The sequence below is a fragment of the Garra rufa genome, chromosome 1 (assembly GCF_049309525.1).
Source record: "Garra rufa chromosome 1, GarRuf1.0, whole genome shotgun sequence".
NCBI classification, from domain to species: Eukaryota; Metazoa; Chordata; class Actinopteri; order Cypriniformes; family Cyprinidae; genus Garra; species Garra rufa.
The window spans coordinates 26,684,749-26,756,837 of NC_133361.1; the positions used below are offsets into that span (position 1 = coordinate 26,684,749).

Sequence of the window (72,089 nt, forward strand, 5' to 3'; positions counted from 1 at the left end):
TAATAATTTAATACATGATATTTAAAAAAGAATATATTTAATACACCAACTTTTTATATTAAATTTATGAAAAAGTGGTTTGAATGAAAAAATGATTTGCTCACAAAAACAACTGGATGAACCTGCGTTTTTGAATCAATCTCTAGTAGTCAATGACAAATACATTTTTAACAGTTGTTTCCATCTAGTGGTGAAACAAAGCAATCGACACAAACATTACTTGAAGCGCCAATTACTTTCAAAAATTGACGTGCTCTGTTTTGATATCTCTACCATAGACATCACATCAGTGTTTATATCCAAACTATGACCTTTAATCAGAATTTTGTTGTAATAATATTAACGACTGGGTATTTGAAAAGACTGTTTGTGAAGCTGTTTTGCCAAAAAGCTTTTTTTTTTTACATAAACATGATGACCGCTATCTCAGCGGCAGTCCAAATATAGATTTGAATGTTCCGGTAAGTCATTTCAAAGGTTTAACAGACATGAGGAATCGTTGTCATTTACAAATGATCGCGTGGGGTTTGTAATTTTTGAATCTCTATCATTATTATTTATTTATTTTTATATTTTTGGTCGGTGTTGAATCTGTGGCGGTAGGAATTTAATCTGTGGCGCACCGCCACAGATTCGTCTATGTGTGGGAAACACTGGTCTAACCATAGCCCAAGAATAGACTAGACATCAGTTAGACCATTATTGAACGACTACATGTATACGTCTAATAGACAGTGAATATGGGTCTAGACTAAAACAAGACTGAATTTGGGCTGTCAGTGAAAATTTAATAGACGTCTAACCATAGCCCAAGAATAGACTAGACATCAGTTAGACGACTATTGAACGATTACATGTATACGTCTAATAGACAGTGAATATGGGTCTAGGCTAAAACAAGACTGAATTTGGGCTGTCAGTGAATAGACGTCTAACCATAGCCCAAGAATAGACTAGACATCAGTTAGACGACTATTGAACGACTACATGTATACGTCTAATATAGACAGTGAATATGGGTCTAGACTAAAACAAGACTGAATTAGGGCTGTCAGTGAAAATTGAATAGACGTCTAACCATAGCCCAAGAATAGACTAGACATCAGTTAGACCATTATTGAACGACTACATGTATACGTCTAATAGACAGTGAATATGGGTCTAGACTAAAACAAGACTGAATTTGGGCTGTCAGTGAAAATTTATTAGACGTCTAACCATAGCCCAAGAATAGACATCAGTTAGACCATTATTGAACGACTACATGTATACGTCTAATAGACAGTGAATATGGGTCTAGACTAAAACAAGACTTAATTTGGGCTGTCAGTGAAAATTTAATAGACATCTAACCATAGCCCAAGAATAGACTAGACATCAGTTAGACGACTATTGAACGACTACATGTATACGTCTAATAGACAGTGAATATGGGTCTAGACTAAAACAAGACTGAATTTGGGCTGTCAGTGAAAATTTAATAGACGTCTAACCATAGCCCAAGAATAGACTAGACATCAGTTAGACCATTATTGAACGACTACATGTATACGTCTAATAGACAGTGAATATTGGTCTAGACCAGGGGTTTTCAAACCTGTCCTGGAGCCTCCCCTGCCCTGCACATTTTGTATGTCTCCCTTATTAGGCACACCCAATTCAGGTCTTGCAGTCTCTACTAATGAGCTGATGATTTGAATCAGGTGTATTAGATGAGAGAGACAAGCAAAATGTGCAGGGCAGGGGAGGCTCCAGGACAGGTTTGAAAACCCCTGGTCTAGACTATTTGGGCTGTCAGTGAAAATTTAATAGACGTCTAACCATAGCCCAAGAATAGACTAGACATCAGTTAGACCATTATTGAACGACTACATGTATACGTCTAATAGACAGTGAATATGGGTCTAGACTAAAACAAGACTGAATTTGGGCTGTCAGTGAATAGACGTCTAACCATAGCCCAAGAATAGACTAGACATCAGTTAGACGACTATTGAACGACTACATGTATACGTCTAATAGACAGTGAATATGGGTCTAGACTAAAACAAGACTGAATTAGGGCTGTCAGTGAAAATTGAATAGACGTCTAACCATAGCCCAAGAATAGACTAGACATCAGTTAGACCATTATTGAACGACTACATGTATACGTCTAATAGACAGTGAATATGGGTCTAGACTAAAACAAGACTGAATTTGGGCTGTCAGTGAAAATTTATTAGACGTCTAACCATAGCCCAAGAATAGACATCAGTTAGACCATTATTGAACGACTACATGTATACGTCTAATAGACAGTGAATATGGATCTAGACTAAAACAAGACTGAATTTGGGCTGTCAGTGAAAATTGAATAGACATCTAACCATAGCCCAAGAATAGACTAGACATCAGTTAGACCATTATTGAACGACTACATGTATACGTCTAATAGACAGTGAATATGGGTCTAGGCTAAAACAAGACTGAATTTGGGCTGTCAGTGAAAATTTAATAGACGTCTAACCATAGCCCAAGAATAGACTAGTCATCAGTTAGACCATTATTGAACGACTACATGTATACATCTAATAGACAGTGAATATGGGTCTAGGCTAAAACAAGACTGAATTTGGGCTGTCAGTGAAAATTGAATAGACGTCTAACCATAGCCCAAGAATAGACTAGACATCAGTTAGACCATTATTGAACGACTACATATATACGTCTAATAGACAGTGAATATGGGTCTAGGCTAAAACACGACTGAATTTGGGCTGTCAGTGAAAATTTAATAGACATCTAACCATAGCCCAAGAATAGACTAGACATCAGTTAGACCATTATTGAACGACTACATATATACGTCTAATAGACAGTGAATATGGGTCTAGACTAAAACAAGACTGAATTTGGGCTGTCAGTGAAAATTTAATTGACGTCTAACCATAGCCCAAGAATAGACTAGACATCAGTTAGACCATTATTGAACGACTACATATATACGTCTAATAGACAGTGAATATGGGTCTAGACTAAAACAAGACTGAATTTGGGCTGTCAGTGAAAATTTAATAGACGTCTAACCATAGCCCAAGAATAGACTAGACATCAGTTAGACCATTATTGAACGACTACATGTATACGTCTAATAGAAACAAGAAAACATAATTTCCGTGATAAAATGAAAACCTGAAATATTTTATGGCATACTTCAATAAATAAAGAAGATTCAATATACAAAAATATTTTTTGGATTATAATTTTAAATAAATTAGTGTTATAGTTCATATTTTCAGATTTTCATAGTATAAGTATGAATTCCAGTACTTTTACCATTAAGTGACATATCAACCGTTTGGTAGAGGTCAATATTTAAAAAATTATGGGATTTATAGAAAAAAAAACATTGAGTGTGGTTATTAGTGACATAAAGAGAAAAAATGCAAACAAAATTTTTTTCCATTGCCTTTTTCTTGGTTGGGGCAGTTAAAGGGTTAAAAAGTCTAAAATTTAAAAATCAAAATTTTAGGCCTTAAAAAGTCTTAAATTCGCTGTTCTAGGTCTTAAATAATTTTACACAGGTCTTGTTTTTCCAATGTCCATGTAACTCTACCTCTAATGCTCATTTAAATTCTCTTTTTGTTGTTTCCGTGGTGTTGTAGTTCTTTATTTCACTATTCCAAATATAATTTGCTGTATTTAAACTACAAATGAGACCAACATGCAATAGCCAATCAGCTTTCTGTTATTGGCGCGAGTCTCTCTCGGATTGTACTGCAGAAGTAAAATGGATTTAACTTTTTAGCTATGGGGAAGTGCAAGTTTAGCGATACTTAGCTTGAAAAAACTGAATATAGGGCTTGGCTAAGGCCAGTTGCAAACTTCTCCCTCTGTGGAAGTTACTGCGTCTTCAGACAGAATCGCAGTAGCAGAATACAGGTCAAACTACCTTTTTCTGTATATAATGTTCTCAATAATAATAATAAATATAGGTCGAGCTAGCTGACCGCCAGCCTTCGAGATACTTTTAAAATGTTTTTTGTTTTTTTTTACTTGCCCAACCGAACAAACTGCCTGATTAAAACTGAAGTGACAAAAACAACTAGCGAAGCATCAAAAGGCAAGAAAGATTCCTATTTTAATACATTCAACGTAAACAGAAATTGATAATGGATAGTGTATTTCTGGTCTATTTGTGACATACTTTAAAACAAATGAATGTAACAGCACTCTAAAGAAACACACTGAGGTAAAAATTTAAAATGTATAACGTTAGTTTATTTATAACATGATATAAGGTTAGTTCATCAATATATCAAGTGAGCTTTTTGCTGAAAATTCTCACAATTACAAATGTTACATTTAATTTTAGCTCAATAAACAAGTAGTTAGTCAAGTAGTTACTTACATATTAGACAAAATATTTTCACTGTTTTGTTCTGTTTCACCAACGAAAATAGTTCCAAACAAGGATCGCAGCAGAAGCATTCTCCTAGCAATGTTTTGCTATGATTCAGCGTTTTGCTCGAATCAGTTGAAATAACTCGCTCATGAAGTGACTTACCGCCACCTGCTGATAGTTTAGTGTGTTTAAAAGTATGCCTCCACATTCAACATTTCTAATTTATATATTTATAAATCAATAAATGTATTTAAAACATTAATCTCACTTTTAATTTTGCAGTGTAAATTATGTAATATCACTGCTAACAGCCATTTAGAATTTATTGATAAATTCATAAAATAAATTTCAAAGGTAATGCATACATTTCAAAAGTAAAAAAAGCCCTTATAAAGGTAAATCAAATATGCAGATTTAAGATGTAAAAGCTAATAGAGCACTGATGAAAATATTGCTTCAGAATTTTTTTTTTTACATCAGATATTTCTAGTGGTACTGTTATGGGAATATTTTGTGTGGAATAGTATCTGCTGATATGAAAAGTAGGCCTACACTGCATATCGTAGTAATAAATTTAATTTATGACAGCCATGAAATTTTGTTTACTTTTTACATTAAACACATTAAATATTACATGTATGCATGTAATATAATATATATTTCCATTATAGGTTTAGGTCTTAAATTTCATATAAGGTGGTATTAAAAAGGTCTTAAATTTCACTTGTTCATATCTGCAGAAACTCTGTCAGTCTATAGTACTCCAAATGTTTTTTTTTTCCAGTCTGACCGATTAGTACAGCCCAAAACATGACAATAATTGATCGTTTTCAGCAATAATCAGCAAAATATGCGAGTTTGATTCGGTTCAATGGCATTGTTTATGTTTAGTGCTGCCAATGACACTTAAAACACTCTATATAAGCTAATATCCATTACAAACAGAAATATAGTAATATTCAGTAATATAGTTTATAGTAATATAAATAGTAATGTTTCCAATAGTAATACAGTATAATATCCATATCCACTAATATAGTTTATGCCTGACTGTACAAACAGACAGCGGCAGCTGCCACAAACATGCCACCGGAAGTGCGCTGACGCGATTTGCACTTGCTATGTCTCGCGCGCTTTCCTGTCAAAATAAATGCAAAAAAAAAAAAAAGACAACAAAAAAGCAACAGTTTGGAAAGCATCTGATCAAAGATAACCAGCTCTGCAGTTCACCGGCATCACGACGACAGATGAGGTAATTAAAATTACACTGTTATGATTGTTCACATAATATCAGTTTACAGGATTTTAATATAGACTCGTTTTAAAGTTGTTACAAGCTGTTAAACTGGATTAATACATGACTATTCTTACATATGTGACCCTGGACCACAAAACCAGTCTTAAGTAGCACGGGTTTATTTGTAGCAATAGCCAAAATACATTGTGTGGGTCAAAATTATCAATTTTACTTTAATGCCAAATATCGTTAGGATATTAAGTAAAGATTAAGTACAAAGTAAATATATTTTGTAAATCTCCTACCGTAAATATATAAAAACTTCATTTTTGATTAATATGCATTGCTACCCTGCTGAAAAAAAAAAAAAAAAACAGCATATGCTGGTTAGGTATGTTTTGGTCCTGGATGCTGGTTGCTGGTCCTTTGATGGTTTATGCTGGCCATTTGCTGGTTTATGCTGGTCCTTGACCAGCAACATGACCAGCATAAACCAGCAAAGGACCAGCATTAACCAGCTAAAACCAGCATCCCAGCACCAAAACATACCTAACCAGCATATGCTGTTTTTTTTTCAGCAGGTAAGAACTTCATTTGGACAATTTTAAAGGCAATTTAGATTTTTTTGCACCCTCAGATTCCAGATTTTCAAATAGTAAATATGAAAATAAATTATGAAAAACATTTATTTTTAGAACTTCATATATTTTGTCAAAGACATTGAAATTATGTGCGTAGGGTCTACAATTGCTTCTCCCATGTGAGAATAGTATGACGTTTGAGTGAAAATAAAAATCCAGTCCAACAAAGCAAGACTGCTGGAGCTCTATTGGTATTCAGTTTGTATGATTCATATATAAATTGGTAGTTGCTTAGCAATGAAGAGAAATGTAAATGTAGCCTACAATTGGCATAAAACAAACAAACAAAAAACGGATAAATTAATCTCGGTTGTTGAGTGGGTTAGAGCCATTATGTGGTTGCCTTGCAACGGTATAATTGACCATATGCACGAAATACTGTTTAGACAAGCCAGCTAAGTCATTTCCGGTCAACTGTACTGTGCCGTATGAGCGTACTTTGTTCGTTTTCTCTACATAATCCATTCACAATCGAAGAAAAGTGTTGTTTGTCTAAGAGGACCAAACCTCCATGTATACCGTTTCAAGAATGACAAATGCCAGTTTAAAAAAATTCGTGAGTAAATCGGCTAAATATGCGCGAGTCATTACTATGATTGACAGTAATAACCGGACCAAACAAATGACAAGCTTAAATGATAGCTTAAATGATTCAAACTAAATTCAGAGTAACAAAACTACAGCAGTAACAAGTATGTGTTGGTTAAATATAGGCTATTTAATAGATTTTACAGTTCAAGGTAAAACTTAAAAGAAGTTATTCAATTTTATAAAATATTTCAAATTTCTATCGATTCATATTGAGTGCATTATTTAATTATTATACCATAAATATTTAACGTATTTGTGGTGAACTATATATTATTATTTAAATAATTCACCCTTATAGGCTGTTTGTGTGTGAGCTTAATGACTTTCTGCACTTGCTATACTATATACTTTAGGGTGGTATATATTACTACAATTTATTATACTGTAGTGGTAATTTTATAAGAAATCGAAAAGCAACGTCTTGAAAAATATAGGGAGAGGCAGCTGCATAATAAATAATCCTCTGCTGCCATCTACTGGTTATATCGGTAATTTCATATTATTTTAGCCAAAAATAGACGTTGTTTTCCGTGAAAAGTCATTTTTTCCGATGCCTTTTTTATGAATGAAAAGTGAGTCCTTGAAGTACATTTTATTTCACAGCTGTAGAGTTAGAAAATAATAAAAATCTTTGCAAGATTTTTAAAATGTGTTCATGACTACAAAGGCAAGTTAGTGATTATCAACAATACTATTAAGATGTCCTTGAAGAGAAATATCGCTAGCTAGCTAACGTTAGCATAAACACGTTATGATTATGTTTACCTGTCAGCATTTAAATGTACAACTATGCAGATAGGGAGAGTACAGGATTGCAGGCTTCGCATTTAAATTAAATGTTGTTAAATAATATGAAACTTAATGTTCATGCTGCTAACATTGTTTGTAATGTTGCAATTATATTTTTTCTCAGTTTCTGATAAGAACGAGGCACTAGATCAGTCTCAAGAGTGTCCACCTAATATATAGCACATATAAAATGAGCTTCAGCGGAAGTGTACGAGCTGGCTTATCGTTATGCGGAAGTTCTAAAGAACGCTCCGTGCATAAGGTCAATTAAACTACAGACTTAAAATGTCCCTTATGTGCTTCCCATGAGAAACACGCGAAAACAAACTGTCTGTATGACTCCCCTAAACTGCAGAAGCAGTATCACTGAATATCGATAGAGGGCGATGTCAGACTTTGTGTTTTTCAATTCTCCATTTTAAAGCCTCACACCACGAATGATGTTGATGTTTAATAATTAACGTCGAATATCCAGAAAGTTCATTTTGATTGCTAGCGTCGTTAAGTAGATGTTTTGTGTTTATATTTAACAAGAAGTGTTTAGTACTCTCTAGAGTGTCCCAGTTTATGTGATCCAAAACAAAATATTGTATTCAGAATGCATGGAAATATAAGAATTAAGACAAAGAATAAGACATGAGTGAAATGTAGTTTCTACTGCTTTATTAGAAGTAACATATTTTACAACTTTGTCTGTAGAAAGAAACTGTGAAAAACTGTTTATATACAATGATTTTAAACTACTTTTAAACAAGTATAGGAAATTAATAATGACAATAGAAAATATCTATGGCTGTTCTAGTTATGCAAGACCAATACACAGTCACATCCTCACCTTAATAATGCTAATAAAAAGTACATTTACTTTTTGTTCTTTTTAGTACATATTCATTTTTTAGAAACATAAGACTTCTCATAAACAAGTAGACCTAAACAAGGTGAAACATATTTACAGAAAGGTACTGGAATTTCCAAAAAAATATCTTGAGAACTGTATCGTAAGAAATGAATGAAAGGAAGACTTATGCTGGGTTAGCAAAGCTTAGCAGTACGTAGTATGTAGGATGTAGGATAACAAAGAGGTCCAGAATGTGCTCCAAAACCACCACAAGCCTTGAAATGTGGTACATGAAAATTTAACATAGCTGTTTCATAGCTGTACACTCAGTATAGATTAAGCACAAATACTATTTCAAATAATAACATGTTTATGTGCCATATTTTAGTGAAATGGGCGTGTGTTCCTCTTGGCGACAGCAAGAAAACTCCTGTCAGTGTCATTAAATGCAGGTTTTACAGTTGGGATTATTGAAAAGGGATGAACATACGGACATGTTACAGAAAGCCAGGGGCATCACTACATGGTAGCGTTTCCCATCTCACGCCTTCTGACCAGACACGACAGATGTCATCGTCTAGGCCGATGGGGTGGGAACTGCTAAAGATGCAGACAACACTGCATGCTATATAACACCTCCCTGAGGAGTGACAGAGCAATAGCAGACCATTAGAACCCCGTTAGCCAAGTACCCAACACACAACACATATGCTTGCTATCCAAACCAAAAGGAGCTGGAATATGATTAGACCACATGGAAATGCTGGACCTGAGGGATCAAATGACATTAAAATAAATCAACCACACTGCCTTGGCTTCATAAAGCCCCAAAGGAAGACTTTCTAGTGGTCAGGTGTCAGCTGCAGCTGTTCAGTATTGAAATGAAGTGCTTGTGAGGGCTCAAGAACACGGTGAGATCAGTTCCGCAGCGGTCAGCGGCTCCATGAGCGCTGGTTGGTGGCTTCTGATCGGGAATGTTTGCGGAAAGGAAGTTGGGTGTCACTAAAGAAGTGACGCAGAGCAGCAGCCTAATAACACAGCTTAATACATCAATGTTCCACAGCTAACTGTGGTTCCAAAAATGCGGTTATAAAATGAAAAATAGAAAACAAATTTACACAAGGCAAGACTATAAGGCAGTGACTGGCAGGGATTTTGAGAGGGAACGGGTAGAGCGTTGGCCAGGTCACTGAAGTCGGTGAGGTCACTGAAGAAACTATATTCAGTAAAATCATTTCCACTGATACAACACTGAAAACATTCTAAACACTGGCCTGTTTTAGAGAGGCGGCGCTTTTATGCACTGTTGTTATTAACGCTGAACTAGGATTTCAGGGTTTTCTTACCGTCTTTCTCTGTCTCTCTCTCAAGCTTTTCCCCTTGAAGTGCTTCACAGATGCCCCTCTACATTCATACAAATACTTTTACAAACGTATAAAATCATTTTAAATCAAAATATTTAAGTTGTATTGGTCTCTATATACCTCTGTTTTCATGTGCCAATCTGTTTCTGAACTCTAGACTAAATAAATATCACTAAAATTTGTAAAAATTCTAATCTCATCGTGTGTGTGTGCGCATGAAAGCCTGGTGTATAAATTCTGACTGTATCAATTGCTGCTGATGAAACTGGGGCGGAACAGGCGAACTAAGTGATCATGAGTTGCTCCTCTTGTAACAGTAGTAACATGGAACCTGAGGAGACCTCACGAGTCCCACGTAATATATTGGGAGTGGTAAGGCAGTTGTTATGGGGTCACTAAAAACAACAGAGACAGAAAGAGGGTGAAAACACCCACAAGGCAGTTTGGAAAAACATAAGACAATAAATAAAAAGAAAGGAATTTCCTTCAACATTTCACTTTTCTCTCAATCTATTTTTTTAAAAGTTTGTTAGTTTCAGGAGTGTCCCCAAGTCTTTGAAATGAAAGACGTGGTATTCTTCATATACTTTTTTTTTATAATTAAAAAACAAGTCCATCTGTGACAGAACGTCTTACTTCATTAAATTGTCTTTTCTTTTTAAGACAACACAAATTTCCCTTTAACTTTCTTTCTGCAGACACCAGCAGACGGTCTTTTTGACACAAAACAGTCAATCCTAATCCAATTAAAATCTTGGAAATGGGCTGACAGGTAAGTAAAAAACAAGCCCTAGAGTGACGCTTGTCAACTCTGCTCTCTCAAAGTCACAAACATTTAAGGTAGGTTGAGCTGCTCAAGCAAACACCTGCATCTTCCCATTGGACTCCTGGACATGCGAAATCTGGGTTTGAGCAGGAGCCGTGACGGCCGGGCTGGGGGTGGAGTCAGACCAGTCGGACACACAGTGAGGGGAGGGACTGGACCAGGGCTCTGGAGACTCTGGAGAAGGGGTCAGGTAAGGATGTTCACTGGGCACATGCAGGTAATGCTTGGGTGTCGCATCCATGGCAGAGCTGTAGCTGTGCTGGGAGGGTGGCGTGGGGTAATCCTCTGGGCCTGCGGTGCTAACGCTCGCCTGTGCCAGGGGTGCCTGAGACGGGATAGCCTGTGCTTGGGAAGCCTGAGGGGCTGTCGACGCCTGCGGTGGCTGAGTCTGTGGCTGCTGTGGCTGGTAGAAAGCTGGAGGAGGCTGTGCTTGTTGCGGGGTTGGGGGAGTGGAGGAGCCCATGCGGGTGAGGTTGGGGTTGGTAAGGGCGTGGCTGTGAAGTTGCTGCGACTGCTGCTCAGCAATGGGTGGCAGTTTGACCGGGCTAATAGAGGGTGTGTTGGAGACGGGTGTCGGCTGCAGGATGGTCTGCTGGACATTACGGAACACCTGCGGGTGCATGAGCATGTTACTTTGCAGGGTTGGTGTCTGAGGGATCAAGCCTGCTTGGCTACTTGCTGGATGCATAATGTTCACCATGGCCTGACTGCACTGAGAAGATGGAGGCATGCGGCTGTGCCAGTCAAATGGCACGCTTACTGGACTTACCAGGCCCATGTTGAGGCTCATCTGGCCGGCGTTCAGCACACAGTTGTGGGGGCCCTGGTTGACACCGCCTCCTTGCATGGCTACACGTCCCTGCATGGAGAGCCCACCATCACTAAGGTCGCTCAGCTGAGCTAGGGAGACTGCGAAAGGACTGGTGCCATCCAAGATACTGCTGTGCACCATTGGAGTGGTAGGGACAGACATGGAGGAGTGGAAAAGGCCAGGAGAGGGCATGGCAGCCGGTGAGGTTGGATTGGTGATGTAGCCGGCATTGCTGGCACCTCCGCGTGGTGAATCCAGCGAGTCGACGGGAGAGAGTGTGACAGAGCTCTCCAGCAAAGCACTCTGCATGTCTAGCGTCAGCCGTTTGTTGCGGCTCTTGGCTGAATCTTTCAGACTCGTAGTATGCTGCCCACCTATGCCTTTAGCCCCTGGGCGACGGTTCTTCTTACCCTGCGGGGTGCTTTTCAGCCCTTGGAGGAAGTTACTGGGAGGGCACATGAGTGGCGAGAGTGTGTGGGTACCAGACAAGTGGTGACCTGCCCCTGCATGGCCTTGCGGACTTCTCACAGTGTTATATTCATCCAGTAGCTGTACAATGTCATGATGCATGCGCTCCTGGGCGATATCTCGAGGAAGCCTGTCCATGTGATCCGTTATCTCCCTGTTGGCAAAGTGAGCCAACAACACCTTCACAGCCTCACAGCTACCTTCCCTGGCAGCCAAGAATAGTGGAGTTTCTTCCTAAAGATAGTAGGTAGATGTAAAAATTAACAACAAGGCTGAGGTAGATACAACCTTCAAAACTTTCAAAAGAATATGATTAAATACCTTAAGGTCCTGCATATCTTTATTGGCACCGTTCTTCAACAAGGCAATTGTAGCTTCAACATTGTTGACTGCTGCTGCCCAGTGCAAAGCTGACTTTCCTGTGGAGAGAGAATGAAATTATCAGAAACAATGCAACCCCATACATCAGTAACAGGAACTCTGTCCTTTTTTTCTTTTATTTTGCATTTACCAAGTTCATCAACAGCATTGACATCAGCATGGCAGGTGATCAACTCTTCCACCATGCCTTCTACTGCCAGACGGGCTGCAAGGATCAGAGCAGTGGATCCATCGTACATGCGTGCATCCAGGTCTGTTGCACGGTTCCGGATTAGAATCTGCAAATGCAAGAATATGGAATACATCAGCACCGACTTTATTCCCATAGTCGATTTCTACTTATACGCATACATTTGGTTGTAGATGACTTTACCTGGAAAACCCCCTGGGCGTCAGCTGCTACAGCTGCATGCAGAGGTGTGCGGCCTGTGTTATCTTGTGCATTTGCATCAGCCCCAGCATCCAGGAGTCTTTTAGCTGCGTCAGCTCGGGCATAGCGTGCAGCCAAATGCAGAGCGGTCTCTCCAGTGCGGTCAGTCTGAGCTGCAAGCGATGCTCCCTGGTAAATGAGGTCAGATATAATGTTGGCGGAGGATTCTTCTGAATCATCATCTTCGGTCACCTCTGGCTCCAGCCCACCTCCACAGAAGGATGCCAACATCAGGGGTGTGAAGCCATCTATATGAAATAAGTTTTGCTATTATTGTATCTGACCTTCATCTATGCAAGGCCACAGTAGGTGGGACAACTGGACCTAACCAAGAAGTAAGAGCCAAACATATCGTACCAGGGCCTCGGACATTGACGTCCATGCAATCGCTGTCAAACTCTCCCTGCGGAGGTGTGAGAGCCATGGAAGGTGGCATACGGATATCTGCCGCTGCCAAGTGGTGCTGTGTCCACTGTCTACTGTCAACTGCATCCTCACCGTCTGAGAGAATACTGGGCTCTTCCATCTGTACATAAAAAAGGCACCATTATTAATATACACAGTTTCACGTTTCATTGATGCGTACACGTCGTAAGAGAAATGTTGAATAGTCAGTCACCTTAAGTCGTTTTGCCTCTGGGCAGTCTGTGTCTATCCACTGGTCACTGTGATCTGCCAATAGAGACTCTTCCACTGTCTTTGGCATGTGTCTGCAAAGAATCATGAATGCTAATTAGTCTCTTTGAAAGGGATTTTGATAAGCAATTTTGACAATAGTTATTATGTTAAAAGCACTGATAATGCATAAAAGACTCACTTCATGCCCAGGGAGTCTTGCCCCACAGGTTCTCTACGATTCTTGTTACTGCTCGTTTCCTTCTTGAGGAAGAAGCCCTCAGGGAACCACAGTGTGCTGTGTTCACGTTTGCGGCGGGCAATCAACATGCCCACCATCAAGATTACCAACAAGAAGAGAGAAGCTACCCCTACTAGCAGTAGCTTACCCCATTCGGGAATCTCGTCACGATCTTTCATTTTTTCACCTGAAAAAGAATAGAAATTATTAGTATGGTTATGAAATCCAGCTGGAACAGTGGGGCCTATGTAAGAAAGCAGTTATGTTTGTGTAAGTGAGGATACTTACTGCGGACTTCCTTTAGAGGGTATGGGAAATTCAACATCTCCCGTGCAGACAGAGCACCAAGGTATTCAGCAGCACTGTCAGCATTGCGGAAGCAGTCATCTGAAGCCTGGGAGCAGAGCCTGTTGTCTATTTCTAAGTATACAATAGACCTGCAAAGGAGCCAAAGAGTATTTGTTAAAGGCACTTTCATATTTTGCTGATATTTTGTGGGCAAAGATTTGATATTGTCAGTAATGTAGCAATGCATGAAGCACCGCTTACTGATAGTTTACTTCAAAACCAAGCTGGTTTATATTGGTCAATGCTTGAAGTTCAAGAAATTTGAATCTGAGGCAAAATACGCAAAATTTCACTGTACAATTATAAATTGCACTGATTACTTCAGTAACCCCAACTTACCCAATGATCTCCTGCTGAGGTTGAAGCTCCCGTTTAATACGTGTCTCACGGCCTTTATAGGGTCGAATCATGTATTCCCCATTCTGATCAAGACGGAAACGCAATGTGGTGCGCAGGATTGCACTTAGTTTCTGGAGGAAAGCAGTTTGTGTTCTTAGCAACTCCTCGGGAGGCAGCAGAACTACAATAACCAGCACGTCTTCCGCAAGGTCTTCTGGAATCTTCTCTGCACAATCCAGTCCATCCCAGCCACACTCTTCAGTATTGCAGCCTTGGTCGCAAAGCCCATCTGCATAATGGTCAGTACAGTATGTCTCATAGATGGGGCTGAGGGAAGAGAGAGTATGTTAGATAAGGCCCATCATAAACAATCCCATGAAGCATGAGAAAAGCTTAGGACAAGACTTACTTGCAGACTTTCTCTTTGTTCTTGCAGTCGAAGTTATCATAAAGGCACTCTGCATTGTTGCAGAATTCATCACACTGACTATTGTTGAAGAGCCGCCAGCAGCGAGGGTCTGAGCAGCGTGCCCAGGGGTTTACAGCCAGAGAGCAGTCACCTCCATCCCAGCGGCAGGCGAACGAATTACATTCTTTATCACACACGCCGTCATTGGCCTTGCCATGACATTCAGCAATAGGGCAAGGAGGAGGAAGTGGCAGCAGCCTAGGTTCCTGTTCACATCGTTTGCCTGTCCAGCCATTGATGCACTGGCAGTGGAAAAAAGGAAAGCTGGTTTCCTCTGTACACAAGCCTCCATTGCGACAATGTTTGGAGGAGCAGCCCTCATTGCTGCGGTGCTGACACACTGGCCCACCAAAGCCCTGAATACAGGTGCAACGTGCACCTCGTGAGGTGAGAGTACAGCTGCCACCATTGTAACAAGGCAGCTCTTTGCAGTTCATGCTCCTCTCACAATTAGCTCCTGCATACCCCTAAGAAAGAAACAAGGCAGAGTTAAGTAGTTGTTTTTGAAGTTTAACAGTACAGCACAACAAGATCATAATGATATATGTCCTGGATACTCACAAGCTGACAGGTGCAAGTGTATCCCAGTGGTGAGCTGCCGGACACGGAGCATACTCCTCCATTCTTACAAGGCTGAGACTCGCACACACTGAATCTATTCTGACACCCTCGTCCTGAAGAAACAATGAAGTGAGAGTTTAGAGACACATTACAATTGCATCATACTGTACAAAATCGCAGACACATTTTTTAGTTTTCTGACACCCCTCACCTGTGAAGCCAGGTTTGCACACACACTGATAATCGTTGGGCAACTGTATGCAATCCAAGCTATTAGAGGGGTTGCAGGGGTTCGAAAGGCACTCATTGATGTCCCCCTCACAGCGTTCTCCAGTAAAGCCAGGAGGGCAGTTACACCTGTACCCTCCAACCTTGTCCACACAGGTGCCATTATTTTGACACTTGGGCATCCCTCGAGGCCATGAGGGAATTGCGCAGTCATCCTCATTTATCTCACAGAGGACCCCTAAAAAGATCATAACAAAGTCAGACCCCAAAGTTTTGAACAGTTTTGTACATTTAAATTGTTGCACTTCTATGCATTTTACTCCAGGTCACTTATATATTTTTTACTGTAATTTTAGAAATCTGTCTTACCCAGTGTGCCTGGAGGACAGGAGCAGATGTAATGTCCCACTAGGTCAATGCAGGTTCCTCCATTCTGACAAGGATGAGACTGACACTCATTGACCTCTCTCTCGCAGTTGTTCCCCTCATAACCAGGCATGCACTGGAGGAAAAACATGTCAGTTTAATATCAGTTCGGAAGTACCTTTAATTCTTCATATTCTAGGTAATTAGGCTTTATTTTTGTAGCACTCGTAAAATAACTTACATCGCAGGTGAATCCTCCCATGTAGCTCCTACAGGTGGCACCATTGAGGCAAGGTTTGTCCTCACAGTGGTCAAACTGGGACTCACAGTAACTGCCTGTGTAATCTGGGGGACATTTACAGTAGTGTGTGTTGCCAGTATTCACACAGTGTCCACCATGGTGGCAGAGCTCATCTGTTTGGAGTCCTGTGTGAGAGAGAGAAAGAGTGTGGACCGTTAACAAGGAAAAGATTGTATTTGTAAAAAAAACAAAATATATATATATATAGAATTTGCAATTTTATATACCTCTCTGCCTGGCTGCAATTTCGCAAGACACTCCTGGGATGTCGCAATAACGACCTGACCAGCCTCCCAAACAGTCACATGTGAAGGAGGCATCTTTCTGTCTGCAGCGACCACCATTTTTGCATGGGTTAGTAGGCCTGCACCAATCAACTGGATACTAAAAGAGAGATAGTTTTTTTTAAATTTATTCCACTATTCCAATTAATTTTTATTGTATTTAACATAAATAAATTGCAAGCATGTAACAACATAATCTGAAATTAATACCTGGCAACGGGGTCCAGTGTAGCCTTTTGGACATGAGCAGCGATATGATTCGAGGCCATCTTGACAGACTCCTCCATTAAGGCATGGCTGAGAGTCACACTCGTTCACCTCGTACTGGCAGTAATCTCCAGTGAATCCTGAACGGCACGTACATTTGAATCCGTTGATCCCATCAGTGCAGGTGCCTCCATTAAAACAAGAGCTAAAACAAATAGGGGAGATTATTTATGAGCTACTATATGCTACATATTTCTATTCTAATGTGTGAGTGACTTTACAGTCCTACCTTTCTGTGCAGTCTGGTATGTTGGTCTCACAGAAGAGGCCTGTGAAGCCTGGTTTGCAAGTACAAGTGTAGCTGTTGACGTAGTCGGTGCAAGTGCCTCCGTTCTTGCAGGGGGCGCTCTGACACTCATTTACCTCACTAGCACAGCGTGCCCCTGTGAAGCCTGGCAGACAGGTGCAGCGGAATGAGTTTACTCCATCTGTGCAGGATCCTCCATTCAGACAGGGGTCTGACAAAACCAAAAACACTATTAGACCACACCAACCACGCTGAAGAAAAGTTGGACCATTTCATTTGTGAGACCATCAACTTGGTTTCTATTGAGTTTGACTCACTTGGTGAGCAGTCGTTAATATCTGTTTCACAGTTGGGTCCGGTGTAACCAGCACGGCAGGAGCACACGTAGCCACCTAAAGTATTGGTACAGGTCCCACGGTTCTTACAGGGGTTAGAGTTGCATTCATTTATGTCGATGTCACAGAGTTGGCCTGTGGTGGGAAGGACAATTAAATTTAGGCATTCTTCAGCAAACTCGGTTCTTATAGACTTGAATCAGAATGTATTTAGTGGCTTACCCTGCCATCCAGGTTGGCAGTTACACTGGTAGCCCATGTAGTCAGCTGTGTGCACACAGGAAGCATGGTTGTCACAGGGGTTAGGAGTGCAAGGTGTGAGCAATTCTGCACAGGTGGGTCCACTATAAGGTGGCTCACAGAGACATGTGAAACTGGCAACTCCGTCCACACAGGTGCCCCGATTTAGACACGGACTGGAGGCACACTCATTGATGTTCACCTGACATAAGTTACCTGAGGATGGGAAACAGCAGTCAGAATGTAGCTAAGAGTGCAGTTTTTAAGAACTTACAGAAAGGGGAGTTATGTCTGAGTTTTAATGCTTTATAAGGGAAACATAACACTCTTTTCAGTAGTAGAGGTCGAATAAAATATGAGAGGACAGTCTATAAAAAAAAAGTTGTTATTTTTGTAAAATGCATACTGAGCTAATGTAACGTGTATCTCACCTCTAAAACCCTGCCGACACTTGCAGGTGAAACCATTGAGCTGGTCGAAACAGGTGCCTGCATTCTGGCAGGGGCTGGGCAAACAATCGTTTCGGTCTAGGTCACAGTTTTTACCCACCCATCCAGGCTCACAGTCGCATCGATAGCTGCAAGAACAAGAGTCACATTTAAAACAAGTCTCCATTTATTGACTTCCCGCTAGTTATAAAGTTTGTTATGCAACCGTACCCGTTAGGATCGTCCCTACAGGACCCATGCACACATGGGCTGCTGGCACACTCGTCCACTTGTGAATAACAGTACGGATCGTGGAAGCCTTCAGGGCACTGGCAGTGGAAGCCATTCTCATCATCTACGCAGGTTCCTCCATTGCGACAGGGATTAGACTGGCACTCATCAATCTCGTCTTTACATTGAGGGCCTGAAAGGGAGTGAAGTTTATAATGAGGTTTCTATTTTGCATATGTCCGAATTTGTGAGCTTTCACAACTTTTGTATAAGAAAAGTGGGGGGAAGATCTCTTCCTGTCTTACCGGTGAAGCCAGGTTTGCAGACACATTCGTAGCGGTTTATGCCATCTTTGCAGATTCCATAGTCACAAGGGTTGCTAGCACAGTCGTCGAAGTTGATTTCACAGTTGGTACCTGAGGTGCCATGTTGACACTGGCAGATATATTTGTTGACTAGGTCCACACATTTGCCACCATTCTGGCAGGGGTTGCTGTGGCACTCGTTGAGCTGGTTCTCGCAGCGGTAGCCAGTGTAGCCAGGCTCGCAGTTACAAGTGTAGCTGGCAATGCCGTCTACGCAAGTGCCATGGTGGCATGGGTCAGGCTTGCAGTTATCGATGTTGCTCTCGCACAGCCTTCCCTCAAAACCTGAAGACAAAGAGAAGATGTGAATATGCAGAGAATGGTAATTTTCTGTTACCTCAACTGAATGAGGTGGTGAGTATGGAGAGGTATCAGATTTGCATGAAGTCTCTGGTGCTCTACAGGTTCCTGTGTTTGTGGTTCCTGCCTGTCAGGAACAATTTCCCCTCTGCGGACCATTACTGCACGAGCTAGGTGAGACGAAACTGCATTGTCCTCGTTCCTACCATTTCCATATTCTTACTGTCTGCTCATGACCACCGCAGCTCACAAAGTCTGCATGAGTGATTCAGTGCCCTTTATTTGTGTTTTTGTCTGGGGTGTAAATACTTCCTCGGTTTCACTTGTACCCTTTATCCTTCTTAACCAGCACCCCCTTGACTGCCCCCTCCCCTTGCTTTTTTGGTCTGAAAATGTCTCTCCTCTTTCCCTACTCTCAATCCGTTTTTTTTTCTCTTTTCTGTCTGCTACCTCCGTTTCCTTCTTTCTCTCTCTTGTGAAAGCTTCTACAGTTTGGAGTCTCTGTTCCCGTGGTTTCCATGCCGACAGGCTGTCAAGGCTGCGGCCTTGTGAGGAGCAGGGCAGGGCTGGGCTGTGGTGGTAAGAGAGAAAGAGAGAGAGCGCCCTTCACAGGCCTCACAGACCTGCTTTTGTCCCCCTCAAGCAGCAGGACAATACCCTACGTCCCAGCTAACGGGACAGCTCAGCAGAGGGGAACTGGAGCACGGAGAATACCAAACAGCAGGCAGCTTCAGACAATACACAAACTCTATGTCTGTGCTTTCTAAAAGCATAGCGACACGTCCAGTATTTACTGTATCTTTAGCCCGAAACATTCACATACAATTTCATGGTAATTTGTTAGATAAATTAAACTCAGAAAACTGCCATTTCTACAGGCACAACTATGTGAAAGTGAATGCTGGGAGCTTTGGTTGTGCCATACGGTGCTGTGTGGGTATGCATTGTGGGTTACAGATGAACAGATGTCGGGGTGATGACCGAGCATAACCCCCCTCGTCAGCAGCTGCTGGCCTTGGTGACCCTGTGACATTGGGGTCTGCAGGGCAAAAGAGGGGGATTTGGGGCTTCTCGTCAGTACGATCATAGAAACAAGAAGCATCTGACCCTGAGATCACTACGTTCAGGTGTATGGATCTAGTTGGTGATGATGATTTTGACTTTGAACCCTGAAGGGTTTCACAAAGCTCTTGCACACACAACCAGACACATATCTTCATTTAGCAGCTTACCTTCAGCGCAGCGGCATTCATACCCATTGGGACGGTCAATGCACTTGGCTCCATTCTGGCAGGGAGTGCTGGCGCACTCATCAATGTCGATCTGACACATGGTGCCAGTAAACCCTGGGACAGGCAAACATAGGGGTTAGAGGTCAGTCTGAGGCAGCAGAGGTGAGCTCCACACACTACTTGGGTCATTAGGTTCAGCTTTGGGGGCAGTAGAGCTCGGCTTAGTTGGAGATGTCTGCACCTCGGCTTATTTGAGGCTAAAGCGAAATTAAGTTTTCAATTTAAATTTATGATCTTAGGGGTGTATATCATCATTATTGTACACTGTGGCTTGATTCTCTTCCAGACTGTTGATAAACAGAATTGATTTGGAGCCATTAATTTGGAGCGGAATCCATTCAAAATCACAATCTGGCCTGGGCTGAGTTTAAAATTGTTTTTATCAATCATATTCTAGAGCTGATCTGTGCATTATCCTGTGTATGTGGATAATTTTTGAGAGCTACAGCCTATTACATGTACATTGGCAGACATTAATCAAGTTTCTACACATTTTTTGCAGATTAAAATGGCATTATCTGGAAAATGAGCAGTTGTGTAGACACTGAGGGGGTAGTGAGCCTTAAACACTGACTGATATCCCTTGTCTGGGAAAACGTGCTAGTAAGTACATAAAAAAAGACTGGGGCCCCACAGAAATGTTCATTTCTGCATCTTTAGAGGGTGTTGTGTTGATTAACAGTGTTATGATGGGATCTATGTTGATGCCTAGGGCACAAGGTTAGAGGGGGAGATGCTAGAATTGTTTTCTTCAAGGCCAGCGGCCCTCCCTCTTTCCTTGCACAAACGCTACCGGCTCAATAGCTAAATGGGGGGTGCGGGGTTGTCTGTCCCAGATGTAAATTGCGGACATGGAAAAGAATCTCATTAGCAGGGCTGCTGTTCCCCCCCACCACCTCTATGCAGAGGGAGACGGGTGAGACTGCTGTCCCTTCTCTATGGACAAGTTGGGAAGAGGAGGGGTGCTTGTGTAGAAGGGCCACAATGGTGTCTTTGTTTAGGCACGCAGTTGCATAGCGCTCGAGACCTCACTCTAATGAGTAATTACGCAAAAACTCTATCAGGCTAGGGGGCAAAGCTGGCTTTAGCCTGATATTACATGAATCAAGATTGATATTAAGCAACCACACAAATGAACTTTTGCATTCTTTTTGACACATAAAGTTGATGCTGGGAAAATAGTGTTTCATACCTGGTTGACAGGTGCAGGTGAAGCCATTGACCATGTCTCGGCAGATGCCATCATTTACGCAGGGGTTGCTCTCACACTCGTCGACGTCCACCTCACAGTACTTCCCCTGATAGCCTGGTAGAGAGACAACCAGAGTGAAACACAGTTCCAACCCTTCATACATTGAAGACAGATCTCACAACACAGGGGCCCTTAGACGCACACTGAGATGTTCTGCTACACTGCACCCTACAGCAAGTTCATGTTTCACAGGAAATGGAGAATGCTCCATCTATGCAAACTGGGGCCCCTGCTTTGACTAGAAGCTCCACACCCTACTGTCCACAGGATGCCCTGTGGTCATCTCTCCATTGAGAACACACATGTTCTGTAATCAGCAGAGTGCTGCTCTTGTGTGTCACCCCATTCAGGTGAAACAGAGTGTGGGCTGGGGCCAGAGCACTGATGGCGGCATGGAATCAGAAAGAATTGGCCCCTCCACGTGAGCCAGGGCCAAGTCGGCGATGATGAGGAGGGTGGGGAAGAAGAGGTGTCTGTGGAATTGAAAGGGGTATGAGCAGAAGTGGGGGGAGGGGATGAGAGTGCTGGGAAAAAGTTTGCTCTCTCTCTATGTGCGAAGGGCGAGGAACGGAGCACAGAGGGGCCCCATTGTTCCACTCCATTCCCACCACTCAAGATCTCATTATAATTCACTGCACACTCCTCCCCCTCTCTCCCAGATTGCCCAATACACCCCGCTCCCAGCGTCGATTTGTATAGTCCCCCGAAAAAACCAAAGATGCATGTCGTGCAGGGTACAAGTTTTTATCGAACGTGTGCTGAAGACACAATGCCAATGTTGGTCTGTGGTTTCTATGACTTACCCATGTGGACTGAGCTGTTCTATTTCAATTGATTGCCCCTCATTAAATGACCACTATGTGGTGAGTTATTACATAACAAATCCTCTGGATGTTGCATGTTTTCCTAAACATGTCTACATAGTCATACAGTCTAAAACTCCCCTTTGATTAGAAGCAGATTTAGCATTTTGGTGTAAGTTAAGGTCAAGTTCACTGACGTACCAGGCATACAGATGCACGTGAACTCGCCAATACGGTCCAGGCAGGTGGCGTCGTTCTGGCAGGGCATGGATAGACACTCGTTGATATCAATCTCACAGCGAGGGCCGGTGTAGCCCCGTCCACACTGGCACTGAAATGAGCCCTCTGTGTTTACACACTTCCCAAAATGCTCACAGGGGTTGGCACCTGGCACAAAAGAGAGAAAGAGGAGTCAGTTAATACATACTTTCTGCTGACAGAGACAATGAGAGAGGGAGGCATTCACAATGCAGTAAATTTACCAATGGAACATTCATCCATGTCTTGGTTGCAGGCTCCACCAACAAAGCCAGCAGGGCAGGTGCAGATGGCACGGCCGTTCAGAGGGTTTGTGTCACACACTGCCCCTTCATTACAGGGGTTACTGACACAAGCATCATCCAGATGACAGAGCAGACCTGCCGAAACAGCAGAATATGACTAATTGGACTCTAAAGACAATGGACAAAACTTAAAAATAAGGAGTGAAGATAGTCGTACCAGTTTTGCCCACTGGGCACTCGCAGAAAAAGGAGGCCACGCGGTCATGACATGTTGCCCCGTTAAAGCAGACAGCCGTAGCACAATCGTCAATGTTCTCACTGCAGTCGTCCCCGGTCCAGCCATTGACACATACACAGGTGTGTCCTCCAATGGTGTTAAAGCATGTACCGCCATTGTGACAAGCATTGGGCTGCATGAGACACTCATTGACATCCTCAGCACAATACTGGCCTAAGAACAAAAGACAAATTATTTAGTTATTTTACCTAGAAAATCAAAAAGTACAAGTATTTGTACTGTAAAGTGTATTTACCTGTCCACTCAGGTAGACACTGACAATTGTACGTGTTGACACCATCTACACAGATCCCACCATTCATGCACTTGTGTCCAGGGCAATCATCCACGTTCTCCTCGCAGTTGTGTCCCCTGAAGCCTAGGCGGAGAAATTAAATGTTATGACACAGGAAACAGGGAGTTAACTGTGGTAGTAATAGTGTCTGATCTATTCCTCACTTCCTAATAACTTTCACTTAATTCACAACTCCACAACTATTGATAAATTGATGTACAGAGTAAAGTGAGCAGTAAAAAGGTTCAGTGGGTGTTGAGTGTTTACATATTCTCACAGCGGTTCCCACAGCGGTAAAGCCAGGACCTGACAGAGCTCTGCTCCAGAGGGCCATATTCCCTGCCATGTTTGCTTGTTTTATAATCTCTCACGGTTTCAATGACTTCCTCTTTGGCGAGAGACATTTCCTGCTTTCTCCCCAGAGGGGAGCAGAAAGGCCATAAAGTAAATTCCTGCGACAGCAGCCCACTCGCTTTCTCTCTTCCTTGCTTTGACTGTCTTGCTCACTCACTCTCCTGTGTATCCTTCCCTCACTCAGTCTGAGCTATTTATAGCAAAGCATGAGGTATCAGTGCCTGGAAAGTCCAGACGCTTTGGGAAACCCCCGAATACGAGGGATGAGAATGAGTATGGGAATATGATAAAGGGTGTGTGTTTAACATGAATGCCTGCATGCTTTTTGTCTGTTTGTACCTGGCAGGCAAGCACATTCGTAGGTGTGGTCTCCGGTCTGATGGCAGGTGCCCCCATTAAGACACTGTGAGGGGGCGCAGGGCTGGGTGGGCACCTCGCATGTGCGGCCGCTGTACCCAGCAAGGCACTCGCAGCGGAACGAGCCGTGTGTGTTCATGCAGATGCCACCATTAAGGCACTTTCCGGGTTTGCGGCATTCATCGATATCATTGCGACAGTTCTTGCCCTGATACCCAGGTGGGCACGAGCAGTTGTAGTGATTATTCCAATTGGTGCAACGGGCACCGTTGGCACAGGGATTTGTGGCACATGCATCAATCAGGGAACAATCCTGACCTGCAAACACAAGAAGAGTCTATCACAAACAGACCTGTATTTTCCACGAACTGTACCATGACAACATGAAGACACCCTCAGCCTTACCTCTGAACCCCCGTTGACACACACAGGTGTACTGTGGGATTCCGTTGGCCACCTGGCTCTTGCAAGCTGCTCCATTTAGACAAGGCGATCTGTGACAGGGGTCCAGATGCTGACAGAGCAAACCAATATAACCAGGCCGGCATCTGTCGAGGGGCACAAATTTAGAACATGAACACCTGAATATAAGAAACTTTTATCAACAGCCCAGGTCAAATATCTCACCCAACTCATGCATAGAACATCTAACCACTAAATATTAAATATGTTATTATTATACAAGGTTAGTGAGCGGGTGATAATACACACACACACACACACACACACACACACCGAAACACAAACATTGAAAAATACTAAATTTCATGCTATCCACCAGATGTTGCATATACGTCTACCTTGACTATAACAGCAGATCACACTTTCCAGAAAGCATGCTTCTCTCCATGCCAGTTTGCATTCCAGGATTATGACTGATTTTCCAGTCTTTCCACTGCATTCAATAGTAAAGCACGGTTGTGAATGACAGAATTACCTGTGTTCACCCATGAGACCTTGCAAACAATGTTTAATGTGTTGACTTCACAATGGAGACCACTCAAAAGACAGGAGACAACAAACTATAGGTATAAGATGGTGGTCAAGCCACTTTGTGGGAGTTGAATACAGTTCTTTCTGCTCTAATTCTATGCTTTTCAGTACAGAACGGTTATCTTGATGGACAATTGAGTGGGACCTGAAACTGAACAGGTATGATAAAATAAACAACTTTTTCTTAATAAAGACAATCTCTCTCAAGGGTTCTGGAGCCTTTGGTAAGCTAGGCTTGAGAAGCCATTGTGTGTTGGGTAACCCTACACCCACACAGGGAGCCCCGCCACAGGATGAACTCCCACATCAAAAACACCGTTTGAAGCTGATGACAAGCACTGGGATGGTCTGTTCTCTCTGTGTCCCCCCTCAGGCCCTCTCTCTCTTTTCACTGTAAAACAACCCCTGGGCAGAGACAACAATGGCTTTTCCTCCTCTTTCTGTTACAGGATGACCACTTTTTTACACTGAGCTATCTGTCCCTTTGTTGTTTTACCTCTTTTGTGGCTGGCGTCTCCTCCCCCACACTTATTTGAAGCAGTTTCTCTCTGACCTCAGAGAGGGCTTCAAAAAGGGCTTGGCCTATAGGGGGTGCCATTTTAGACCTCTTCTGCACCACAGCGAAAACCTTAGCAGGTTTTTGCTGTGGTGTAGAAGAGGTCTAAAATGGCTTTTAGGATCTATAAGGTCCATTCAACAGTTTTATCAAAACGAGAGATACTTTGAACTGTGGTGGCAACCGTTTTTCTACCCAGCAAGACATTAGATGATAACGCCATAGTGTTCTGCTGTTTGGTGGACACACCTAAAGAAATGTTATACTATTCTGGAACTGGAAGCAAAAAACAGATATAAGGGAACGAAGGCTTACGATCTTAAGTTGCTGGCTTTGAAAAGCCCAAGTCTTATCATTATGGATTTATGTCTGATACTGAACAGATATTATGTTAAGGATAAAATTTAGAGCTTGAGAGTGAAGAAAAATGTTAACTTGCTTCACTCATGTTCATTAGCTATGTCTGCTTATCAGCAATACTTGACTTAACACAAGAGTGATTTGCCGGCCATGGTTGGTTGTTTTTTTTTCTATCAAAGTCTGCGAATTTGAAGCAAAAGAGGTCTACTGGACCTAACTGAAGGCCAAAGACCAAACCATAATTAATCAAGTCTATTATTACTATTTTCCAATACAGCCAGCTACATGAAATTTCCTAAGTTTATACTACATCTCTGTGGGGAGTTTTTTTTCCTCAACTTTTTCCCTAAAACAAGGAAAAAACAGAGCAGCAATAAGAAAGAATTCCTCATGAATACCATCTCCTGAAGCCACCAATGCGGCACACTGCTTTTCCCTATGAACCCTTCACATGCTGGGAGGTCAAATGTCAGAGGTCAGCAGTCTGATTGTGATGATAATGTCAGGCAGTGTAGTGGGGGGCGGGTCAGGGGCGTCTGTTCAGGAGAGAATGTCTTTTGGAGGGTGGGATGGGGGAAGAGTCCGGTACGGAGAGTCATGTCATGTCATATTTCCTGTAATCCCTCGTCTCCTGCTCTGAAAACACTCACACTCTTTCTGAATACCAGATCCCTGTTGCTGTGGCAACCTCACAGACGACCGAGCAAGCCTGACACCCCACCAATCACCTCCTACCCTTCATCCCCTTGGCTATTTGTCATGGCTTGGCTGGGTTTATTTAGAGGCAAATTAACTATGTCTGGAATCTCGGGGGTCATGAAAAAAATGAAACTAGGAGTTGCGGTACAAAAAGAGTTTTGAGGAGACGGGGAGGAGACCCGCATCAAGGTTCAACTAGCATGCAGTCTGATACTCAAGCTCTTAAAAAAAATAACCATTCCGGGCAATGGGCCTTTAAATGCCGAAAAATGCCTAGACACAGCCTACTTTATAACCTGTTGTTCTCCTGTCTACGGCTTTAAGAAGCAGTTGATGTAAATGTGCAGAGTGAATGCGTGCATAAGCAGTTAGGAATGTGCAATGAAGGCCAAACTGGTCAGATTCTGGGGTATATCTTCAAACTGGACTATTTTTACATGTGTCCTTTGTTACAAAGTGTGGTCAGCAAGTGGTTAAACACAAGAGAAACTTTTTGGACAGACCACAATGGGCACAATCACAGAGGAACCGCTTGTGGGATTTCAAAGAGTTACTGGACTATGAGGAATTGTGGATGTGTTGACAAGTGCTATTTCCACACATAAAGAAAGGGAGCCTCTGGCCTTGCAAAACATGATAACATGCATGTGTGTGTGTTTTGGAACGCATTCCCTTAGCGTGTGTGTATATCTATGCTGGAGTTTCATACTTGTTGCATCCTTAAAACCTTGGTGAAAGTGTGTGAGAATGTGTAGATATTGGTCAAGTAGCAGCAGGGGGAGGTTCGGATATTTGTCCTCACACGGTGTTCTTCAGCCAAAACATACATTCTTTTGTCTGGGCCTTGGCTGTGCATATCAGTTGTCTGAAAACATACAGGCAAGAGTCCTATCAGAGCTTTCGGAGTGAAAAATAACTCATTGTAAAGGACCTTCAACCTGGCAGGAACTCCACTGTAAGTGAGGATGTTCTACATAGAAGAATTTGGACAATTTTAAGTGTCAAATGGATGGAAATTAATCGTTTTAGTTTTGGCCAGGTGTTGGATGTTACTCAGCAGTATGATTAAGTCAAATATTCCAAGACTTGACCCCTGGTCCCTAAATGATACCAAGGCTGAGGTAGAAAGAGGGCAAAAACAGTAATCCCCCAATGTCACAACACCAATGATGGTTTATGCCAGCTGCAAATAGCACTGAACAGCTGTTCACATCTGTCAGCACTGCTTGGGCTATCTGCCTTCTCGCTGCTTCTTTAAAGGATTACACCCAAAACAATGGCACTATTCTGTCTGTAAATCTCAGATGTGCAGATGTGCACACACACACACACACACACACACACACACACACACACACACACACACACACACACACACACACACACACACACACATGTTGGGTTTACATGTTTTATGGGGACATTCCATAGGCATAATGGTTTTTATACTGTACAAACCATACTTTCTATCGCCCTACACCTACCCTACACCTTAACCTAGCCCTCACAGGAGATTGTGCAAACTTTTACTTCATCAAAAAAACTCATTGTGCATGATTTATAAGCCTGTTTCCTCATGGGGACCTGAGAAATGTCCCCACAAGGTCAAAATCTACTGATATTCCTATCCTTGTGGGGACATTTGGTCCCCACAACGTGATAAATACCAGGTACACACACACACACACACACACACACACACACACACACACACACACACACACACACACACACACACACACACACACACAGGCTGTTAGATTACATGCACAAGTATAGCAGCACAGTCACAGCACATTTTCTCTGATGCTGTTGAAAGCAAACTAATGAAGCAGTCGAACAGGTTGACAATTAAGCAGTGACTCTTAACTGACAGAAAAACAAACAACTCACAGCACTGATGCAGTCAAATACCTCACATGCATACTCAAACACGCTGTGTGACTTACAAACACTTTCCTCTTCTAGGATGCTGAGAAACCACAAGATATGTCAGATTGAGAAAACAATAGATAGGGCTTCATTTAGAAATATTGTATAGGTGTGTCTACATACCGTATCAAAACAATTTCATGGCACCTGACAGCCTTTAGGACTCTCAAGGACTTTTGTAACTTATATATGCATGCACACAGGGGCTTTTTGGATGCTGCCGGAATGATTCATGTGTGTGAAGCTCGGCATCTCTGCTTGCTTTTGAAACCCAATGCCTTTTTTCCTGATCTCAGGGTCATTGTGGCAGTGTCACCTGATACTATTCTCTTTAGCACAATACCATACAATCATCTAGCAGTCTAAGGTCACAACACCTGTGGACAAGAAGTGAAAACACACTGCTTTTCCTTGAAAGAGCTTCATCTGGTCAGTCATGGTCCAGGAGGCACCAAGCATGAGAGAGTTCCCAACAGGATTCCAATCTCCTGGGTACTTGAAGCCATCCTCACACTGAGGTGAAATGTATTTCACAAAGTCAACTCTTTCCTTAGTAGGAAGTCAGTTGAGTGTAGGTCACCTGCTATTAATGTCACTGAAACTAAATCCTGTTTTGTTTGCTTTGAAAACAATGAAAAACTGAGGTTTAAAGCAACTTTCAGGGTATCAAAATGCCGAAAAGTCCCCTAAGAAAAAAAAGAAGTCCATGGCAGTGTCTGGCATATAGCCGCTCCATTCCTTTGTGAAGAGCCCATACTGACACCAAACTGCCAACTAGAGCCTGTTCCCCCTCCCCCAACTGCCCCCTCCCAGCTCCCCATCTTCTCAAAGAGGAACCAAAGTGGGGGTAGGGGAGCACTTTGTGGGCCAAATAAAAGAGCTAAAGTAGTCAGAACCCCATTGTTTAAGGACGGGGGAGCAGTGGCCCAAACAGCCGGGCTTTCAGGCCTGTGCTCAAACGAACCAACAGGCCTCTGCTGTAGCCTGGCAACAGTAACCCATGGCTGAGGAGAGAGCTGAGAGGGTGGGGGTTTATGAGGACAGAACTTTCACAGGAACTGAACCTTCCAGACTTCCAGATAAATTTTCTATTAGCACTGGAAGTAAAGGAAATTTTGAAAATTGGAATCAAAATTAGGCCTACGGCACATGGAGTTTTGGCTTTTAGCCAGTGTTTTGTGTAGTTTGCATGAATTTTAACTAATATAAACAGATAAGCCAAACTTTTCAACAAGAAGCACCTGTCTGCTTATGGAAATATGTAGATGGGTAGATATCCATGAAATATCCATATTTGTCTTCCTTTGCCATCCCTGCTATTTTGCATTGACCACATAATTATCTATAAACGGACTAAAAGCAGACTAAAACTTGAATATGGTCCTTCAAGACTCCAGGCTAAATCCTTAAACATAGATCTTATCAAACTAAAACTTAAAAAACTCTTACTTAAGAACAAAGTATGTTTATCAGATCAGATGTAATGCTTTTGAAAAAAACTAGTGTCACAAATGCTTACAAAAAACCTCCAGAATTTCTGGTATTGCTAACAAGCCAACCATAACCACATTGCATGCACCCCAGACTCGAGGTCTTCCAAAACATTCTTCGCTGTACTTCACCACAAAACCACACCCCAGCACCTAAACCGATCCAGATCTCTTGGAACTCGAAGAGAAGTAGACTTTTCTTACTGATTCTGCAGATCTGAAAACTTTTTGTCATATGTTTCTACGCTAACATGTCTCAAGAATCTATGAAAGCCAAGATCTGTTTTGCACAACCTCAAGCTAACACCAAATAACTCCTAGCTATAACCTGGAGTGTCCTGCAGTACACATTACGCAATCTCACTGGGAATTTTACAGTCCCTTACAGCATGAAGAACATCCTGGAAAATGCTGCCAACCACTCTAATCTGTCTCATAAATCACCAAAACATGCAGATAGGTGGGATGAAACTCTGAAAACTCCCAGTTCATCATATTTGAAAACACTTTGGAAAGCTTTAATTTGGCTGTGATCAGAAAACACAGCTCCGGCAAGCCTGATAAGAGTGAAAGGGAACTCTCAGGTAGAGGCCAAAGAATCCTTCTTATCTCCAGCGCCGCCACCCATAAACTACTTCGGTTCTTGCTCTTATCTTTCCCATTATCAGTAAACACCCAAACAAACAGCAACTTTCCTCCTTACATTATCACAGTTGGGCCTACTCCTACACTCCAATGTGTGAGTGTATGATCACTCGACTGAACTCAATGAAAGTGTTCAGCAAATATTGGAATCAAGAACTTAAGGATGATTAAAGTAGATTACTTCCGCTGGACCCCAGTAAGCCAACAGAACAGATTTGTGTTGTGGTGGTGGGATTTCTGAAGGATCAAAAAGGAGTTCAGAAATGAGAACACATCATAAGCTTTCCTCGGCTGTCTTGATAGACAGGATATGAGTAGAGTAGGAAGGTCAGGAGTCAGCACTTCCTGTGACAGGGCCTGGGAACCAGGACTCCCTGCTTGAGGCATCAAATCACACAGGCTTACATGAAACCCCAACTGCTCTCCAACACTATCAAATCAGGAAGTTCTCTTCTAATTCTGCTTGCTTTCAGGTGGATGTTTCAATCCACCCAGCAAGCAGACATTATCATATCCATCATTTTTATAATTTTGCTCCAAATTCCTTGAATATCCTGGATTTTAAGTGGGTGTGGCAGAGAAGGACCCTTACAAAGCATTCCAAACTATTCCACTATATATTAAAGGATAGGAACTTTATCTCTTAAGTGCTGAACTCAATATAAACAGTGTTCCAACCTTTTACAATATAAACTATTGGTGTACACTATTCTTTAAGTAAATCAACAGAGGCCTTTGACATCAGCTCTCTGTGCTAAATTTAATTACATTATGTAAATAAGCTAGAGTTGTTAGTTCTCGGAAAGCCAGTGATTGAGGAGCCTGCTTCATGTCTAACTGTCCTCATACATCATTTCTTAAGAGGCAGAGAGCTTCCATGGGTCACTAAAACACAACACTCACAATTTATAGACTCACTCTGCTACTGGGGTCAAGGCGACACCATTAATAACGGACAGAGCCCCACTGTATCTACTTCCTTTCTGAGCAAATGGGTGGGAAAGTGCAAACATAGATGTCTCTATTCTTTCTCATCTTGCACACTTTCATCTTCACTGTTTGTTCTCAGAGAGTGACAGTGGCCTGGGCTTGCCGAGCCTGCACAGACAATGGAGAACCTCCACATCAGTTCACTGCGTGTGTGAGAGCATGTGTTAGGAGGCCCGTGGGCCGCCGGCTCCGCTCCTCCATAGGCCCGTCTGTCTCGGCATGGGGTGGCAAGCCGTTCAATGGCAGCACCTGGCCCTCCGCTCCCCCTTTGTAAGGGCCTGACTTCACTGGATTACCATCACAACATCCACCAGCTGTCCCTCTACACCCCAGCACAACCCCCTTTCTCCAACACACATCCCCACCCCCGCCTTATTCTTCCAGCTGGACCCTCTCTGAATGACACTCTCACAATCTGCCTAATTATCTCTTTGCTTCAGTCGAGACTTTATCCCACACCGTGGCTGCACTTGCTTGCATGCTCTCCACACTGGGGGGATGAGATTAGAGACACTTTAACAGAGCTTCCTGACTCTTCACCTAGAGTGACATTCCTGGACTCTTCACAACAAGAGTGCTGTCATTCCTCACCTCGTATTTCCTATAGATGAGAGATTTAAAGAGCGACAGACCATAGCAGGGCCGGAATTTATACCCCAAGATACCCTGACTTTATCCCTTGATGTGACCACCATGGGGTCAGTTTTGCAAATACATAAACAGTTGCCAAAGGGATTATATGATGAGCTTTACAGACCTGTGCCACAATAAAGTGACACCTGAACAGTCCAGATGTTAACCCTATGCCAACTCATGAAAGTACACCAAGAAGCTTTGGACTGTGGCCCATTGTGAAGAAGCACTCAGTGGAGAGAGTTAGAGAGGGATTACTCCTGTAATCTGTCATGGACTGCACCAGCCACTGAAGCTCTCAGCGCATGGGACCATGAAATGACATAGGAGCCAAACAAGAACTAGGCCTCAACCAGACCCTGGTAGAACAAGAGTCAACATAACAGGCTTAAAACTTGAGCCGGTAACATTTACAGTCCTAAGGGGCATATTCGCATAATATTACAGTCACTAGAGAGCTCTCTTGCAACAAGGACATTACAATAAATAGGATAATCAACTTCCTCCAGGCACATCAGCTCTCATTGTAAAGAAGGGAAACGTCATGGAGAGGAACAGGTGGAGGATTTGTTGCCAAGATTTTTCCCAGAGACCAGATTTCATCTGGTCAACAATCTCTGCGGCATTCTTGTGAAATTCCGAGGTCCAACCATTACTCTTTACTATGTCTAGTTCAACCTTTGCCTCTATTTGCTAAAAGTGCCATTATCCACTCTTTTCCCTGTTGTTCGCTCACTCTCATATGCCCTTTCTTCTCTAGTCCTCCTCCTTCTACTCTCTCCAGCGGTGCTGGGTTACAGGTTGGTATCTGGAGGAATAAAGGTTTCTTTCTGTTGTTTTGGATCTCTGGTTTCATCAGGTTCTCTAGGGAGGGGGCTGGAGTGGGACTACTGTCCCCATAGCTCAAGGACTGGTTGGACCACTCTCTTGTGGCTGGCCATTCCAGATGGTTGTATTACCGTGTTGTGTGGCATGACATTTACTGTCATTTACTTTAAAAAAAAAATCTTTTCACTAAAAAAAAAAAAATACCACCTGCTGACGCCAACACAACGGACTGTGCGTGAACTGCTCTTCACACACATACAATAACATTTAACTCTTTAAAGCATAAAATGTCATAACATATATATCTAGAACTCTGGAATGAGTACAGCAGGAAAGAACAAAGCACTATTTAACACCATTACACATTTACTAACACACTGTGTTCATAACTTGGCTTGAAGTGTGCTAGGTAATCATTAAAGACTGATACACTGACACACAAGGCATTTGAGTGCCACCTTGCCATATTTATCTAACTCTAGACTTTTATGAGAATGATATATACAACAAAGGTCCAAGAAACAAATCAATGGCTTTTAGCTTTGTCCTACCACTAAAACGCTTCAGTTTACCTCAACAATTAACAGTCAGTTAGGATTTAACTCCCAGTTCCCCAACCAATCACCTCTGGTGTGCATTTGCATTAAAATTTCAGGTTTAAAGTACAATCAGTCAGGATACCTGGCCAGTGAACAGGCACTAACAACTTGCCTGGGGGTATGAGATTCTTTGGTTAATAGTGGGGTGTTTTAAGTAGGTAGATTATGCCTTAAAGGCACAAAACAGGAGCATTTTACAGATAATAAATAACCTAAGTATTATTATAAAGAAAACTGAACATTAACAAGCTATATGTGACCCTGGACCACAAAACCATTCATTAGAGACTTATAGATCATTTGAAAGCTGAACAAATAAGCTTTCCATTGATGTATGGTTTGTTATAATAGGACAATATCTGGATATAAAACTACAGATATAGACGGTTTCATCGGGCGCACGCGCCTGGACCTAAGTTAACTTCTGGTCTGTGTTTGTTTATCTGTCTGGTTCGTGTCGCGGGCTACAAACGCAGCTAATAATGAGTAATGAAGTTGGTCTCAGGTTATTGTGCTGTGGTATGTGTTTCCCAAACATTTATTTATTTGTGGCGACCTGCCACGATATAAAAACCGACTGATTTTCCAATAGACTTCGTTGAATAAACGTAATGCACGTTTAAAAATCAAACCGAGGCGTGGGTGTTTTTATATCACTGTATTTCTGAAGAAAGACTGTCTTTAGAAAATGTCATTTTCATTTCATCCTGCATAAGGCAGCGTTTTTAAATTAAGAGCTGCTTTGTCTATAGCCATTACCGGGGAAACCTCGTTTCTTAAAGCACCTCCTGCTGGCAGAGGATGAGTTTGCATTTTAAATAAATCAGTCTAATTTACGCAGCCAACATATTTCGCTTGTTATTAAAAAAATAATCTACTCTAGAAGGACTTAGCTGTTGTTATTGATTCTATTTGGATGTCTACCGGAAGTTAAGTTTGGGCCACAAAAGCGCGCATGCGCAGTAACGTTTGTTTATGTTGTTGCCGTTGAAACCGTCTATACAACCATTTGAAAAACTGGAATTTGAGGGTGCAAAAAATATTGAGAAAATCACCTTCAAAGTTGTCCAAATTAAGTTCTTAGCAATGCATATTACATAAATCAATAATTACATTTTGATAAATTTACAAAACATCTTAATGGAACATGATCTTTACTTTTTAAGATTTTTGGCATAAAAGAAAAATTGATCATTTTGATCCATACAGTGTATTTTTGGCTATTGCTACAAATATGCAAATTAAGACTGGTTTTGTGGTCCAGGATCACATATGAATTGTTTTCTTAGAGAAAACACTGGCGCAGTGGGGGGAGTTTTACGTGGTTGTGATTTTTTGTTTTAAGTTAAGGTGAAGGAGTGGTCACATACCATTAAGTAATAAACATGACGAATGCAAATAAAGAATACAAAACGGTTTCCTGCTTCTTACAACCATTGATCTGTAGAGATACACGTACCAAACATAAAACGCATTGCTTTTAGTTTAACACCCTATTGATTTGGCCATTACATACAACCGCTGAGAGCGGTTCCCACGTACTAGTGCCTCCTGGAGAAAAAAAAAAGAAAAAAAAAATCACCATGAATGGAAGCTAGAGTGCACAGACACAGTTTTCCAAATCAGGCGGGAAACATAAAACAACAGCCTCAGGCTTTCATGTGATAACAATCACTGTGTATTAGCATAAACAATGAAGACAAAGACTGTGTGAAGGAACGCTATGCATTTGGAACACTTGGCATGAGCCGAAAAAGCTCACGTTGACTCACTATCAGACGTTCAATTAAATATTTTATGTGGCTGATATATTGTGGACAGGTGTAGTGCGGCTGAGTGCATTTATTGCACAAAAAGATATAGTCCAACTTGAGTAAAATATGAGTCATAGAATCTGGTGAATGATTCAGATTCTACTAAAACTCAAAGAACACTTTTTTTTTAAAACAGAGTCATTAACAAGTGCAAGACATTAAAACACTGCTCTGTGTTTTTGCTACATTCTTGTTTCTTTTTCCACACTGTTGATCGAAACTTTATGTGAAACTGATAACTAAGGCTGAATAACAGTAATAGCAACAGTAATCCAATTAACCTGTTGAAACCCCACCACTGTGAATATTACTCAATAAAGGGACCAGGTGATTTTAGCAAACAATTTTGAGTCTGATAAACTGTAGGTTATAGAATAAAAGTGCATTTGCAATAAAATGACAACTGTGGGCTTACAAGCATCTTGAATCGATACACATTCCTCCATTTTCGCACGGCCTTTGTGTATCCACGCAGCGCAATCCTGTGGAAAGAGAGGGCACAATGAGGCAGAGACCACTTAATATTGAAACGATAGAATCAAAGACCCTTTCATATTCAAAAACCATGTCATAGTATATATATATATTACTTTTCTTTTATACTCACAAAACGCTTATTTCAGATACAAACACTCCCTCACATCTTTAAGTTTGTTTACTTTTTTTGTAAATATACATTGCGTCTTATCTGTGAGTGTGCTGCGAGATAACATTCAGATTCTTTCGCTCAGACTCCCGCTTTGTTTGAATGACAATAGAATTCAACACGTGAACTCTTATCAAATAAGAAGCAACAATAGACGTATGATTTGCGATAATATTCTAATACTTCAGTAATGCAGTAGTACTTATCGATTTAACTGCAAAAGTTGACTATGAGGATCCACTGACTACGTCCTATTGTTAAAAGTCAAGCGCATGTTTCGGATTCATTCTTTTTCGTTTCAGAATATAGGTTTGTATTTGCCATATTTGTGTATTTTGAAAATAGCCTATATACACTAACTGATTAACTCAAAATCAGAGTACAATCATAATACGTTGTGGGAAAACATTTCAGCTCAAACAACGATGTTTCAGAATTTTATGATAAGAAGTAGACAAAACAAATTTCGTGATTTTAATTTTTTGACCCATTACCCCATCTTTATAACCATGAAGAAGAAGAAGAAAAAGAACAAGCAATAGTTAAAGTGTTGACTGTTCTTTGTATGTAAGACACCGGCACAATAAAGGATCAAGCCGCTTCGTGTGCGAGAAATCCCTCAAAACTCAAACCCCTTTTCATTTATGTTTTATTCATTAAATCTGAGGATAGAAACATACCATATCAAAAACGCAGGCTAAAATATATCAGATATAATCTAGTGCAGTGATTTAACAGTAGAACTCTGATGACAATCTAAATGACTGCACGCTGATAGGTCGTTTACTACCAGTGCAGCGAAGCGGACATTTACTTTGTTACTTTCTCACGGTTCAGACAAGGACAGAATGCACACAGACTCAAGTAATAGGAATGCCCTCTAACATTATTATTGCTATGTAGAATAACTTAACTCGTAAAAGTTACACCACAATACATAATTAGCAAATGCAACATTCCTCACCAACAAAGAGAATGTGTCCTCATGTAGTTTGAATGCTTTAAATCCCATCATCACTGAATAATTCGTGCATAATGTTCTGCAACGATCTTAACAACATTATGCGCACTGGTTTATTACAAAAACGTAATGCTTAACATTTAATTGTATGTTGACCTAGTGATGGACTGAAGCAAACACGTTTATAAAAACACACTATTAATGGCATATCCTGTATCAAACTTTAAAAAGCCATAGGCAAAGCCGCGAAATGTCATGATCGGAACCTCATAAAAGAACATTAATAAATCAAAGACAGGTCGTGGTGTTTTATGTTCTTTCATTGGTTCTAATGTAACAGGTTATACGTCTACACAATGTCCTATAAATCAGTTAGATCCAGACAAAATAGAAAGAAAAGCATCAGTCATCTTACCTTCGCTGTTGTTTTGCACAATATATAAAATTGACAGAAATATCCAAAGACTGTAATTCCCCATTTCTGTGGAAACTCGATCCTACTCCTTTTTGAAATGTTAGCAATAATACATCCTTTAAAAAATGACACGGTGATAAAAGTTCCAAGGAATCACATGAAGATGAAGTAGCGTCATAAAGTTCACTTGAGGGAATTTCATAGAAGTTGAGCGTTTTCGATATAGTCTAATTCCGTATTTCCTCTGCAGCTCGGACTCCGCTGCCGTGCGTCTCGAAACACCTCCAGGAACTTTTGAAAAAGTTTCTCCACTTCACTTCGGATCCGAGTCCACCGCCAGACTTCGTATCACTCCGCCCCCTTCTCAAGCCTTCCCTCACTCAAAGATGTAGTTTGTCCTTCCGCTGAACTAAGTAGTGCAGATTCGTCAGAAGCTTGGAAATGAATCCGAAAGCCTTCCATCGAAAAATGAGTTGTGTAGAAGTTTAAAACTTAAACGAGAGTAGCATTTGTCTTTGTTTACCTCAAAAATCATCAGGTAACAAATGAAATGATTAAAGGTAAGAAAGTTTAATGTGTGGTGAAACAGCTTTGATGTTAGTAAACGGTACAAATAGAAAATAGATAAGTTAGTTATGTTAACTTAAGGAATGTTGTCGATTGAAATCATTTATTTATTTACTAGAAGAAAATGGAAATATAAAGCAAACTCATAATGTTTTCAGAGTTTAGGCACAGACGACAAATCTGAGGTAAATTAGCTGTCTGTTTGGCCTAGTGTCTATAGGCTAACATGATTATCAACAATTATCCTAAACCAACAATCATAATGTTTATTTAAGGGAGTATACTGGAACACTTTCAGAAACAAAAATAATACTTAGTTAAAAGAAATAAACTGTATCATTAAGATATGTTAAAACTGAAAACTGCTAGTAAAAGCTCAGACTCACTGCTAAGCATAGCAACTTAGCTAAGATTGTACACTAGCATTATGAATTGTTAAATGTGACCCAGGACCACAAAACCAGTCATAAGGGTATTTTTTTAAAATTGAGATTTATACATTATTTGAAAGCTGAACGAATAAGCTTTCCATTGATGTATGGTTTGTTAGGACAATATTTGGCAGAGATACAACCATTTGAAAATCTGGAAATGAGGATGAAAAAAAAAATCAAAAATTGGGAAACTCGCCTTTAAAGTCGTCCAAATGAAGTTCTTAGCAATGCACGTTACTAATCAAAAATTAAGTTTTTATATATTTACGGTATAAAATGTACAACATATCTTAATGGAACATGATTTTTGGCTACTGCTACAAAAATACCGGTGCTACTTAAGCCAGGTTTTATGGTCTAGGTTCACATATATGTATTTAAATAAAAGAAATACGATTAAGATCAGTCTTTGAGCACTGTTTGACTTAGCCATACAAGGGGTCTCTCACATCATGTATGGTCACTTGTTTGTGTATTTACATTTGATATTGTGGTGAAGAATATGAATTGTGATCGTTAGATGGAAATGAGAGCAGACGTTGCCCTCCCTCAATTCTCGCAAAGCAGCATGGATGTTCATTGAAGCTTCTTCACTACACCCTTCCCCTGGTGTACTCATTTTCTGCAACATATAGAGCCTCAGTTGTTCTGTGGCACATAGCAGAGCTGGTTGCTTACAGAGACAATGGCAGTGATTTGAATGAGAAAAGGGCTACTGCATTATGACACAGTTTCTCTCTGCAGGGGGTGAGGGAGGGGGAGGGGGCAAAATACTAACATTTAGGAATGTGGTTTGCCCCCCCATATCTATCATTGAATAAATTAGTGCAAATGTGTATGGAGTCTAACAAGCTCACAACAAATAAGTTTGTTAGAGAGAATGACATCATTTTGGGATAAGTACAGTTTGTATTGGCCTATCTAGCACCAATGAGTATTATGTACTGAAAAAATCAACCCAGAGATTCCATGATTAATTGTTTTCTGAATCATGTAGTACACACATTTAGCCTATAACCATAACATGTATTTTATTTCAGTGTTGTGGGGAATTGTGTCCCGGAAGTTTAGTACCATATCAGTTATTTGCTTATTTGCAGTATTGGTTGATATTAGATATGTAGCTACAGTTGTCAAAAGTTTACACTGCAGATTACATTACATTGCACCTTGCAGAATCTGCAAAATGTTAATTATTTTATCAAAATAAATGGGGATCATACATGTTATTTTTTATTTAGTACTGACCTGTATCAGATAGTTCACATAAATTATGTTTATATATAGTCCACAAGAGAACATAATGGTTGAATTTATAAAAAAAATTACCTATTTAAAGGTTTACGTACACTTGATTCCTTTGTTTTGTGATAGTTGTTCATAAGTCCCTTGTTTGTCCTGAACAGTTAAACTGCCTGCTGTTCTTCCAAAAAAATCCTTCAGGTCCCACAAATTTCTTGGTGTTTCACATTTTTGTGCATCTGAACCCTTTCCAACAATGAATGCATGATTTTGAGATCCATCTTTTCACACTGAGGACAAATGTGGGACACATATGTGACCCTGGACCACAAAACCAGTCATAAGGTTAAATTTTACAAAACTGAGATGTATACATCATATGAAAGCTCAATAAATAAGCTTTTTATTGATGTATGGTTTGTTAGGATAGGACAATATTTGGCCGAGATGCATCTATTTGAAAATCTGGAATCTGAGGGTGCAAAAAAATCAAAATACTGAGAAAATCACCTTTAAAATTCTCCAAATTAAGTTCTTAACAATGCAGATTACTAATCAAAATTTACATTTTGATATGTTTACAGTAGGAATTTGACAAAAAATCTTCATGGAACATGATCTTTACTTAATTTCCTAATGATTTTTGGCATAAAAGAAAAATCAATAATTTTGACCCATACCATGTATTTTTGGCTATTGCTACAAATATACCCCAGCGACTTAAGACTGGTTTTGTGGTCCAGGGTCACATATGTGACTATTGCAGAAGGTTCAAATGCTCACTGATGCTTCAAAAGGAAACACTAGGAGCTGGGGGGTAAAAACTTTTTGAATTTAAAGATCAGGGTAAATGTAACCCTGATCTTTGGTCTTTGGTCTTCTGGGAAACATCTAAGTATCTTCTGAAAGGCAGTACTAAGTGAAAAAAATGTGATATTTAGGCAAAATAAGAAAAATGTACACATCATCACTCTGTTCAAAAGTTTACACCCCTGGCTCTTAATGCATCTTTTTTCCTTCTGGAGCATCAGTGAGCTTTTGAACCTTCATTAATAGTTGTATATGAGTCTCTCAGTTGTCCACAGTGTGAAAAGATGGATCTTAAAATCATACAGTCATTGTTGGAAAGGGTTCAAATACAAAAAAAAAAAAAGGCTGAAAAACCAAAGAATTTGTGGGATTTTTCTGAAGAACAGCAGGCAGTTTAACTGTTCAGGGCAAACAAGTGACTCACTAAATGAAAAACAAACAAACACAGCTGTGGATCATTCAGGTAGCAAAACAGTATTAACAATCAAGCGTATGTACATTTTTGAATGGTACAATTTGTTTTCAAACAGAGAAATGGGATACTTCCTGCCACAATTCACTAGAAACCATGACGTAAACACCTGCTCTTATTGTTGTGGTTTAGCTACTTGATTAGTTAATTCAATTAGGTTTCACCACTTTTCACTCTCAACTATTTTTAATCAGACTCTTCTAGAGTATTTATATATCCTTGAGTGAGTACTTCAGATTATCAGGGCTCTCTTCTGGTTGTGCTAGATAATTGAAGAATGTTATGCAACAGTTGTCTGATGTAGCTTCTTTGAGATGTCATTTTGAGTACTTGTGGATTTGGAGTGGTAACAGGAGGCGTTCTCACCCGCTGTGTTTTGGAACGCCGTTTTGTTGTGTACGAAGGTTAATTCATGCACACTATCCACGCTCGCAGTAGTGAAGGGGAGGCAATATTTTTTTTGTCTGTCTGTCACACTGCGGTTACGGCTGGCGGATGACTTGGCAAAGATCCATAAATATTGCTCTGTTGTCACAGTGCTATGATGACAGAGAGAAAGTGTAATCTGAGTTTGTTTAGTTCAAATAGGAGAGAAAATCACGATGAGCTCTGATTAATGGTTTTCTTGCTGGAGTGAAAACTTGTTTAGGAGGAACCCGTTGAACTGCAAAATGCATACCATGTTTGTTTGAGATGAAAATCTTCAGTCTAATTAAGCTTGACATTAAATGATTTACATGTGCACCCCAGGCGATTAATATGTCTCCATGATATAAAGATTACATTAAGCATTTTTCATTATAAGCATGAGTTTTACTGAGCATTTTGTGCTTAACTTTAAGGGACACTATATTATTTGTTGATTTATGTCAGTTGCATGTGAAACTGAAGAGGGGTGTGTGTATTTTTAGAAAGGTGAAGGGAAAGGAAGGTGATGAGTTTCTCGCGCAGCTCTGAGGGGTTCCAACATCAGACAAACAAGAAGGTGACGGACACTGTGATTTACTGCCCTAGTTACTGCCAGTGAAGGCAAAACATGGTCTCACGCTTGCCTTCGGCACCTGGGTGCACGGTTAACTGTAGAGAGGTCATTTGCCTAGTTTCTGATTAGTTAAACATCCCATTGATGTGGTATTTCCGAACAAGTAATTCTATGTTAATGGCTGTCATTTGCTCAGCTGTAGAGACTCTGACTTAATATATTGATGTGCATCAAACATCGCCACATATTTGAGTACTATTGTGATGTAGTAATGCTTTGAAATCCAGTCTGCTTTTTTTGTTGTTATACTTTTTTCTATTCTTTGTGTGGATTGAATGGTACTGTATGTTTGCCTTGTTCTAAATGGAAGTGGGATGGTGAATCTACTTTGTGAAGGTGGACCACCCTGTGGGAAGCAAAGCCAAACGTTCCTGTTCCTCTCTCTTCACCCACTTAACCCCCCACCCCAATCATCCCAGGGGAGATTGCTGATAACTGCACACTTATACATACAAGTCTTAAAAATAATTGGGGTAATTAGCAGTGGAAAAAGGGAATAAAAACTGCTGAACTTAATGAATTTCTCAAGTAGAGGGTGGTTAATAGTGAAGCAGAATTGACTACGTAATTAATATCAAAACTCACCCATCCTGTTAAACAATTTTTTTTGTTTTGCATTGACTATTGAAAATCTTATTAGAAAGTCTAAGGAAGGTCTACATGTTTTTCTGCAATGGAAACTGTTTGGTGAAGCTGTTTTTGACAGATTTTTTAGTTTTGGGTCATATGCCTCTTCAAAGATTCTGTAGTAAGAAGATATTTTAACATACAGATATTTTAACATACAGTTAAAGTCAAAGGTTTACATACATCTTGCAGAATCTACAAAATGCATGTTATTTTTTATTTAGTTCTCACTTGAATAAGTTATTTCACATAAAAGATGTTTACATATAGTCCACAGGAGAAAATTATAGTTAAAGGTTGTATCAGCGATTTCAAGCCTGAAACATAAAGTGTCAAATTCAGCTGACCTTTCTTCACGATCCGCTCGCTGCCTGCCCCATAAATCGACTGTAAAAAAAACCTGAAGAAAGGTCAGCTGAATTTGACACTTTATGTTTCAGGCTTTAAATCGCTGATACAACCTTTAAATAAATAAAAAAAAGACCTCGTTCAAAAGTTTACATACACTTGATTCTTAATACTGTGTTGTTACCTGAACGAGCTGTGTGGTTTTTTTTTAAGTGATAGTTGTTCATAAGTCCCTTGCTCATTCCGAACAGTTAAACTGCCCACTGTTCTTCAGAAAAATCCTTCAGGTCCCTCAAATTCTTTGGTTTTTCAGTTTTTTGAACCCCCAGTGAACCCTTTCCAACAATGACTGTATGATTTTGAGATCCATCTTTTCACACTGAGGACAACTGAGGGACTCATATGCAACTATTACAGAAGGTTCAAATGCTCACTGATACTTCAGAAGGAAACGTGTAGATGCAAGTATCTTCTGTAGCTTCTGAAGGGAAGTACTAAAAAAAAAAAAAAGATATTTAGGAAAAATGAAATTCATTCTGTTAAAAAGTTTACACTCCCGGCTCTAAATGCATCGTGTTTCCTTCTGAAGCATCGGTGAACGTTTGAACCTTCTGTAATAGTTGCATATGAGTCCCTCAGTTGCTCTTAGTGTGAAAAGATGGATCTCAAAATCATAGTAATTGTTGGAAAAGGTTCAAATACCGAAGAAATGCTGAAAAATCAAAGAATTTGTTGGACCTGAAGGATTTTTCTGAAGAACAGCGGGCAGTTTAGCTGTTTAGGACAAACAAGGGACTCATGAACAGCTATCACTAAACAAAAAACAGCTGTGGATCACTCAGGTTACAACACAGTTGTTTTGAATGGGGTAGTTTTTATAAGTTAAAATATTACTATGTAAATGTCTTTTATGTGAAATATCTTATTCAGTTCAGTACTAAATAAAAAATAACATGCATTTTGTATGATCCATCAAATTTTGGTAAAATAATTAACATTTTGCAAATTCTGCAAGGTGTATGTAAACTTTTGACTTCAACTGTAAATGCATACTGCAGCTTTAAAACTTTTATCATTGTATCCTTGCTGATTTGGGCATTTGGGACCAGTGTTTGGAAGGTTACTTTGGAAATGGAATATTTTACAGATATTTAAAATGTAACAAGTAGTGTAACTGTTTCAATTTCCACATTAAAGTAATGTAACTGATTACATTTGATTACTCCTTGATAACTTTTCTACGTTTCTAATGAATGTTTTCAACTGTTAGTCAACTCTCAGACAGGTTGTAGCCTAGAGCTTTCAGCGGCATTGTGGATTGATGTAATTGGCAGCTGTAGTGCTCTGTAAGTTCAAAAAAGAGAATTGATCAAAAGCATCAGAATAGCACCGCTTTACTAAAAGGCCTTTAAATGGCAGAAGACATTGTGCACATCAAAAACAGGCAAAGAAACAAATTAATATTTTTCAACGTATCCTAGATTTTACAGAAAATATTGAGATGTAACCTCCTTTGTAATTGTTAACATTTTCAGAAATAACTAATTTAATTGCATTTTTTTCCTTAGTAACTGTAATGGCTTACAGCAGGGGTCCCCAAACTTTTTTCTGAGAGGGCCACATAATTTTCATTTCTTTAATGGGGGGCCGAGTCGTTTTATAAAAGAAAATTCCATGGGCCGGACTGACTACTAGTATTATTATTATTTTATTATGATTTTACCTGTATTTATTATACCTTTTAATGCTAGAATAGTGTATTATTTTGTTATGCACCACACAGACAAATCTTTTTTTTCAAAAGATATACAGGTGCTTCTCAAAGTAGAATGTCATGGAAAAGTTAATTTATTTCAGTAATTCAACTCATATTGTGAAACTTGTGTATTAAATAAATTTAATGCACACAGACTGAAGGTAGTTTAAGTCTTTGGTTCTTTTAATTTTGATGATTTGGCTCACATTTAACAAAAACCCACCAATTCGCTATCTCAACAAATTAGAATATGGTGACATTCCAATCAGCTAATCAACTCAAAACACCTGCAAAGGTTTCCGTCAAGCTGTCAAAATGGTTTCTCAGTTTGGTTCACTAGGCTACACAATCATGGGGAAGACTGCTGATCTGACAGTTGTCCAGAAGACAAGCATTGACACCCTTCACAAGAAGGGTAAGCCACAAACATTCATTGCCAAAGAAGCTGGCTGTTCACAGAGTGCTGTATCCAAGCATGTTAACAGAAAGTTGAGTGGAAGGAAAAAGTGTAGAAGAAAAACACCAACCGAGAGAACCGCAGCCTTGAGAGGCTTGTCAGGCAAAATTGATTCAAGAATTCGGGTGAACTTCACAAGGAATGGACTGAGGCTGGGGTCAAGACATCAAGAGCCACCACACACAGACATATCAAGGAATTTGGCTACAGTTGTTGTATTCCTCTTGTTAAGCCACTCCTGAATCACAGACAACATCAGAGGCGTCTTACCTGGGCTAAGGAGAAGAAGAAATGGAATGTTGCCCAGTGGTCCAAAGTCCTCTTTTCAGATGAAAGCAAGTTTTGTATTTTATTTGGAAATCAAAAACACAGTCCAGTGTTACGTTTCCACAGTCTGTGATAATTTGGGGTGCAATGTCATCTGCTGGTGTTGGTCCACAGTGTTTTTTTTTGGAATCACACGTCAAATTCCTCAAATGCTATTGAGTCATTTTGTCATCACTCTGTATTTTCTAGCTGCCTCTTGCATCACCTCTTCGATCGCGATGACACATTACGTTGAATGTACCATTCTGTTGGTGAATTTAACAAATAATTAGGCTATGTTAATAACTAAGGGAAATTTTAGTTTGAAAGCCAACCTTTATTATCAAATACCGACATGATATAAGTAAAACACATTTAAAATTACATTTTCAAAATATGTCTCTGGCATTGTTCAGAGGGCCAGTCCAAATGTGGGGGCGGGCCGCATCCGGCCCCCGGGCCTTAGTTTGGGGACCCCTGGCTTACAGTTACATTTCTTTTGTAATTAATTATGTAATGCTGTTACATTTAACTAGTTACTCAGTAACTCTGTTTGAGACCAATAATGTGAAAAAGCTTTGTTTTTCCACCCTGAATGCAAATGTTGTTTCTGTAGTAATATTTTATGTGATTTTCTTTTTTTTTTTTTACTGTACTCTTAAAGGATGTGTTGAAAACAACACAACCTGTGTTGTTCCTTAACACATCTCTGTGTCTAAGGACAACACCTTTTGTGTTACTTTTAACTCAACCATGTGCTATTCCTGCTATTTTTCACACACTAATGTGACACAATTTGTGTCAATTATGTACACAAAATAACATGCAATGTGTCTTTGGTGTTATGTGTAAATGTATGAATCAACTGCTAGAACATTTGCGTTGCAAAGCTGTTTGTAGCATCAGGCTTTTTAGTGACTACTACACAGTATACTTAGCCGTGAGTGATAACAGGCTGCACCAACTGTGACTGTTTAAATGCTGCCTACTCTTTTAGCAAGAAGAGGATGTATGTGAACTATTTGTGCTAGCATACTACTTGGCCTTTAAGTGCTAGCAAGCTATGAGGCCTGAAAAGACAATAATGATTTTACCACCTGAGTGCAGTGTGATTTATGTGGGAAAACTCCACTGAGCGCCTGCAGAGAGCGTGGAGAGGATTAGAGCCCCCACCACAAAACTCGTCATGGCCAATCAGCAACTCAGACCCCCTACTAAGAAACGTCATGGCCAATCAGAGAGTTGCTTTTGTGATCACTGTCTTTATTACCTTAGCTTGCGCTCTCTCCATGACTGAGGTTCAGCGATTGTACAACTGCCTGTGGTTTTAGTATAGTTATGTTTTAGACAACTCTGTTTGTATTGTGGATTTTCTTGGCCTGTGAAGAAAAGCTGTGGTAAAGGTTTAGGCATGTACATTTATGGAAGTACCATTGATGTCACCATTTTCTGTCTGTAGCCATTTCCAGGGGCCTCATTTATAAAACTTTCTTACGCACTGATTTGATCTTAGAGTGTTCGTACGATCAAATCCACTTCAAAGTACAGATTTATAAAAAAACGTCTTTGACGTGGAAAAGTACTTATCTCCACGTCAGATTCCAGCTTGGCGTACGACCGTTTCCTTGTGGTAATGCCTGGTATTGCAGATAGTTCAGCCTCACTATAATTTGATTTCTTGCACTTCTTTTTACTTGCCATTGTCACAGAGTTTTTGCTTTAGGAATGAGCTCATTTTATATGTTAATTAATTAAGCAGGGGCGTTTCGACGGCGGAACATTCAGCTGCACACAATTCCACGATCATTTGTGATTTATAACCGAATGACTGGCGTACGCATGGATTTCGTGGTACGTTCGTTTTCTCTGAATCGCTCTTACGATCAAATCAGAAAAGTTCTTAGATAAAATCAAGAATGGTTTTTACGCAAGTCTTTATAAATGAGGCCCCTGGTTTTTCCTCCATGGTCAGACATTCTCACACCCACTTTCTGCACTTTCTCTGTTCCTTGCATGATAAGAAATGTAGTCGCTCTGGTAGCCACGGAAAATGAGGGATATCTTCCAGTTACACCTCTGCATTTCCCAAACAGATAAATATGAAGTCTCAAAAATACAAAACCCTGATTCTGAGAAAGCCCACAAACCACAGACCCCACAGCATTGTTATATTTTCCCATATTGATGCAAAAATTTTGTAGTTTCAAACTATCTTTTTGTATTGTTCCCACAAAATAATGTAAAAACAACAATACAGTACAACAATTTGCTGTGCTATTTCAAGCTCAGAGTTTGGGAAATCAGTTTTTATTATGACGTAAAACACAGCTAGTTGCTTGGCGAGCGGTCTCCTCAGTTTGACCTCTCCTTGCACATTCCCCCACTTTCCTCTCTGTCAAATTCACACACACAAACACGCATTACACAAAGAGGTTGTTATCCTGGGCAAATAAGTGAGCGATAGATCACTGCCTGCATTGTGAGACAAGGTGTTTGATTTTCACACCAGCTCGCTAAATTATTATTAAGTTGTGTGAAACTGCTGCTGTGCTACAGTGTCTGCATTTGTGTGGGAGCGAAGGAATGTTTATGTTTAGGGATCAAGGGTTCATTTATTCTTTGGCGCGTTTCCCGCTCAATCTCATGTTCTGTTTTTTCTCCTCCTTGATTTTGCTGGATCAAGGCAGAAGTGATTCGTGTCCAGTTGGTGGGTTTAATTACTGCTCTCGGGGGTCCAAACCCAGAATTTCTCAGCCATGAGAAAGTGCAACGCTGTCCCATCTCCAGTGCAAACGGCCTGGTCCCTTTTAACAAGTCGTCAGGCCATCAGAATCTGTTCACAGTGTCTTTTACTGACGTCCGTGTTTGTGTGCAGTAACTAGTTGAGTGTGCAAAAGCTGGCTGCTCAGTGTCAGGAACTATATTTCAGATGAGGGCTGGACGAGAGCCAGCTGGTGGAATTCTGAATGCCATTGCTGTGTTTTCGTGTGAAATAACTGCTTAAGTCTGCCGTGGACAGCTGCAGGACAGTGCCCCCTCCACGTCTGCCTCCTCCCTAGGGCTGTAAATCTGACTCGAGGACAGGAGGTACTGGCGACTTGTTGAAAAGGGCTCCTGAGAGGGTCCTGAGGTTTAGTGCTCGGGGTCAGGGGCTGTCTTAAAGGCCCTGGAGCTGAAGCTCAAATGCCGATACCCAGAGATAACCCATCGTATGCCTGAGGCTACACTGTTGCTCGTCTTACCGCTCTTCCCTCCAGAGGTTGAATTGCTAAATCCCACCTACAAGTGGTGGGTTTGAGCTGCCGTGGCGCCTATGTGCGCGGAGACTGGTGGAATGTCTGGTCATTTAGTCGGTCGTCACGAAGGAGACCGCATTTGACTAATCTGACAAATAATCGCTAAACAAATAAGTGATGGAATGTCTCGTTCCCTTGGCACTGGTTAAAAGGTCTTTGAAGGGTGTTAAGAGTGGCATATGTTCAACCTAAAATGTCAGAAAGAGACATATTGAGAAAAATGACTGAATTACAACTTCAATTGATCCTGCATTTGCCTCTGAAAAAAAAGAGAAGAAAAAGAGTTTGAGGCAACCCTAGGCCTCTGTTAGACTGCGTCCCTCCCGAGTCAATTGTTCCTCAAGCCTGGTGTCAACCCTGCGCCATCAATCACCCTCTTTCAGAGGAGGGGAGACAGGCTGGGGACACGCCCCTCAGGACAGGGGGGTGGTAGTTCTCATGCCCTCCCCGCCTCGCACAGCCCCACATCCCCACAGTCGCAACTCCGACAGCTGGTCTGGTCATTAGAGGTAGGCCGGGACCTGTGGGCCCCTGAACAGCAACGACAGCTGCCAGCCCACTGTCCCCCGGCACCCACACGCACTCATTCGCCCCCACTCCAGACTATGATATGTATTATATCTCTAATCTATTGTCATTCTTTTTTGGCTTCTTTAGGGAGGCCAGGGCTTATGTACTTAACTCACTTAAGTCACTTACATATGCCTGTTTAGTATAGCAAAATCTGTTTGGGTGTTTGCATTTTCACATTTGGCAGTAGTCATCCAGCTTATTAGGTGCAAGGGTTAGCTGTTGTCATTGCAGTATGATTGAGGTATAAATGTAATGGATATTAAAATACTGAATGCTGATTTAAAACTAGGTAGATTTTAGACCTATGGAATATTGTTTTTGCTCTGAACAAAATAGTATGGAAACCACCTTTGAGTAGTTGCAACTCATTATATCAGAATTGCAACTTTATTTTTTGCAGTTATGAATATAGCCCTATTCGGACGATAATTCTTTCTAATGTAGACGTATACTATTTTCAGCAATTACAGGGGTTAGTCTGTGAATATATTGCCATCCAAATCCAGAATGTTGTTGTTGTTGTTGTTGTTTTTTTCACCCCCCGCGTAAAAATCTCAGGCCGAATTACCTACTGTTTTTTGACAAACACCAAAGTTGTGCGGTCATTTACAGTAAGGGAAAAGATTATTTGATCCCCTGCTGATTTTGTGTGTTTTCCCACTGACAAAGAAATGATCTGTCTATAATTTTAATGGTAGTTTTATCTGAACAGTGAGCGACGGAATAACAACAAAAAAAATCTAGAAAAATGCGTTTAAAAAAAAGTTCTAAGTTGATTTGCATTTTAATGACTGAAAGAAGTATTAGATCCCCTTTCAATCAGCAAGATTTCTGGCTCCCAGGTGTCTTTTATACAGGTAATGGGCTGAGATTAGGAGCACTCTCTTAAAGGGAGTGCTCAAAATCTCAGCTTATTACCTGTATAAAAGACACCTGTCCACTGAAGTAATCAATCAATCAATCAATCAATCAGATTCCAAACTCTCCACCATGGCCAAAACCAAAGAGCTGTCCAAGGATGTCAGGGACAAGATTGTAGACCTACACAAGGCTGGAATGGGCTACAAGACAAGCTTGATGAGAAGGTGACAACAGTTGGTGCGATTATTCGCAAATGGAAGAAACACAAAATAACTGTCAATCTCTCTCAGTCGCGAAGTCCTTGTGTTCTTTTGCGGGATGCTTTTGAAGATGCTTGATTAAATTTGTGGTGTTGTAATTCGAAACACTACTTCCACCTCTTGAAACTTTGGCTTTACAAATCTTACAATTTGCAGTGCTACTAGCTGCTGTATCAAGAGTAAAATATTTCCAAATCAGGGACATGTTTACCGCGCTGAGGTAGACTTTGCATGTAAAAGTTCCCTCTGAACTCGCCTCTCACACTCACATCACATGTGGTTGTGTAAGCAGCGCAACGTATTTTAAATGTATTTTATTTTTAAGACAATGTTTTAAAATAATTGTGTTCTTGTATGAATTATTATAGTTTTTACAGTAGACTATTATTTTTGATCCATTCAAAAAGCTTGGATCGGCGTCGATACCAATCCAGAGTATCGAATCGATGCAACCCTAGTGAGAACCTCCTTCCCTCAGCCAGAGCATTGAAAATGGGTTGTGGATGGGTATTCCAGCATGACAGTGACCCAAAACACACAGCCAAGGCAACAAAGGAGTGGCTTAAGAAGAAGCACATTAAGGTCCTGGAGTGGCCTAGCCAGTCTCCAGACCTTAATCCCATAGAAAATCTGTGGAGGGGGCTGAAGGTTTGAGTTGCCAAATGTCAGCCTCAAAACCCTAATGATTTTGAGAGCATCTGCAAAGAGGAGTGGGACAAAATGCAAACCTGGTGACCAACTACAAGAAATGTCTCTGACCTCTGTGATTGCCAACAAGGGTTTTGCCACCAAGTACTAAATCATGTTTTTCAAATACTTATTTCACTCAATGCAATTTATAACTTTTTTGAAATGCATTTTTCTGGATGTTTTGTTGTTATTCTGTCACTCACCGTTCAAATAAACTTACCATTAAAATTATAGTCTGATAATTTCTTTGTCAGTGGGCAAATGTACAAAATCTATAGTCTGATCATTTCTTTGTCAGTGGGCAAATGTACAAAATCTATAGTCTGATCATTTCTTTGTCAGTGGGCAAATGTACAAAATCAGCAGGGGATCAAATAATGTAATTGCCATCCGATTTGACCACTGCTGACCACTGTATGGTAACTGTTGCACTTGCTGTAATTTGCATGAATATTTATTGCTGAAATGCTGGGTTTTTACAAGAACAATATTTCATTACTGCTCCTGACTAACTGAGTCATTATATGGGAGCAACAGGTATGCAATACATTTTAAAAATGTGTATTAAATACAGTTATAAGCATAACTATATAGCATGTAATTTTACAACTAGTGCGCCTATTTTTCTATTTTTAAATGTAAGATTTAAATCAATAAATAGGATTGTGTAATATAAAATATGCTTGAAATAATAAGGATACATTTCACATAATTAGGAATTTTTAAATAAATTTTATACAATAAGAATAAATTTCTTAATAAAAAACATTTTATTTATGGCGAACAATCATGTGACTGGGCACGTGAGCAGCGTGTTCCCGGGTTCGTAGGATCACAAAACTCATTTCTCCACCATGAATAAATTGCCATCTGAATTCATGAGTTTTTATCACTGAGGTGTAATGTAAATTTCTCTCTTTTTAATTTATGATTTTATGTATTTATTTATTTAAAAAAAAATGAGGTGGAAACAGGCTTCCATACATTTCTGAACACCCGATCAGTGCTCCAGAAACTTGCAGATAAAAGTGGTTTAGGCTGATGACACTCCTGTCTGCCATTTTTTTGCGCGCTTTGTCTGTTTACAACATGCATCTCTTTTCACATTAATCCACTAGCATTAGCTTAATCACAGCCTTTGTGTGATTGCGCACAAAAGGTAATGGAAAGGTAATAGAAAATAAAATCTCGCTCCACTATTAAAATCTCACTCCACTATTATTGTGTTCAAAGGAAAACGAGGCGAAATATGAAGGACAGTGTCAGTAAGTTCATGCACAGATTGATAATCTTAAAATGATTGAGTGCCTCACTCTGTTTATGTGTGTATCTTGTGCGTGTAAGTGACGAAGGAAAAGAGAAAAGAAAAGTGGTAGTTGAGATTACGCCACACTCCCTCAGGCTCTTGTTACTCATGCACTACTGGCAGATCTCTGGTTCCCACGCCTCCTCACAGAGGTGAGTGAAACTGCACCCACAACTTCACCTGTACGTGCCTGCCTTAGCACACCCCTTCAGCCAAACTATGATCTGTTTTTTTTCCTAGAAACGTAAGGAAGACTGAGAGCACGACAAATTGGCATGAGTACAGCAATAATATCAGCCAGAAGATCACAATGCAAGAGCTCCCTTACAAAAGGTGTATAATTATTACAAACATGGCAATAGAAATTCACTGGAAGACCTCCCTAGCAGAAATATATCAGTTAAGTCTGATATAAACAGGTTTGGTAGAGAGGTGTAATTTTCTTTCCCATATGCAGGTTTTTTGGTATCGCCTCATCATTTTTCAGAGCACTTAGTGCTTTGATGTGTGTACTTGTTGCATTTTCTTCTTAGGTTCAAAAGCTGCGATACAATGGGTGGATACTGACAGCCACCATAAAAGCCAATGGTCTATCAACGTCAGAATTGATCACCTTGTCTGATGTCTAAATCGGCATTATAGTTATCAGGTAATACTTTTAAATTAGGGATGCACCGATACGAATCGGCCGATCATGCTTGCTTGCGCGTTTTGTCAGTAAAGACGGTTCTGTAATCAGCGGTAAATGCCATCAGGTGCGTGATTTCACGTTGAGCCGTATATACTACACACAGCCGTTGTTTACCGACGAGCTGCGCAAATCAATGTTCATTATCAGTGTGAATGTGCTCAGCTCGTCAGTGAACAACGGCTGTGTGTAGTATATACGGCTCAACGTGAAATCACGCACCTGATGGCATTTACCGCTGATTACAGAACCGGCTTTACTGACAAAACGCGCAAGTGATCGGCCGATTCGTATCGGTGCATCCCTAATTTAAATGTTACCACACTCATCTTCTTCTTCAACACTGAGCATAGACTATGCTAAATATTTACTCCAGGATGTTATCACACTCTGGTGCAGCTGCTGTTTTACTTCATCAGAGTGGAAGTTCCTGACAGACTGGCCACTTGGCTGGCTTTACTGGGCCCATGAGGGGATTAATCCCAGAGAGAGAGAGAGAGAGGGGAAAAAAAGGGAAATGCAGAGGGTGCAAGCAATTTATTCACGGATTCCACTGGACCTTTAGCTTTAAATCATATTCAACTGACCAAAGTCTATTGTTGAGGAAGGAAACTGCCTAAGCAGTTTGAGAGCTGGAGAATGTAATAGCGTGAAACAGGAGCGGAGGGCTGGCAGTGGTGAAATAGCTTGCATACCTTATGCTTTAAGGATAGACATGTTTAACAGAAGAATATTGTGGAGCGTATTCCACAAAGTATTCTTTTGCCAAAACAAGCCATTCGGGATTTACTCATCGAGATATTGAGAAACACAAAGAAGCATAGTTGCCTTAGCCTTGTTTGTCCTTAGAACAGGGTATCTTGTGGTCTAGAGTATTCCTGGCAATGTTTAGACAAGCCTCTGGATCACTGCGTCTCTCTGTAACAAATAACATATAATGTGAAGTACGGGAAATGTAGTGCTGGATTATTGTAATCTTTTTCTCCATATTTCTGGTTCTGCTGGTCAAGTGCGTAATCTATCTTTTTTTTCTTCAGCAGCAGGAGGGAAGAAGGAGCAGACATTCCATGTTGGCCCGAGGGCAAGGTGGGGGAGGCTCTAAGACCACTTTTATTAAAATATATTGAAGGAAAACAAGTTGTGCTGTTGGAGGGATGAAAAATCAGCATGACCGTCTTCTCTCTCTGGAGGCTTAAGTCTGTAGTCGTGCACCTAACATCCTCCCTCACTTTCATTCTCAGTGTTGATCTTTTTAACTCCCTATTTGTGCAGCTTCACTGATTTGGTTAATACTTTAAAAGTCCAGTAATTGTAGTCCCAGGATCTCCAATCTGATTTGCTCTTTCACTGTCAAGCGCTCTGTTTTAAGTCCTCACTCTTTCAGCCCTTCATTTCCTCACTCATTATGTTCCTTTCTCTGTAAATACAATAGCCCACTGCCTCAGGTGAGGGTTATTGCACTGGGTGTGGTTCACAGTCCACGACTAAGGAGTCACATTCCACTGACCACGTACAATACCCAATCACCGATATCCTGGCCCTCCTCTTAGTCAGGGTGATTAAATAACCCTGCCTCTGGCTGCACTGACCCTCGTGCCCTAGTCCATGTGCATCCGTGGACACTGACTAATTAGAGACCCGATAATGCAAGAGAAAGCAGCTTTTCACCGTAGCTCTTGGATCTCAGATCAGACTCGCCTCTACTGAAAACAAATGAATGTTTTTGACAGGAACAGTCCATGCACTTTAAAAGTTTAATTTTCAGTCAGTCTGAACAGTTGGTCTTTGTCAGACTTTAAATTTATCATTCCGTAACAGACACTAGCTGAGTTTCCATTAAAAGTTGCACAAAACTGAAATATTGCTTGAAAGTATTTGTTAATAATTACCATTTCCATCCAACGAGTCAAAGAGAACAAAATCATAGCTTCCTGACAAATTGGCAATAAATATCACTAAGAAAAATAGAAGCCACTGAATATAATCATTTTGATATATAATAAATAATTTGCGTATTTCAGAATGACCATAACTTTTCAAATGCTGTGCAACAAGATCAGTCCGCTGGTTAGTCAGGTTATGATGTCCCATAGCGCAAAGTCACATGACTTTTTTGGCAAATGGGGTTCCATCTCCCATTATTCGCATTAACTCTTCAGTCAAAAACTACTTCAAGCGAGTGTAAAAACCTTTTTTTGCGAGTTAAGGGATTTTCTTTCTAAATTTGGAGTTTCCGTCACTCGATTCTTATGCGATACTTCAAAATGTGCATAAAAACTGGGTAAAAAAACATAGCTATAGATAATGTTATCTACGTTTTCATTGCAGATTTGCACAAAATGTTTGTGATATTTTATAAATATCGATAAAAAATGATTGCGAAATGACGACATTTCCATTAATGTTATGCGACTAAAGTGTACTTTTTTTTTCTCTCGCGAGAAGTCATGAGGTCCGATGATAATAGGTTTATGTATATTGCTACCACCGCACTAGTCATTATTTTTAATCAAAGGAGATGTAGACGTGTATCTTTAGCAAAGCAGTCCATGCACTTTAAATGTTTAATTTTTACTCAGATTCGCAATGGGTCTTTGTCTGATATACATTTCTTCATTCCATAACAGACATTTGCTGGGTTTCCATCCAAAGTTGTGAATTTGGAAAACTTATGCACAAAACTGGAATATTGCATAAAACCTGAAAAAACTAAAACCTAAAAAATCTGCGAATAAGAACCATTTCCATCCAACGAGTCAAAGGGAACTGATAAACTGGCAAGAATATCACTAAAAAAACTAAGAGGAAGCCACTAAATATAATAGTTTTTATATATAATACATATATTGCGCCACAGAGCGAGCAGGCAAAATGCAGTAAATGCGGTCTTTGCATTTGGAGGTGGATGCTTGCTGTTGCAGGAATTTATTTGGCAAATGTGTTTCCATCTCCCATTATTCGCATTAACTATTTATTTTTTTGCAAATGAACAGATTTTCTTTCCAAATTTGGCATTTCTCTCACTCAATTCTTATGCGATACTTCAAAATGCGCGTTAAAACATTGGTATAGATAATGTGACTAGGTGTTTCTATTACAGATTTGCGCAAAACTTTTGCGATATTTTATAAATGTCGATTAAAAAAATATTGCGAAATGATGGCATTTCCATTAACCAGTGTAATGCGACTAAGCGTAATTTTTTTTCTTCTTGCAATAAGTCATGATGAGTGGTGTTGGAAAGTTTATGCATATCACTACCACCTTAAAAACCACCTCATGAGAGCGTAAAAGCTTTTTGGCAATATATTGGCATTTTTACAAAATTTATGTGTTTAGGCGCATTTTCAAATCGCAATTATAATTCGCAATTTCGGCCCCCCTCTCTCTCCCCCATCACTTTCTGTCAATACACCACTGTCTTATCTAAATAAATAGGCAAAAACAGCAAATCTTTCACAGAAGATAGAAAGGCATACAAGTTTGGAACGACATGAGGGTTCATAAATATGAAAGAAATTTGAATTTTTGTGTGAACTATCCATTTAATACTAGTATTTCTTACATTAGAAAAGTGGCTTCATTCAGTATGAGAGGGAATATTGCCCTCCGAAGGGAATCTCTAGCTTCCACAGTACTGTGTTTGATTTGCCAGAGCTCTGAAGTGGGAAAGCAATGGGGCGATCCTGGCATTCCAGGGCTCTGTCGTGTCGTCTCCTGGTCTCTAATTTGGGAGCAGCTGTCGGGCTCTGCAAGACCTCAGCCATCAAAGCTCAGCTAAAAGGAGTGGGGGGGAGGAAGGCACTGAGGTCAGCCCCACAGAAAAGCCCTAGCTCCCCAGCACGCTTTCCAGTCTCTGGTAGCTCATGCCAAGTACAGAACACCTGCACCAGGTTAAGCGCAGTGAAGATTACAGGATGACTGTAAAGTTATTGCAGGACATAATAAAGAAGCAGTAAAAACAGATGGCCGCTATTAGGAGGAAAACTGTCCTACTGGGAATAGAACGCTTGCTGTCTTTGCAGATCAAGCTTCTGTCTTTGTCATGGTGTCCTAAGTGAACTTTACAGAAAGTTTTTCCTGAATTACTCAGTTTGCTCCCAATATTGGACAGCTTCCAGTTCTATGCTTGCAGCTATAAACAGTGATTAAATTAAGTGTCAAATTGTGTTGTTTTAAAAAGCAAGTAAAGACTAAAGAAAAAAAGTACAGTACATGAAATAAAAACGTTTCGTTAGCGTTACATTGCACAACCTCAGTGAAACGCAGTGATAGTGATCCCTTTATGATTGTAGGTACCCAAGAGAGTGCAGTTTCTCACACTCTGGTGGGCTTGTTGAGACACACATACCCTTGAGGATTCCAGATGTGGTTTGGTTTCAGTTCTATGAAAACCGTTAATTATACCATTAAGCCTTCTACGGGCCCTAATTAGTGGGAATCAAACTGTGTTCCAGGTCAGGTGCATAGTGATTGATTTATCTCTCACTGTCTGCTCTCTCTCTCTCCTCCTCTCACATGCCCTCTACAGGTCACGTTTACGCAACTGTAGTGACAGTTACATTTTGTTTTCCTCTCGAAACCATAGAAGTGTTTTCTTTTTTGAACGTGATGCTTTCAGGGCTTTATGGTTTAAGATTGCATGTGTTGTGAAATTTACCAAAAATAGGACCAGGAACAACAATGCTGGTTTCTTGCGGTGCAATTTCAACAGCTTGTACCAATTCAGCTCCTTCCTTATTACTGTTGGACAAACAGAGGAAGAAGTAGTAAATCCCATATCCCAACAATAAGCTCAACCCTGGGGCTCAGGCAGGAAAAGAAGCTGTACCACTGGGACTCAGGGCCCAAGGGGATGTGGTGGGGAACTGCTAATCAAAGATAAGGGGTCATCTGTATCCTTTTTACAATTTTGGTACTTTTCCCCCCATTGTGTAGGTTTGTGTATTTGCAGGTTCGGTAGTTGTGGGACACTGAAGGTCTTGTTTTATGAGAGTTGCGAACATGCGTCAAAGACTGACACAGAAGATAAGAAATTGTTGAATATAGTCATTATTTTTGTTTTCTTTGTGTACAAAAAGTATTCTCGTAGCTTCATAAAATTAGGGTTGAACCACTGATGTCACATGAACTATTTTAATGATGTCTAGCTACCTTTCCTGGCCTTGAACATGTTGCATTTCATCCAAAATATCTTAATTTGCGTTTCGAAGGTGAACGAAGGTCTTGCGGGTTTGGAACGACATGAGGATGAGAGGTTTAATTGAATTATTATTTCTAGACAGTTACATGTGATTTAAAACTGTATTTGGACTAGAATTAGAAACCTCATTCAAAATAAATGGAAACTAAAACTGCTTGTATAATCTTTAGTTTGATCTCTTGATTGAAAGTCAACATTTTTTTTGAAGGTTTAGCTCTTCCTTTCACAGGCAGTGTGATTTTGCTCTATTTTGTACCATATTTATGGAAATTGCAAATATGCCATTGTTTTTCTGACCACTTATCATATAGAGATCACTTTTCACAGCCCAACCATTTCCTGGACAGTGAATAGAATCTGAATAAATTTCCTGTTTTACTTGGAAATTTGACTTAAAACGGGTTACAAACACTGTTTTATGTTGACTTTAAAGCCCTTTTTCCTGTGGATGGTCCTTCTCTGTGGGTGATCATGGCCGGGTTTTCTCCTAGCAGTAACATTTCCAGTTCAAACACAGCTGGAGGGCAGGAGAAGATCGTTGTGGAAACACTCTGCATCTGTGGTGGGCTTTGAACACCAACCTCACACTGCTCTGTCACAAGAATGCAGTGTGACTTTGGCCTTCTTTGAAATCAATAATAAATAAATGTAGGGATTTTATGTAAAAAAAAAAAAAAAAAAGATTTACAAATTTCAGTTAGTTCCTGAACATTCCTTTGAAATGGAACAATTTGTAGTGATCAAAGATATTCGGCTCTTAAAATTCTTTTTATGAGCTGGTTAAGCAGATAATATATTTGCTGGATGATTTTAGTTTGGCGACTAGAGAAGACAGCTGTAGAACAAAAGGTCAGTTGCAGGTTAAGACATAAATTTACCCTGGAGTATAACAGGTTCTGAAAAGTTGAATGATAGTGTTGTTTTGATGTGGCAAATGGTGGTAAATGATTTGTTTTTATATATTTTTGGGGGGATATTTATATATTCAAATAGTAATTTATATTACTATTGATATTTTTGGTGACTTAAAGGCATAATTCACCCAAAAATGAAAATTCTGTCATTAATTACTCATCCTCATGTCATTCTAAACCTGTAACATCTTAGTTCATTTTCAGAACACAAATTTGAAATATAGCTGCAAGCAGCAATTACAAGTTCAAGTTCAAGCGCTTTAAGGCATTTAAGCACATGTGAAAAAATACATTATTTAGCAAGTCTGTAACTACTTAAATCAATTATTTAAAAAAGCATTTTTGGCAAAATCAGGTAATTTGCCATAGAAATATTATGTTTTTTAATGTTTATGACTGTTATAGCACCAGCTGTGGTCCGGTCTCCTTAAAACTTTGCATGCTTGTTTAGAATCACCTGTCGCCTGTGATAACCAGGTTTTGTGAAGTTGGGTAACTTGGGTAAATTTGGACAGGCCTTTTTTCTAAATGACCCCGTTATAGCTTCCCAAAGGGTAAATTTCAACATTGTTTTTAAGTAATTATTGACCTAGAGAGTCCAGAGAATTGTACTGCAGTGTTTGTTTTTTTTTCATTTTGATTGAGACTAGTTCGCAAAAGTAGGTTTTTAACATCTCAATCGTTTAACAATTTGATTGACAACAGTGGTTCTAGAGGCAAAGTGTTCTGGAATGAGGAGTTCTATCATATGATATGAGTATCTTGTGTCTGTTCAAAAAGCCACGCAATGTACTGCGATATGCGATATTGCCCCGTAGTGGCTGGTTTCTTTCAAATTTTTCACAGACTTCTGGGGCTGTGAGTCAAACATGCCCACAGAGTTTCGTTCCGATCGGCCTCCGTTAATCTTATCCAATGGCGACCACGTTTTTTTGACATACGCAAATGTCCTTATAGACACTTTTTGCACTTTGGGCCAAGACCGTACACAGCGATTTTCATGTTGATACGACAAATGGTTGCGTAGGTATAGCCATGTTTTTTCCCTCTTATAGTGCCACCAAGTGGCCAAGCTCTACGTTTTTTGTCCTGTGAATTCAGATTGAGCTTGTACATAAGTGTTCTGAGTTTGGCAGCGATACCTCATTCCGTTCAGGTGTTATAGACATTTTACCAAAAGTGGCCCTTCCCCTTTTAAACATTGTGCCATTATTTTGCAACGGTGAGTCAAAAGTTCAACTTTTTTTGATAATTATTGATATTCACTCTTCAGAGAATCTTTCTGCACTGGTTTGGTTCCGATTGGGCGAAAAACCTAGGACTAGTTCTCATCTGAAAATTTTGCCTCACGATTGCAAGCCAAGGATTGCTATGTCAAAGACATGAGACGCTTGAGCCTGCGACTGATGGAGTTATGAGCGATTTTCGTACTTTTGATTGCTGTTTTGATCAAGAGCCTTGGTGGTGATGTCAGTGGTGTGAGTTCTACCATCCCTTCAAATGTTAAGTCTCGACGACTTACGGTTTGGTCTGCATGATCAGTTTTACGCAGATATTGCAGATCCTTAGCCATTCTAACAATTACAATAGGGTTTCATCGCTATGCACTTGAATCCCTAATAAAATTGTTATTTTTGTTGTCACATGGACTATTTTAACACTGTCCTTACTACCTTTCTGCGCCCTGAACGTGTCAGTTGTGTTGCTGTCTATGAAAGGTCATAAAGCTCTCGGATTTCATTGAATATGAACAAAAAGGGTAGCCTGGAAAAATCCAGACCCTAATCTATTAAGATTAAGGGTCTGGGATCGAGCAATGAAAACTGCCTAACTCGAGGGGCGGCACCAAGCATGCATTTGAAACTCTCACTGCACACAATTGAATAACGCCACGACCAATCACAACAATACAGAGCTAAATGATGTTTCATTAACAAAGTTCGGGAGAAGCGCGTCAGATACTTAGCGTAAACATCACAAGAGGAGCCCACTCAAGTCAATCAGCGCCATAGGTTTAAATACAGCTGACTCACCTCAATTCACTCGATGGTTTATCAGTAACCCTCCACCACCCCATCTCATCACTCCGAGTTCTCGCTACTCCTATTGGGGGGTAACGTACTCTGGGTTCGGGCCACTCCCGAGCTCGGAGCCCTTCACCGGACAGCACACCAAACATGCACTACTATTCTCCGGCTAATTATATGTAAGCGTGAACTCGTGAACTGATAGATTAAACTCTTGCCGTATCCAGTCGGCAAAACAGCAAAAACGTCCTTCTTGCAAAGGAACGATTCGAGTTTTCGGTTTTCTGTTCCTCTTTTATATGAAAAGCCAAGTCTAACTCGTTCATTGTAGCGGCCAAAGCCGTTTCAAACAACTGGTGTTCATCTGTAGCAACAGCGATCTTTCAAAGTTTACTACATGATTCGGACGTCGCAGCGCTGTCGTCATCAGTTTAGCTCGCCTCTGTCCCGCCTACATCAGATACACCGATTTGATTGGTTCCCACAACTGCTTACGTAATGCAGTAACCTGCAGCATTGCTCGATGCCAGAGTGTCTTGCAGAGACAATTCAAATTGTGCTCTCGCGAGACCTCTGGATTTCCAGGGTACAAAAAGGGTCTTACGTGTTTGAAACAACATTAAGGTGAGTAATTATTTACAGAATTATAATTTTTTTTCTTTAAAAGGATAGTTCACCCAAAAATGTCTGTCATCTGTCGAACCAATTTGACTGACTTACTGGAACAGAAAAGAATATATTTTAAATAATGTTTTGATTGTTTTGTGGTAGTTGAGGATGTTAGAGAGTTCATCCATCTTTGGAATATTCTAAAACTCTTGAAGCACAGTATTTATACTGTGATCTCTATATACACATTGATCTCTTTGTATTTATTTAATCTTCCATTTCCTTAATCGGGCCTCCTGTTTCCATCTCTGATGGTTGTCCTATTCATACACCGGATTGTTTACAGTGCTAACAGCTTTTCTAAGAGGCACAGCACTTATGTCAAGAGCTTCTTTACACATCTGATGACACAAACACATGGGTTGTGTGGACATGTATGAGTTTCGAGACTTGAGTAACAACAGCTTGGCATCTTCAACATGCTGCAACAATGCATCTTCTGTTCCATGACTCAAAATCCCGATTGCAGATAATCCTCCTCCTGGACTTGTCATGAGGAAACTGCCAATACCAGATTTCTGTATTTAACTTCCTGTGTTTTTCTGTTATGCAGACTTTGCTAGGAGGCTGTTTGCCACTGTACCGTGGTTTCAAAAAAATTAGTAGCGGAATGAAGTTGAAAGGGGAGCAGCGCATGGAGCAGATGTCAGGCTCTGTGTTTATTTGCGTTCAGGAGGGGGGTGTTAGTGTGGGAAAGCTCCTCTCCACGGTTGGGATCAATGTGAGAGAGATAAGCTCATGGTGTGGCCTTGGTCAAGCATGGTTGAAAACTGTTTTGGTGTGAGAACTTCCTCCCATGTTGTAATTTCAACAAAACATGAGTCTCAGCAAGGTCACTATGAGAACTGTTTTTTTCCTCTCTCCGTGTGCCCGGGTTGCTCTCTCTGTACACACTACACCGCAAACCTTTGGGAACTAGAACAGGGTCTCAATCTTAATGTTCCCATCAGGTCTGTGGGTTTAGTGTGGGAATCGAGAGCAGGGATGAGAGGATGTGGGAGAGTTTTCTCTGATGTACACAAGGCATATAGAGGGGCTGAGATTTACAAAACATCTCAGAGGCATCCGTAGTAGGCGAGAAATGACAGAACGGTTTGATTTGTAATCTCTTGCGAAACCCGTATGTTTTCCAAATCCTTGATGCACACGGCTGTGGTTGATGGCAACTGCCTGATAGGAGCTTGTGCTTGTATTGTGAGAAGAGAGCAAACTGTCTCTACCTGATCCTATCAGCACCTTCCCATTATGACTTGGTCATCTTGCTTTTTCTCACACTATCTGTCTCTCGCTTCGGCATACTCCTCCTGCCGATGTCATGTTTTAAAATTTATCATTACAGGGAGAGATTTAGTTCAAAGCAGTTCAAGTACTTCTCAGTGGCCCACAGCGTAAAGCACGGAGTGTCGCCTTTGGGAATTCAGCTCTCTCAGTTCCTCTCATTTGGTAGCTGACAGCATGGACTGTGCATATATCACTTCTAAGAATATTGCAGTCTTGCTGTAGCCCAGAGGTGGAAAATGGTGAAATAAACATGAATGTGCAGCCAGGTAAATCAGACTGTGTGATATACATCTTAAGATGTTGGTCTTGACTGACAGATGTTTAAAGACCTTGTGTTGATATCAGCAGTGTTTTGTTTGGAAAAGGTACACTACCAGTCAAAAGTTTTTGATCAGTAAGAATTTTAGTGTTTTAAAGTCTCTTCTGCTCACCAAGCCTGCATTTATTTGATACTTTTATTTGATACAAAATATAGAAAAAGTAGTGACATTGTAATTTTTACCATTTAAAATAACTGCTTTCTATTTGAATATATTTTAAAATGTAATTTATTCCTGTGACCAATGGTAAATTTTCAGCATCATTACTCCAGTCTTCAGTGCCACATGATCCTTCAGAAATCATTCTAATATGCTGACTTGCTGTTCAAGAAACATTTAGCATTACTTTTATTATTAATATTTAAAAGAGTTGAGTAAATTTTTTGATGAATAGATCCAAAGATCAGCATTGATCTAAAATAAAAAGCTTTTGTAACATTATACAGTATACCGTTCAAAAGCATAGAGCCAGTATATTTTTTTTTGGGAGGAAAGGAATTATATAAATTAATACTTTTGTTTAGCAAGGGTGCTTTAAATGGATCAAAAGTGATGATAAAGACATTTATAATGTTACAAAAGATTTCTGTTCTTCTGAACTTTCTATTCATCAAAGAAACCTGAAAAAATTCTACTTAGCTGTTTTCAACATAATAATAAAGCAAATCAGAATATTATAATGAGTGTATAAGAACAAATTGAGCCAGTTTTGGCAGGTCAAAAGAGTTGCTCAGTTTCTAAATAACTTTTTTTTGCTGCATACTAAAAACAGATTTTTTCTTTTGAACAATTTTAATTGATTCTAAAAATCTTAAGATTGATCTGTTGTCAGCGCATATAAGCTGTTTGAGTACGTCTTAAGAATCTTCCTTGTCTTTTACACATTCATTCACTCGCTCGCTTACAGCTGCTGTAGTAAAGCTATCATTTGCTTTTCATACCACATCATTACTTTTTATGAGTGACACAATGCAACATCATTATCTCTTTACTGCAAGAGCTTGATGTGTGGTGCTTACAGTGTAGATAGTTATGTTGACATTGAAGATAAGAAATTGTTAAATAAAGTTGTTATTTTTGTTTTCTTTGTGCACAAAGTATTTTTTGTAGCTTCATAACATTATGGCTGAACCACTGATGTCACATGGACTATTTTAACAATGTCCTTACTAGCTCTTTGGGCCTTGGATGTGCTATCTATGCAGGGTCAGAAAGCTCTTGGATTTTATAAAAAATATCTTAATTTGTGTTCAGAAGATGAACAAAGGTCTTACGGGTTTGGAACAACATAAAGGTTAGTAATTAATGAATGAATTGTCATATTTTTGGTAAACTGTTCCTTTTTTGATTCATTGTAAACGTATTTCTAAAGCAGCCACACTAAGCGATTCAGTGCCATTTTTGACCTATGGAGAAACAAGTCTTGTATTATCCCTGAAAATTTGTCTCGGAGAACAAAAATCACACCATCTGCACCCAGCATGAAAAACCTGTGAGTTTTTCTCACGGTGTGCACGTTACTCTGAGGTACACATTGAGTACTCGTTCAGAGAGAGAGATATAAAAACCCAAAAAGCCTCATCTGAGGAGGGCACTGAAAAGATTGAAGTAGGGAGGACTAAAAAGTGGGAAAATGCTCCAATGTGGCATTTAACTGTAAACAGAACTGTGGGCAGAGTTCTGTGGTGCACCCTGTGTGGTCTCCGTCTTCCTTCTCAGCAGTGCTGTGGATCTACAGCTCTTAGGCTCTTCTGCGAGCTTGTGTGAGGAAAGGGGAGAGGTCCAATAAACAGGCCTTTTTGATGCAGGCACAACCCTCTGCCAAATCCTCCTTTTGTTTCGGCACAGACAGCACAGCCATCTCGCAGTCTCTTCTGAATCCATTCCTCTTAGCTGTTGTATGGCAGCTTTCACAAGCCCTACTGCGCACAACTTGCTGAACAGAGACAGGGAGAAAGAGAGAAGAGAGCTTTCTTTATTTGTATATCTTTTAGACTACTTTGTGTGTGTGTGTGTGTGTGTGTGTGTGTGTGTGTGTGTGTGTGTATCTACTTGACTATATTTTGGAGGCAAATTTGTATTGGGAAGTGTGCTAAACGTAACAAAACCATCTTTTGGAGACATGCTCATTCATAAAATTCATTAAAAGTGTATTTTTTTCATTGTGAAAATGCAGAAAGTTCTCTATGGAATTTCCCCATTTAGACAGCCAAGAAAATAAGTGTATTAGTGTGTGTACTTTCTTTGTCTTGTGTTGAAACGTTGCACAAGATGATGCAGACAGCATGCGCCCCTTATGAATATTCTGTCCAAGCAAAGCACATGATACTTATCTATTTCTGGCCCAGTTGTTTCACATTGTTTCTTAAACCTGATTTTAACAGGTCTGTAAAAAGGTTGTCCAAGCATTCCTCTCCAGTTGGAATGGTTGCAAATATGATGAGAAAATCTCTGTTGAGAAAAACTGTGTTTTGTTCCATGGAGACATTTGGCAAAATTGATTTATAGATACAATTACATGTCCTTAAATGTTATTTCTTCGTATTTTATCTCCTTTTTTGAGAGCAAAGATTATTGGAAGGAATTTTACAAGTGCTGTTTTACTTTTTGCCCATCTCATATGATCTATGGTTTGGCTCAGGCTCTTGGTCTATCAGACCAGCTGGCTCTTGTGCAAGTGCACAATATTTCTTTGCTCTCACTAAAAGCAAATTGCATGCTTCCTTTAGTACCAGGTTTTATTATATTAAACCATATGTGGCCCTGGACCACAAAACCAGTCATAAGTGTCAATTTTTCAAAATTGAGATTTATACATCATCTGAGAAGTGGACAATATTTGGCCGAGATACAATTTGAAAATCTGAGGGTGTGACAAAATCAAACAAATGAGAAAATCACCTTTAAAGTTGTCCAAATTAAGTTCTTAGCAATGCATATTACTAATAAAAAATTACGTTTTGATATATTTATGGTAGGAAATTGACAAAATATCTTCATGGAACATGATCTTTCCTTAATACCCTAATGATTTTTGGCATAAAAGAGAAATCGGTAATTTTGACCCATCCGTGCTACTTTTGACTGGTTTTGTGGTCCAGGGTCACATATTATACTATTTAGTCAGAGCACACAAGGAATATCTTTGGCTCTACACCTGTCCCCATGTGCTTGCAATGAACTTCTTTGCACCAAGCTGGAATGGCTTTCTGAGAATAGGATTTAAAAGCAGAGATTTTCTTTTAGTTTTTGTTCTCTCCTACTTGGCAAAGGGGTGTTGGAGTGCTTCCAGTTGTCAAGGGGACTGTGATTATCACCATCAAATGCCATTTTGTTGAGTTGTTATTTCAAGTTAAGCCCAGTTCTCCTGGTTCTCTCTGTTCCTCCTAATTTGTGGAGCTAGTTTGAGGAAACTCTAAACTGAGCTCGGGATCAGATGCACTCTGCATGCTTATTTCCCACAGTTGGGAGCAGGCAGCGCAGGCCAGATATTTGACACTAATCAGTCATTAATAGCGTAATGCAGTTCCTAGCCAAACCAATGAGACTGAGGCCGTGACAGCTGCTGGTATGTCTAAGCGAGAGATTCCAAGAAAACACAAAAACACAGAGACAAAGAACAGAGTCCATTGTAAAGCCTGTTTTCTTTTTCAGAACCTGCGTTTCATTCCATGTGATCGTTTCAAGATGGCGAGAGAAATATTGGACGCTAACCAGTGTGATAAAACAATCAGATTGAATTTATGAAGACGGACAGGAGAAGAGGAATGAAAGAGAATGGGTGATGTTGTTTCCTGTGGAGTGGGTGTGAATGAGATGGCGATGGTATTTGTCATTTTCCTCCAGCAGAGATTGATTTAGGGGATTGTGGTATGTTTTGTATTTGGGTTGTAGATTGGCATCTTGTATTAAAAGCAGGCCCTGATCTAGCGTAACGCCGATTTTCATATGTGTGTAAATGTCAGCGTAGGCTGCGTTGTCCGAATGACTGTGTTGCTCACATTGCACAACGGTCTTCTGTGTTATTTGTCATGATGTTGTCATAGCACCAGTACAATTACAAATCATACAATCTCTGGCCAAGAGATATCCCTAAAAAGTAGAAAAAACACACTTTTGAACATTTGGACCAGAGCCTGGGTTAGGTAACTCTAGAAATAAAGACTTTCACAAATGAACAATGTTGGAAAGTAGTAGAAGTACTTTGAAAATGTAATAGGTTACAGATTACAAGATTTACATTTAAAATGTAATAAGTAGTGTAACTACTTTCAATTGTTTTATTAAAGTAAAGTTACTGATTACATTTGATTGCTTCATTTCAAATACATGTTTTCAAGCAGTTAATCATTTTCAAACATTTAAACTAGGCAGGGTTAACCTTACAGTAATACTCAACACTGATTACTGTCAGACTTCTCAAAATCCTTCATCACTTGAATTAATATTATAATTATCTCATTTTAAAGCACAGCCATCCAAAATCAGACTTTAGCACCTCTTTTTACTTCTTACTGATGTCATATGCTGACTTTCAAAATCATAAGACATAGTTTAATAGGTATGATAATGTTTCTGAAATAAAATCTTTGGATAGCTATGGCAGGAAATACTGGCATCTAACAATGGCTTGGAAAAAAAACAGTTAATCTAAAAAAGCATTATTTAGTACTTACCTGAATAAGATATTTCACATAAAGACGTTCACATATAGTCTACAAGAGAAAAAAATAGTTGAATTTATAAAAATTACCTTGTTCAAAAGTTTACATACACTTGATTTTTAATACTGTGTTGTTACCTGTATGATCAGCAGGTGTGTTTTTGTTTGTTTAGTGATAGTTGTTGATGACTCCCTTGTTTGTCCTGAACAGTTAGACTGCCTTCTGTTCTTTTGAAAATCCTTCAGGACCCACAAACCCTTTTGTTTTTCAGCATTTTTGTGTATTTGAACCCTTTCCAAAAATGATTACGTTTTTGAGATCCATCTTTTTACACTGACGACAACTGAGGGACTCATATGCAACTATTACAGACAGTTCAAATGCTCACTGATGCTCCAGAGGACAAAAACGAAGCTTTAAGAGTCGGGGGTGAAAACTTTTTGATTTTAGACATCAGGGTAAATGGAACTTATTTTGTCTTTGGGGCAACATGTAAGTATCTTCTTTAACCTCTGAAGCGCAGTACTAATTGGAAAAATTAAGATATTTAGGCAAAATAAGAAAAACGTACACATCTTCATTCTGTTCAAAAGTTTACACCCCCGGCTCTTAATGCATTGTTTTTCCTTCTGGAGCATCAGTGAGCATTTGAACCTTCTGTAATAGTTGCATATGAGTCTCTTTGTTGTCCTTAGTGTTAAAAACTGGATCTCAAAATCATACAGTCATTGTTGGAAAGCATTCAAATACACAAAACTAGAGAAAAACCAAAGAATTTGAGGGACATGAAGGATTTTTCTGAAGAACAGCGGTCAGTTTGGTAAAATAAACATTTTGCAGATTCTTTTGACCTTAACTGTAACTAAACATAAAAGCTTGATGTCAAAAAATAAGCCATTTATGTAACAAGACTTTTACCCCTTGAGGTTTATTTCAGGGATATTTACGAATAAAATATTAAAGTAAATCAGTATGAATGTGCAATTATGATTGTTTGACTATGCAGTAATTCATAATTATAAAAAAACATTTTAATCAAATGCTAATTTGTGTTTAAGCTCAGAAACAATTGAAACAGATTTATAGATTCTATAGATTTATAGGTCTGAAAATAGAAAGTAAAGAACACAAATATAGCTAAAAAAATATCAGTCATGCTTCTTTGCTGCTTTTTGTTTCTCGTCCGTTGAAGCATGTTATTATTGGCGATTAATATCAAGCATACTTGAAAATATTAGAGCTCTTGCTATAGCTGAAGATTATGCCTCAACTCCTCATAGAGTAAGATTTGGGTTTTTTCAACTAAATCCAAGCAAAAATAGTGTAGCCAGCATAGATCCTGACAGATACAGATCCAGGGTTAAGAGCGGTGGTATCAAGCACCTGTTGGAGCTTTGGATCTGATGTATACCAGTAACCAGCTTGAAACACAAGCAGCACATGCACAAAACAGCCCTGTGATCTCACTCAGAGATAACAATGAACCACCATTTTGAGTTCTGATAGCGCTTTGTGTAACTGGAGAGTTCGGAGCTCTGCAGTTATTTAATCGTCGACTGAACCCAAGATCTTTTGTGTTTAAATAATGTCTGGCCTGTGACGCACTAATCTCAGAGGTTTATGACACAAGTGAAGGATTTTTCCCCAACACGGTCTTCTAAAAAATTGCCAGTCATTTAGAGGTTCTGTTATGACTGACAACAACTTGGACTCCTTTAACAGCCCCAGACAAATATCGGAAAAATCACGCAGAGCCGTAAAGATACGACTGCTATAACTAATTTTTTCATACAGCCTCTCTCATTAATAGCTTTCGTAAACATGTAAGGTTAAGAGTCAACTCTAAGGCCCGCCAGATTTTTTTCCATGTGTAGTGAATGGAAAAAATGCATGCCCTTTGGCACCTCTTCCCTCTTTACTCCAGCCTCTTGAGATAGGGATGTAATAAGCCCTGATTTGACTTGAGGGTTGCAGGCTTGCATGGACTGTGAAAGTCCATTTATAAAATGTTTGGTTCAAATATGCAGTGTAAGAGAGAGCAGTACTTTCCCACAGTGTTGCAGAAAGCCAGCATGACCGGTCCTGAGGCCTGTGCACTGCAATCCCCCTGCGGACCCACTGTGAAAGCACTCAAGCGTGGAGCCATTGCTTGCTCCATTTACCCTAAGAGTAAGTGTGTGAGTTGTGGAGGGGGATTTCTACTCCCATCTTAAAGCTAGAATGAACTTCACATATACATGCTTAGCATATAAGTTTTCACAACAGTGTATTCTTAGTTGTAGCAACTAATGACCATACAAGCACCAGAAGATCTTTTAGGGATGCCACTCCCAGGCCGGAGAGGAACAAAGAACGTGTGTAAAGTGCAAATCTGCTGCTACACTCCCGCCACCTGTTACTGACCAGAACATGCGTGAAAATGAACTTGGCCTGAATTGCTGGGATCACTTACAACTAAAAGCCTCCCTGAAATCTCTCAAACTCTCAACCGTGCCTCTTAGCGAGGTCTTCTGTTGGCGCGCGTTTCCCCCCGCTCTTTTAGCCGTTTTTGTACGGCTATCCGATATCAACTAGAGTGCGCCATTTGTCTTTTACGTTAACATTGTGCTTTTAAGTTCTCCACAGGAGCCCCTGTGTGTGATTGACGTGGAGGAATTGCGTTTTTGAAGAGGGCTTATTGTAGATTAATATGCACGTTTAACATCAACCCACAACAATTTACCACGACGTGAGCAAAGCATGAACAGCATCAGGCCTTGTGCAGATGGTGGATCACATTTCAAAAGTGCCTTGAAGGACATGTCTCATTCTGCTTATTACAAGACCTGTAGCTTTTATGTTTCCCACCACAAACTCTTGCGTAGTGGCTCGACATTTCAAATACTCAAATAAACATTTACTTGAGCAACAGATATTCTCAAGACAAATCAGTTCTTTGCTGGAGAGCACAAAGGAGTGGGTTTTTCAACCGTTCTTGTGCAAGTTCAGTAACTGGATGCAAAACATTGCTCATGGGCAGCATGCTGGCATGCATTATTTAATCAGTTCTGGGCAGCTGTTTTGCAGCATGACGTCCGTTCGGCACGCAAGAGCTATGAGAAATGCAGAGGGCTGCGGTACATTATTCATCCACTATACTACTCATACCTCATATGTACAGGGAACACGTACATGTTATTCCTTCCTTTAACTGTAGACTTTGGTTGTGCTCCAGAACTGTCTTTCTAGTTTCCATATGATGTGGTTTTCCAGTCCCACATTACAGATTTGCAATGTGCGGTATTGATTGCCGGTTCCGTTTCCTGCAGTTTAGTTCATGAGCTTGTTTCTTTACACTGACATGTTGCATCAATCTAGTGCCAATAAGACTCGTATCTTTCTTCAAATCCATGTTCCCTGACTTTCTCCCTCTAAGCAGGAAAACCCTCAGATGGAATTTTTTTCTTCCTCCTCTCAAATCTTCCCACAGACGCCCCCGCTTTGATGACTTTGACTTCCCACATTTAAGGATGGCTAAAAAAAGCATCTTCAAATTGCAACCAGAAGTTACTTTAACCCCCCTTTCTCGTTTATGAGGCTGATGGGGCTCTAAACACTGGGAACTGGTACTCTCATAGGCCTATTTAAGACTCCTCAGAGTGTGAGAAATCATAT

At 40.1% G+C, this 72,089-nt stretch overlaps 1 protein-coding gene across 1 annotated transcript; it reads right to left on the bottom strand.

The window, feature by feature from the left end:
* Nucleotides 1–8,286: 8,286 nt before the first annotated feature.
* Nucleotides 8,287–37,890, bottom strand: notch3 (notch receptor 3). Its single transcript, XM_073838135.1, has 32 exons — nucleotides 37,623–37,890; nucleotides 36,016–36,082; nucleotides 24,467–24,609; nucleotides 24,044–24,379; nucleotides 23,312–23,434; nucleotides 22,996–23,229; nucleotides 22,758–22,913; nucleotides 22,477–22,662; nucleotides 21,413–21,526; nucleotides 20,161–20,274; nucleotides 18,569–18,913; nucleotides 18,264–18,456; nucleotides 18,036–18,181; nucleotides 17,587–17,820; nucleotides 17,347–17,499; nucleotides 17,012–17,240; nucleotides 16,726–16,927; nucleotides 16,459–16,615; nucleotides 16,172–16,356; nucleotides 15,934–16,066; nucleotides 15,548–15,802; nucleotides 15,337–15,449; nucleotides 14,716–15,242; nucleotides 14,307–14,633; nucleotides 13,908–14,056; nucleotides 13,581–13,806; nucleotides 13,383–13,473; nucleotides 13,121–13,289; nucleotides 12,707–13,011; nucleotides 12,464–12,611; nucleotides 12,274–12,371; nucleotides 8,287–12,186 (listed from the first exon to the last, which is right to left on the bottom strand). Exons 1-32 carry the CDS (start codon nucleotides 37,684–37,686, stop codon nucleotides 10,702–10,704), a joined length of 7,407 nt encoding a protein of 2,468 aa, XP_073694236.1. The 5' UTR covers nucleotides 37,687–37,890; the 3' UTR covers nucleotides 8,287–10,701.
* Between the last annotated feature and the right edge of the window lie 34,199 nt (nucleotides 37,891–72,089).

What these genes read in the sequence shown, in the direction of transcription:
- notch3 (XM_073838135.1), bottom strand. Translation starts at nt 37,686, where the DNA reads ATGGGGAATTACAGTCTTTGGATATTTCTGTCAATTTTATATATTGTG. An exon ending in GTGCAAACCTGGCTTCACAG is followed by an intron (nt 15,450 to 15,547) that starts GTGAGGGGTGTC and finishes TTGTTTCTTCAG; the next exon opens with GACGAGGGTGTCAGAATAGA. An exon ending in CCCTCTAAAGGAAGTCCGCA is followed by an intron (nt 13,807 to 13,907) that starts GTAAGTATCCTC and finishes ATTCTTTTTCAG; the next exon opens with GTGAAAAAATGAAAGATCGT.